The sequence below is a fragment of the Pleurodeles waltl genome, chromosome 10, assembly GCF_031143425.1.
Source record: "Pleurodeles waltl isolate 20211129_DDA chromosome 10, aPleWal1.hap1.20221129, whole genome shotgun sequence".
In the NCBI taxonomy this organism is placed as follows: Eukaryota; Metazoa; Chordata; class Amphibia; order Caudata; family Salamandridae; genus Pleurodeles; species Pleurodeles waltl.
The window spans coordinates 64,480,439-64,535,984 of record NC_090449.1 but is presented as its reverse complement, the minus strand read 5'-3'; the positions used below and the strand labels follow the sequence as shown (position 1 = coordinate 64,535,984).

The 55,546-nt window shown below is 44.3% G+C and overlaps 1 protein-coding gene across 1 annotated transcript; it reads right to left on the bottom strand.

Annotated features, from left to right (window-relative positions):
- Positions 1-18,162: 18,162 nt before the first annotated feature.
- EARS2 (glutamyl-tRNA synthetase 2, mitochondrial) lies at positions 18,163-55,228 on the bottom strand. The gene is made up of 9 exons (XM_069209668.1): positions 55,008-55,228; positions 51,072-51,227; positions 41,124-41,313; positions 36,677-37,149; positions 32,035-32,143; positions 29,937-30,090; positions 25,991-26,121; positions 24,461-24,593; positions 18,163-19,251 (listed from the first exon to the last, which is right to left on the bottom strand). Exons 1-9 carry the CDS (start codon positions 55,141-55,143, stop codon positions 19,168-19,170), a joined length of 1,566 nt encoding a protein of 521 aa, XP_069065769.1. The 5' UTR covers positions 55,144-55,228; the 3' UTR covers positions 18,163-19,167.
- Positions 55,229-55,546: the final 318 nt, after the last annotated feature.

Sequence of the window (55,546 nt, the reverse complement as noted above, 5' to 3'; positions counted from 1 at the left end):
ACAGAAGACAAAACATAACAGCAAGCCTCTTGCAACCTCCTTTCCGTAGGCACTTAGCAGCTTATCTCCGCACCTTGTCCCATCAACAGACAAGAAAAGGAAGCTTAGTGTTTCCTTCTACCCAGGGACTCTTTGCAAGGGCAGCAGATGGTTGACAGGAGATACGTGGGACAGAATTACAGATTACTGAAGTTTCACCCTGTCAAAATCTGGTCATTATAATATACCTTCCACAGAATAGGGAATACAGTGCAGATCTGGAATTACTGGGTACTTTTGTGCTTGTCATCTCCAATTCAGGGAACATTTCCTCTCACATTTACCATCTGTCACCATGCTGTCAGCCGGCGTTTAATCTGAGCTGTGGCTATGGTGCAATACGTGTCGGGGGTTTTGTGCATCTGGAGGGAATGGGTGGACAGGTCGTGCTCTGACTTGGCTGGAGGAAATATTGTATGCTCCTGTGTGTTGTAACAGTAGGTTGAGATTGGAAAAGGCTGAGGTTGTGCTCCTTTCTTCAGCTCTATGGTCACTGTGGTTTTTGCAGATTCACACCCAATAAAACCAGGCACCTTGGAATAAGTCAGGGGCCTATCCCACATGGATTATGCTCCTCCTCCATCATAACGAGTGCCTTAGTGTCGTCCGGCTGTTTAACAATAAATAAAATATCATTCACTGAACACTGTAGTATCAGTATTCACCATATGTGCAAGTTTGGTGATATTTATCATCAAACTCATTATCAAGGCCTGATTGTGAGTTTTTACTGTGTACCGCAGAATTGTTATTTACCACATTTTAAATACTGAATGTGAAAACTTAGCGTATGTGTAAATATCCTCCCCGATAAATAGCACATGCACAAAACATCAGGAAGTGTCTATTTTCAGATACTGGAAATACCTGAAGCCAGGAACATAATCCATGAACAACAAAGACAAAAACAACCAGAGCAATACACAAAAAGACCTTAGGGCACTCAGAAAGCACACCAACAACTCCTTCCTGTGTGGGAGTGTGCAGGCCTTCATCTTGCATGGACAAATCACTTTAAAACAAGAATCCACTGCCATCCTCTGATATCACTCAGTCATCACAAGCAGAAACCTGCCAGACTCTTCCATCATGACCGAGGGAGGGAAAAGAAGTACAATTTGATGGATCCTGAGCTGGAGGTCCTAGTCTAGGAGGTGGTAAGACACCTAATGTGCCTTCTCATGCTGAGGATACCACCAAAAGCAAACAAAAACATGACTGTGGAAGGAGATAATGGTCAAAATCAATTCCAAATCAAAATATCCACATCATGTTAACATTAAAAATGGATTCCAAGCCTTGACATTCTAGGTTCTTAAGTGAGTTGCTTTGCAACTGGTGGCAGGTATCACCCTCAAGTTGTGGGAAGAAAAACTTAAGACCATCCTCAACATGTCTGGAGTGGAATATATGAAAGATTGTCTAGGATGGTGAAATCCATGGTAAGACACGAGAGGTGTAATGGAAGTATATGTGGTTTTTGAAAAGTTGCTTTGGTTGAGAATCATCATGATTGTGTTAGAGCAACTGATGCAGTTTTGTTGCATATATTCACATTGATCCATGTATGTCACGCCATAGGGGCTAATAAGTCTAATGGCCTTGCGGATATGTATTGAGATTGGACTACAACATTCATAATGCACTGTAATCTTGATGATGGAGGGATGATTTGTCTGCTCAGTACCTTAAGGATGAAGTGTTACAACAGTATGAGTAATCTTGCTTCTCATCAGCTTCATGGTATTGTGGTTTCTTCCACAGCACCTAACACAGCAGGTCAGTGTACACAGATCCACATCACACAGCATTTCCACATAAATAGTATCCTTCATTTTACGGTTTCAGCACACTTCTTCCTTCTGTGTGAGGCCACCAGGTCTACATGAGTGCAGTCAACTGGCCATAGGAAGTCAGGAAATCCTGATGTTGAATAGATGTTTGCTTTTCTGGCATTAGCTGTGCAAGTGTCCGAGGGGTACTGTATATGCTGCTCACTCGCTTTCCATAAAACACCCATCACTTAGCAGAGTATTTCCCAGAAATGGTACACACCAATGCTACTGTCTGATGCCTGTTGTAAAGAATTCTAGCACTAATAACATTTTCAGGCAGAGGTGATGGCAGTAGATCCCTATCTTGGGCTCCAGGGCATCAGTAATGATGAAAATACATTTTGTATGGTGCCCATATGGAGCCTGTGTATCCTCTGGATCTCAAACTGGCTTGTGCTTATGGGTTCAACCCTTACTGTGCTATCCTGCCTCCCCTATGTTGCTGCGCAATGTGGGATCATGGATTGGTGCCCTGGTTTCCATCCTTATGCTGTATGATTGTTGTAGCAGAACATTGATCTGGCATAGCATGATGGAGTGGCCTAGCAGGGCTCATCCGTGGTGGTGTACTGCATAATGGAAGTGTGATCTGCTCCAGTCAACCTGCGATAGCTTCACCTCTTCGTGGCTGTTTATGTGGGTCTCTCCCTGTGAGCAGGTGTGGGTGACTTTTTTTTTTTTCCGGCTCAAACAGTGCATGCACTCTCTGTCTTTTACATTATTGTGTTGGTCATGGTTTTCGTACTGTTTTACAGCTTTACTTTCATGTCCTACGACTTCAGGAATTTTTACTGCCTGCTTTTGACTGGAGTTATTTTAAGGTCGTATTTTCACTGCTTTAATGACCTCTCATATCTGCAATTGAGTGTTATTCACCACATGCATTATTTTTCGGATGTGGTAAATATTGCACGCGTTAAGTAGCACATGTATGAAATAGAGAATGTGAACCACACGCATACAGCATTTTGCACATGGGCCAAATAACAAATACAGTTTTTAATTCGTGATCAGATGATTCGTTAAAGTCACATGCTATTTACCCTGGTTGCGGTAATTGCCACTAAACCTAACTCATAATCAGGGCCTCTGTGGAAAACTCTATTTTCTTGTTTACAGTATTTCAATACCATTTTGCCATTTCTTGTTGCACTTTATATTAATTATTTTGTAAAAGCTCTAGTTCCACGTCCGCTGCCTAATCTGATGAACATCTACGAGTTGTGGTACCTCACAGATGGCAGCCAAGTGGTCCATGTAAAAAAGAAGCACTTTCTGCCAATCTTACGGTTTTAGTCAATAGTAGAATAAGACATTCAGGGTCAGTGGACAGGATGGATGAGGGCTGAGTGTTCACTGATGAAAAACTGTTGCTGCATCCTGAAGGTTACGAGTTTCAACACCAACAAGGCAGGCTGAGCCTTCCATCTTTCCAAGGTCAGCATATCATAAACAGGATAATAATAACATCTGTTATTTACAGCACTTAAAATAGCATCATGTGCGGTATGAAAAACAAGTTATTATTTGTAACTGGGAAAATACAACTACAGTTTCCACAATGCATAGTAGTTTTGGATTTAAAAAAAAATAAAATAGGACGAAAGTGTCCCAGATGACATGCGACTACTTGGCAGCTCTTGTAGAGTGTCATTTGAAATATACATATTTGTAAGGCCAAATCACAACTCAAAATGTTTGTTTTCACCATCAAGACTTATTAAACTACACACAAAAAATTTATGAGCAAATTTACTGAACAAATAATTATTTTTAAAAAACGGTGAAGAGTTACAAATCACAGTTTAATTACTATTAAATTAAAAATAAACTTAAGATGTCTGTTTGTTACCTGACATGTTCTACAGATTTACTGCAGTTTACTCACTAATGCTCTCATCCTGTGTCGCTCTAGAGCTTTTTACAAATTTATTTCATTCGCCATTTTCTTCTTCTTGTCACTGTTTCTACTGGATATTTTTTGCTTAATGCCTTAATTTCCATGTCAGTGAAAACTTTTTTCTGACGTTGCTTCTGAACTTCTTATACAGTCTTGTAACCACAGATCCTCACTCCAAGTTGGAAAAATTGTATGAAGCCACTTCTTCCTAAAGGAGCCATTTAAAATGTGCTCAGATAGTGAGGTTATTTTAAACAAAGCAAACAATATGACTATAGATAGATAGATATAATATTTATTGCTCGATTAACAAAAACATTGCAATATAATACATACATAAAACGCAAATACTGGGCGGATAGAACCAACTACAAAAATCTAAAATTAGTGCATAAAAATACATAAAAACAGTGAGGGCAAAAAACATTTTTTTTACCAATACAAATTAAAGACCCTTGTCCCAAAACGGCCAATAATACACCTTCCTATTCAAACTCGGGTGAAAGAAGAAACAGTCGTATGCCATATCATCTAATTAGTTTTGAAAACTGCTTACTTAGAAGTTGATACTGCCTGTAATGTAACCCATGTCATGACCTGTCATTTTCCTAATACAAAAAATAAGGACTGAGGTCAAATCACCCGCCAAGGTATTCTGCAATTTGGTTGCTGCTTCTCAGGCGGTTACCACGAACCAACCATAGCCAGCTTCTTAAGAAGCAGCCGTAAGAACTTCACCCCCCTGCAGCAGCCAACGTATTACAGCTAGTCTACTAGAACAGATATTATGTAATAAAAAAGTGCTGTTTTAACAAAATTCTTCTTAACAGGCCAAGAGACGGGCGGGTACAAAGGCCGCGCAACAAAGTCTCTCGGTTATGACCACATTAACAGCAAGTTTGGTCAGGATACTGTTTCTTCCAAGAGGGGCGTGCGTCTTTGGTATCAAAGAACCCCATTCGATATAGCAAAAACTGATGTTTTACATCAATGGAAAAATGTTCTGCGAGATATCCTTGTGGGGACAGAGTCGAATAAGACCCCAGCGCTGCCAGGCATACAATCTTTTGGCCAATAGGGACTTGTCTGTAATAAGCGATGGGGAGCGAACAGAGATATTAACTGATCCTTTAAAAGCCGACTTCCCCATGCCGATTTTGGTAGCTTCCCCAGGTTCCTTTTTTATTGCTGGTTTGTTGACCCTGCACCTCTTGCCAGCAAGAATAAATTATGCAAGTATTCTCCGCGGCCCGTAGCCTCCAAGATGCTTTGAGAAAGGGTCCCTTACACTGAAAGACCTGGTTTGTTAGGCCAAACTCCAGACTGACCTGTGTAGGGGAAGCGCTTTTTGGAATATTGGAAACGGCCTTGTATACTTTGACTTGGCTTTTTTTTAACAAAAGGATCTCCTGGCCCTGCAAGACTTCGGTCCCAAAGGAAATAGCTGGGAGCAGCCAGTTCCTCTGGCTGAAGCGTCTTTGGTGTTACACTTGAAGAACAGGAGGGTAGAATTTTCGGAGCCCCCCAAAAAAAGTCATCAGCCAATTGGGTGCTCCCTTGCCTCTGGCAACAGGGCCCTTGTTTAGCCCATTTATATTTGTTTGTGGCCCTCTGGCCGCCAACTGTGGTGGTGCCATAAGGCAGCTTCCTGTAATCATCCGCCATCATGTAAAACATGAATGATTTATGGGGCCTAAAATTCAAGATTTAACAGAAACTATATGGACTTGGGAAATTTCACAGCACATTTATATGGATTCTTTTATACATATTGATACACTGACAAGGAATAACATATCCGCAGTCTAGGCATGCGACTACTAACCTGTGGCAAATAATTACAAAATATACATTTGCTTCTTTTGTTCCTTATATTTCTCTTCCTCCTCTTCCTCTCACCTACCTCTTCTCTCTTTTTCTTGCTCTCTTTTATCCCTTCTCTCTTGCTTACTGGCCTCTCTCCTCAGCCCCCTTTCCACTCTTTCACTCCCTGTCAGTCCTAGAGTCTCAGTCGAATTGCCCTGAATGCAATGCTTTCCAAGGGTTAGGTTGTGGGCATTTGATGGTTTAGTGTGAATCAGGCCAATAATTTGACACCCTGGCACTTCCACTCTGAGGCCTGTACATACAGGGACTCCTGGTACGTAGATGCCTCAGTGACAGACCTAGGGTATCAAGGTAGAGACAGAGGGGTCTTAAGTACTAGGGGCTGAAGCTTCCCCTTGACATGAATAGAGGCTCCACATACCAGGACCTGCTGGTAACCTCACCATGCAGAGGACTCTGTCATCCACAAAATAAAGGCTGAGGCTTTCCTTTGTCGGGAAGTGTCTGCATACAAGGGACTGGGGTCTTCTCCAAGGGCTCGCCGCCCCACCCCCTTCATAGCAGGGAATGAGTTCTCAGCGTGCTACGGATCCAGAGCTTCACATGCCAGAAACTATAGGACTCACATGCCATTCATTGGGGTCCACAACCACGGCCTCAGGCAAGAACAGAGGTCTCTGAAAACCAAGCATTGAGGTGGGATCATATCACACGCTGAGGTCAGTGGTTTATTTGTTAAACAAAAAAAGTGTCAGGGCCTAACATATTTCTCAGGGAGCCACAGCAGCTTTCACAACACGCTCTCTTTTTCAGCACTGCTAAACAGATGTGCTATCTTGGCGTGCTGTCTTAACCACATCATCCAGAACTTCTCCGCCTGGATCATCAACTGCCCCAATAGATTTGCCCCCATCAACCCAACCAGGACCAGCAGATCCACAAAACAAGCTACTTAGCATACACCAGAACTCAGAACAATGAAGCGCAATGGCAAAAAGCTTGACAGAAGATGGCACACCAGCAGAGATTCCACAGATCGAGCCACCTTCAAATCAACGTGTACCACCAATGTCTAAAAGATAACAAATGAAGTGCCCTGGCAGACCGTATTGAATCAAGTTCCAACCACAACATCTTCAGCATTGTCGGAGACTTTGTATGCCTGACACTAAAACATAATTAACCCTTCTCAGGAATTTTGCAACTCCCTAGCAGACCACTTCCACAACAAAATATCCACCACCTACACAAATTTCGAACCCCAACCCACTGACCTCTACAACCTCCTCACACCTACAGACAGCACACGCACAACTATCCGCTCACCGCATGGAAGCATCTTACCACCCAGGACACCACAGCCACCATAAATTCCATCCACTCAGGAGCCTCCACAAACCTCTACCACCCTTCACTTCTTCAACCTTGGGAGTAAGGAAATCAGTGGCAAACTCACCACCATTCTCAACGAATACATCACCATGGCGACCTTCCCTGATGTATGGACGCACACCTAGGTCAGGCCCCTCCTCAAGAAACCCTCCCCAGACCCTAGCAAACTCAAAACCTACCAACGCATCTCTCTGCTTCCCTTCCCCACCAGAGCCCTTGAGAAGGCCATTAACCGCCAACTCACCAAGCACCTGGAAATAAACAACCTGCTGGACCCCTACCAATCTGACTTCCATGTCAACCACAACACTGAGACCGCCCTGATTGCTGCCACAGATAAAATCAGAATCCTCCTCCATCAAGGAGAAACAGCGACCCTGATCCTCCTCGACCTCTCAGCAGTGTTCAACAACGTATCCCACCACACGCTTATCAAGAGACTCCACCACTTCAAGATCAAAGGAGATGCCCTCAAATGGATCGTATCATTCCTCACAGGACGAACATCATCAGAACCCATGACCTCAACATCATATGCTACACAGACAACACTCAACTCATCCTCTTGCTCTCAGAAGATCCCACAACCACTAGGACCAACTTGCATAACTGCATGACGAGTGTCGCCGACTGAATGAAGACCAACTGCCTGAAGCTCAACACAGACAAGACAGAAGTGATGATATTTGGGATCAACACCTCTCCATGGAACGACACCTGGTGGCCCGCTGAACTCAGTCCCAAACCGGCAGACCATGCCCGCAACCTCAGCATCATACTCAACAGCAAACTCTCTGTGAAAAGCCAGATCTATGCAGTCCCCTCTGCTTGCTTCTACCCCCTCCACATGCTCCATAAGATATTCAGATGGCTCGCCATCAACACCAGGAAAACCGTCAGGCCCTAGTTACAAGCCAGTTGGATTACAGCAACACACTCCACACAGGAATCACCACCCAACTCCTGAAGAGACTCCAGACGATCTAGGACGCAGCTGTTAGGCTCATCCTCAACCTCCCCAAATGGACCCACATCACACCCTGCCTCATGAACCTCCACTGGCTCCCCATCCAGAAAAGATGCCATTCCAAGATGCTGACACACACCTTCAAGGCCCTCCAAGACATAGGACCAGCATATATCAACCACTTCCTGAAATTCCACCAACCATCCAGACACCTGCGTTCCACTTCCCTCGCTCACACTCCCTGCATCCGCCGAAGCTGCAGTGGAGGACGACCCTTGTCCTACCTCGCCGCCAAGTGCTGGAGCCATCTCTCCCTCCAACTCCAAACAGCATCCTCCCTGCAAACATTCAGAAAGGGAGTCAAGACATAGATTTTAGATTGAGCCCAGTAAGAACCCAGTGCCAGGATGCCCTCTGGGTGAGTAGCCATACTCTACAAATCCGAGTTGATTGATTGATGCACTAATGCTACCTATTATCCATCATACTCCTACATATGTGACAATTCAGTCTATTCCAGGTCCACTGGAATCTATTACAATCACCTGGACGTTTTACACTGTTAAACAATCTGCTTATGTGTACTATGGAATAAAATACAGACAGCGCCACCATTTGGTAGACTGGCATAATAATGTGCCAGTGTTAAGAAATAAGTGGCAGTGCCAAGCACAAGCAAACACTAGCGCAAATTAGGCAATGGCTAACGTTTCCATACCCATATACCAATGAGGTTTGGGGTATTTCCCCCTGGAAAAAATTTACACATTTATTGTTTTTAACAAAGAATTGCCTTGGCATGACTAATCTGAGATTTACACCAGATCCTACATTACAGGGAGTGCAGAATTATTAGGCAAATGAGTATTTTGACCACATCATCCTCTTTATGCATGTTGTCTTACTCCAAGCTGTATAGGCTCGAAAGCCTACTACCAATTAAGCATATTAGGTGATGTGCATCTCTGTAATGAGAAGGGGTGTGGTCTAATGACATCAACACCCTATATCAGGTGTGCATAATTATTAGGCAACTTCCTTTCCTTTGGCAAAATGGGTCAAAAGAAGGACTTGACAGGCTCAGAAAAGTCAAAAATAGTGAGATATCTGGCAGAGGGATGCAGCACTCTTAAAATTGCAAAGCTTCTGAAGCGTGATCATCGAACAATCAAGCGTTTCATTCAAAATAGTCAACAGGGTCGCAAGAAGCGTGTGGAAAAACCAAGGCGCAAAATAACTGCCCATGAACTGAGAAAAGTCAAGCGTGCAGCTGCCACAATGCCACTTGCCACCAGTTTGGCCATATTTCAGAGCTGCAACATCACTGGAGTGCCCAAAAGCACAAGGTGTGCAATACTCAGAGACATGGCCAAGGTAAGAAAGGCTGAAAGACGACCACCACTGAACAAGACACACAAGCTGAAACGTCAAGACTGGGCCAAGAAATATCTCAAGACTGATTTTTCTAAGGTTTTATGGACTGATGAAATGAGAGTGAGTCTTGATGGGCCAGATGGATGGGCCCGTGGCTGGATTGGTAAAGGGCAGAGAGCTCCAGTCCGACTCAGACGCCAGCAAGGTGGAGGTGGAGTACTGGTTTGGGCTGGTATCATCAAAGATGAGCTTGTGGGGCCTTTTCGGGTTGAGGATGGAGTCAAGCTCAACTCCCAGTCCTACTGCCAGTTCCTGGAAGACACCTTCTTCAAGCAGTGGTACAGGAAGAAGTCTGCATCCTTCAAGAAAAACATGATTTTCATGCAGGACAATGCTCCATCACACGCGTCCAAGTACTCCACAGCGTGGCTGGCAAGAAAGGGTATAAAAGAAGGAAATCTAATGACATGGCCTCCTTGTTCACCTGATCTGAACCCCATTGAGAACCTGTGGTCCATCATCAAATGTGAGATTTACAAGGAGGGAAAACAGTACACCTCTCTGAACAGTGTCTGGGAGGCTGTGGTTGCTGCTGCACGCAATGTTGATGGTGAACAGATCAAAACACTGACAGAATCCTTGGATGGCAGGCTTTTGAGTGTCATTGCAAAGAAAGGTGGCTATATTGGTCACTGATTTGTTTTTGTTTTGTTTTTGAATGTCAGAAATGTATATTTGTGAATGTTGAGATGTTATATTGGTTTCACTGGTAATAATAAATAATTGAAATGGGTATATATATTTTTTTGTTGAGTTGCCTAATAATTATGCACAGTAATAGTCACCTGCACACACAGATATCCCCCTAACATAGCTAAAACTAAAAACAAACTAAAAACTACTTCCAAAAATATTCAGCTTTGATATTAATGAGTTTTTTGGGTTCATTGAGAACATGGTTGTTGTTCAATAATAAAATTAATCCTCAAAAATACAACTTGCCTAATAATTCTGCACTCCCTGTATGTTACTTGGTATTGAAAACGCATTTGCACTAAAAAGGCCAAACATACTGACATGGAAGTGTGATTTGCAAGAAAATATGCGAAACCAGGGGGTGGTAAGTTATGTTAAACTGCCTTGTGGATATGTACGCTATGTTATATTATTATATTTTAATATGTGAACAGACGTTTATTCAATTGCACTAATCCCAGTTGTTTCTGTAGTTATTTGGTACAAATGTTAGCCAGATAATGTAATGAGAATTCAAGCACTGTAGGCCTTTGAGGAAGAAAGTTAAAGTGGATCTGCTTTCATTTCAGAAGCATCATTTTCCAATACAAAACCTAGAGGCAGAGTTCAGGTCTCTGGGAGCCTTTAGGGGAATACAGGAAAAATTAACAATCAAACTCATCTGGAAAAAATATTTCATCTAGTGGGTTTGTACGAAAAAGGAGCAATGGAAGTGTTTGACAAACTGATAAATAGTTATTTATTTCCCAAAACTTATGCTCTTAATGTATCCTACTCACGGATGTAGCTTGCTAGAGATGACGGATCGAGACTGTTGGACCGTTTCTCAGAGATGGTTTCTGTGCTTGGTCTGGGGGGCCCAGCTTCACTAAGGTTTGCACCATTCCAAATAATGTAATGATATTTACTTTCAAGCACATAAGGTATTTTGCATTGGAAAAGTTTTATTTTTCCAACAGACCCACGCATTCAATGTGTGATGATGTCCACACCACTCAGCCAGTGCCTCAGACTCTTCTGAATTTGTCTAGGCATAGGAATTTGTACTAGAAGGGTACACTTCAAGTACACATCCTACACTAGGCAGCACCCATGGCGCATGGTGCGGCGGTGTGCATTGCGCACGGCAGCCTACTAGTGTACTAGTGCAGTGTATAACAGCAGCAATCTTAGTAGATGTGCCTATGTACTGTGTTTTCCACCTAGCACAACACAACCAATGTAGTTGCTGGCTTGCGTGAAAAATCTGTAAATCCGTCACTCTTTGCATTAAGAATGAAGAAATTGGATTAAGACTCAAGACCTTCCTTGGCTCACCTATTGTAGCAGTGCCCGAGCAATCAAAGCCCCAAGCTCTGAAGATGGTTTGAGGGTGCACACCAAATACAAAGCAACAGAGGTTTTAGGCTAGCTGAGGACTATCTATTTAAGTTCTTGGAAATGCAGAGAGGCTGTCTCTTGCTTTTACCTAGGACATGTCTTATCTTGAATAAAATTTTGCGGCACCATCGACCAAATGCTGTGATTGGCTCAGCCAATGAGATTGAAAAAGCTGCATCCCAAATAGAGTGAAGGTCTGAAGCAGGGACATGAATCAGGCATGGACGGTGCTTTGTTCCCTTATCATGGGGGTGAGGTGGGAGCTAAAACCCTTCTGCCTTCGATGTGCCGGGCGTTAACATCTATTATTTTTATCCTAATTATGCGCCTTCAGCTCTGACCCAGTATTTCAAAACCTACAATAAATAGCAGTTGACACCCTCAGCATAGATGTTAACGCTCTCAGCAGAAATGTTAACAACTGTTAACACCCTCAGCATAGATGGTAACAACTATTAACCCCATCTGCAGAAATGCTAACAACCGCTAACACGCTCAGCAGAGAGGTTAACAACTGTTAACATACTCAGCAGAGAGGTTAACAACTGTTAACCCCCTCAGCATAGATGTTAACATCTGTTTACATCCCCACATAGATGTTAACAACTGGTAACACCCCCAGCATAGATGTTAACAACTAATAACCCCATCAGCAGAAATGTTTACAACTGTTAACACACTCAGCAGAATGATAACAACTGTTAACACCCTCAACAGAGAACAAACATCAGTACTTGAAATGGGCAGGCACTCAGTACCTTCACTTCTTTCATCTGGAAGGGATAATGCCAGCACTTTACATCACTGCTCTAGTGCTGTTGATGGGTGTTAGAAATGGGGTCTTTGGTTGGCAGTCAGGTTGGCTGTCCAAGCAAGGACCCCCACTCTAGTCAGGGTAAAAGAGAATCACCTTTAGCTAAGCCCTGCTTACCTCCTTGGTAGCTTGGCACGAGCAGTAGGCTTAACTTCAGAGTGCTAGGTGTAAAGTATTTGCATCAACACACACAGTAACTTTCGTCGGGTCGGGCGCGTCGTTTCTTCTCTCCGCAGAGAGCGGTGCGTCGATCTAGTCAGCACTCTAGGGTCCGGGCAGGCCTTGCGTTGTTTTTACACGCCCAGTGGTGTTTGCGTCGGAAATCCAGCTGCACAATGATCCGAAAACCACTCAGCGCGGGTTTCAATCTCACCAGCCTCCGTCAGCGTTGCTGCGTGTCGTTTCTCCAGCTCCGTGTGTCGATTCTTCGGTCGCGTTACAGGCGAGTGTTGATTTTCAGCCGCAAAGCCGGCGGCGCGCCGATTTCCCACTTGCAGATCGGGGTTGCGTCAATCTTTTCCCCGCACAGCATTCTGTGCGTGGATTTCTTCCTCTTAGGCTGCCAGCTTCTGTCAGGGTCCCAGGAACTGGATGGGCACCACAGGGCAGAGTAGGAGTCTCTCCAGAGACTCCAGGTACTGGCAGAGAGAAGTCTTTGCTGTCCCTGAGACTTCAAACAACGGGAGGCAAGCTCTAAATCAAGCCCTTGGAGATCTTCACAAGATGGAAGGCCCACAAAGTCCAGTCTTTACCCTCTTACTCTGGCAGAAGCAGCAACTGCAGGATAGATCCACAAAGCAGTCACAGGCAGGGCAGCTCTTCTTCCTCAGCTCTTCTCCAGGCAGAGGTTCCTCTTGGTTTCCAGAAGTGTTTGAAAGTCTGTGGTGTTGGGTGCCCTTCTTATACCCAGTTTTTCCTTTGAAGTAGGCCTACTTCAAAGCAAAGTCTCTCTTGATGCTCCCCCCTAAAACCCTCCCCCCCCCTGTCCTTCCCCTAGGGCCAGGATGTCCGGATCCCAGCCCAGCACCTCAGCCACAAAATCCTCGTCCAGTGTGGTCCCTGCAAGTCTGGGAACATCGAAGGCAGCACCCATCAGGGCTGCCAGTGTGCCACTTAGTGAGGCCAAGGACCACCCTATACCGCCACCTGCCAAGATAAAGAAGGGGCCCGCATGCCGAAGAGAGAAGCTGCACCAACCACCCAGCAAGGCCTCTTCCAGGACCAAAGAGGACAGTGGCAAGGTCCCAGCAGCGACTTCCAAGGTGGGGAGGGGACACAAGGGCTAAGGGAAGTCAGCTCAGGGCACGGAGTCTCCGGGTGAGGGACTGGTGTCACCCCTTCTGCAAGACAGACCAGCAACCTGTACGGCGGTGGCCATCGCCGCAACGACCGCCACCTGCACGACCACCTGAACGTCTGCTGCCTCTACTACAACCACCAGCATCATCCCCATTGGGCACCCTTCTGAGACTGCAGGAGATGGCCTGGTGTCTCCCTCCACAAGTGCAGACACCTGCACCACCAGCAGCATCTCCGCCGCAGAGACCGCCGCAGCTACTACCACCACCTGCCCCGCGACGTGCCCAGCTAGTGCCCCTACAGCGGACATCATCAGCATCCCCAGTGGGCAGCCGTCCGAGGCTGCTGGAGACGTCCTGGACCCTTCAAACACTACATGAGGCACCATAACCAGCACTGGCACTACCAGCAGTTGTCAGGCTAAGTCACCGCAGGGTTGAGTGTGTCTCTGCCTCCATGACGTATCATGCTATCTGTTCCCTGAAAATCTTGTGGCTCAGACACCCAGGTGAGGGAATGGGAACTGCCACACCCCATGTGCAGCATCACTGGGCATCAAGCCCCCTCCAGAACCAGTGGAGAACAGCATCCACTACCCCAGTCCTTGGCAGGATGATGCACTCTGGGCCCGATGCCCCCTCCAGAACCAGTGGGCAACCCACCCACTTGAGAGACTGTGGCTTTGCACTCCCCAGGACCAAGCAGTGGGCAACCCACCCACTTGAGAGACTGTGACTTTGTACTCCCAGGACCAGGCAGTGGGCAACCCACCCACTTGAGAGACTGTGGCTTTGCACTCCCCAGGACCAAGCAGTGGGCAAACCACCCACTTGAGAGACTATGGCTTTGTACTCCCCCAGGACCATGCAGTGGACCGACTTGAGGCTGTGGCTTTACACTCCCCAGGACCAGGCAGTGGGCATGGAGCCCCCTCAAGGAGCAGTGGCGTCGTTCCATCATCCGGCTGAGGTGCCCCCCCCCCCATCCCCCTGAGGTGCCTGTGTTTTTTTCGACCTGATGCCCCTGCAGTGTTCTCTCCGTTTTGAGGCAGGTGTCATGTGTGGGCTTCGCCCATGCTTTTTGGGACCACTGGTCCACGGACATTTCATGGAACAGTATACGGACTTGTGTACTTGCTGTAAATATTTGTATATACTGATCATTTAAAGTTATCTTGGCCCATCTGATTTTTCGATTATTACACTTGTTACAATCATTTAATTTGGTCCTAGCGTTCTTCCAGGGGGTTACGGGGCGTATATGTAATGTTGATGCATGTATTTCTGTGTATGGTGTTGGGGGTGGGGGGTGGGGGTGTTGCGTGTTGCGTGTGTGTCACTCTCTTTTTCCTCCCCTGTGTGCTAGGTGCGGTACCCACCGTGGTCGTCGTCTTTGATGTTCCTTGTAGATGATGAGGTAGACCAACATGGGCAGGACCTGTAGATCGGGCTCAATGGCGTCCTGGTTCCTCGTTGGGTATCGTGACGTGAGTGGTTTCCATTCCAAAGACTGTTTCCACCGTGCTTTTGATGGAGTTGGTACCGCCCCGGAAAAGCAGGCTGATTGGTGCCTTGTAATAGTGTGGGTGGTACATTGTCTTCCGCCTGTCTGTTGGCGGTTACCGCTGCGGTGTTTGTTGCTCCCGCCGTGGCGGTTGGAATGTTAAAGTGGATGTCTGTGTCGGCGGTTTCCGGCATGGTCGTGATTCCATTTTTTTTACCGCCAGCCTGTTGCCGGTATTACCGCCGCTTTATCACTGACCGCCAGGTTTGTAATGAGGGCCCTTGTGTCTTTATCACTATAAACAATGACGGACTGAAATACGACTGAGAAAATATCAGAGGTTGGGGTTAAAGGTTCCACCCACCGCCTTTTTGTAATCCTCTGTGTAACCCTCAGTGTGTGATGAATATGCCCAGATGTGGGCCTGTGCCTTTTTGTAACCCTCTATGTGATGCCCTAAGTGTGATAAATATGCCCAGATGTGGGTCTAGTGCCTTTTTGTTATTCTCTGTGTGATGCCCTAAGTGTGATGACTATAGCCAGATGTGGGTCCAGTGCCTTTTTTTTTTCCATCAGTGTGACGCCCTATGTGTGATTACTATGCCCAGATGTGGGTTCTGTGCCTTTTTGTAACCCTCTATGCAATGCCCTAAGTGCAATGAATATGCCCAGATGTGGGTCCAGTGCCTTTTTGTTATTCTCTGTGTGATGCCCAAAGTGTGAAGAATATGCCCAGATGTGGGTCCAGAGCCTTTTTTTATCCTCAGTGTGACGCCCTGTGTGATGACTATGCCCAGATGTGGGTCCTGTGCCATTTTATTCTCTGTGTGATGCCCTAGATGTGATGACTATGCCCAGATGTGGGTTCAGTGCTTTTTTTATTTTTTATCCTCAGTGGGAGGCCCTAAGTCTGACTATTCCCAGATGCGGGGCCCTGTGCCTTTTTGTTATTCTTTGTGTGATGCCGTAAGTGTGATGAATATGCCCAGATGTGGGTCCCGTGCATTTTTTTTTATCCTCATTGTGATGCCTTAAATCTGACTATGCCCAGATGGGGGTCCCGTGCCTTTTTGTTACCCTCAGTGTGACGCACTAAGAGTGATGACTATGCACAGATGGGAGTCCTGTGCCTTTTTGTTATTCTCTGTGTGATGTCCAATGCCTTTTTGTAACCCTCAGTGTGACGCTCTAAGTGTGATGAATATGCCCAGATGTGGGTCCTGTGCGATTTTGTAATCCTCTATGTGACGCCCTAAGTGTGAAGAATATGCCCAGATGTGGGTCCTGTGCTCACCGTGTCATGACTCAAGCTGCACCTCACTGACGAGGCCCGAATAGGCTGACCTCGGTCTGGGGTTTAAATCCTCGTTCAGAGGGGACCAGGCCTGTCAGTTCATGATCTGGTCAGCAGTCACCTGGGACACTTCAGTGACCCCATGGCAGCAGTGTGCTCCTCTGTAGTTGGCACTTAGTAACCACATGTTCCCATCACCCTTTGGCACGCGATGCCAGGCATTAATCTTGGGAACTATTTGCTCTCTCTGTCCCATCACTGCTCTTTCCTGCTTGCAGCGCCTGGAAATAGAGCTTCTGTGGTAGGTTTCGTAGCAGAAAAGTAGGAGGGGCCTGTGTTTCTTCAGAGGGGAGGATGAGGACACAAAAGGTCTGTCCTATCTACGACTGCGTGTGGTTACATGTGCGTGGACTGATAAGATAGCGCCGAAGAACCATCCTTACACAATATAGTGTTGCAACATTGCCAGTATTAACTACACCCCTCGCCCTGCAAATAGAAGTGCAGTACCAATGACTGATGCCAATATCTTTTATGTATTATGCATTAACTATGAGAATTTCCGAACAATATGTAGGAAATTTAGCAAGACAACAGCATTAATCAGAGGGCGTGGGCTCCGCACAGCTCTTCACGGTACAGCTCTAAAGTTATTTATACCTTGTGATAGTGGAACTGTGAAATGATGAGTTCTAGGTAAAGCACCCTTACTCATTCTGAAGCAGGTGTGCTAAATGAGTCTGTTGAAAAACCTAAACAGAAATTCAAGCAAATTTAGTGATATTTTGCAAATTAGTCTTGAGACACACTTTTACATTTATATTCAAACAAAAATGGAAGCAAAGGAATAACACAGTGCTTATTTCTTATGTGCCAATATCAAAATCAGTTCCTACGTATAAAAAAAAAAACCAGTCAGGATGTTTCCCGCACCGGTAAATTGACAGGACATTCCCCAGAGAGCTCTGTTTAAGGAAATAGACACAAAGTCTGACAACTGTGAACTGCCAGCACTAGCCAACTAGTCAACCCCGGAAAATCATGTTCCTTGAAGATGGGATTGAGAACTCAGCCATGTTCTTGTCTAATGTAATCAGCAAACACTTCTCGCTGTGGTGTCGAGCACTTTATGGAGTTTTCTTGTTTTGGGATCTTCTTCCTCCCTGCTTCCATGTGAAATAGGTTGTTCTTGGTTTGTTGCTCTGAATCAGGGCTGTGGGGACGCTTTTAAAGCGAGATACACTGTTAGCAGCTCCAACATGTTATGATGTAGGTTGTTCTGCTGGCAGCCTGGTTATTTGGTTTATAGTCCTGTCGAGATGGTTCTCACATCCTTGAACATAAGAACTAGGAAGAGCACACACCTGAGTGCCCCTGGGTCTTATGTGACAACCACTTCAAGGAATATTTGCTAAATTCACAATGCACCCTTCCTGCTGGTCGACCAAGTCTCCCATGAATTACACCTTCTGTTCGGGAATCAAATTATGTTTTCCAAACCAGAGAAAGCGCGAACCTATGAAATAGTTGTGCTGGGATGATTGTCTCAACCCTACTCTTTGATGCTTAATCTTCTTAGTCTAACATCTAGGCAAAACTAGACAAAGATACCTTGTAAACACTACCACTGCTATCAATGGGTAGAAAAAAAAACTGTGGCAAAATGACCTGATTAGTTATCTATCTAGTGTCTCAGTGGACTAAAGCATCCGCTCAAGGATAGGTGGCAAGGTACTCAGTCCTTCATCCTTCCTCAGACAATAAACCGAGTACCAATGAGTTGCCTAACATAAAACATCTTTTATTTGAGCACTAAGATGCCCCAACGAGTGAGTGAGAGCTTTACAATTAAACTATTATGTTATTTACCAGTAATGTAATTCCTCCTTTAAATCCTCGTTGACCGTGCTGCTGTAGGACTCGTGGCCATAAAGGGGCACCATCCCATTCGCTGTAAGAACGTTTTATTAGAAACAACATACAAAGGAAATGGCTTATTTCTAAGTTGATAAAATATTTTCATTGTAAATCTCATTATAAAAAGTGTTATGCATTCAACTGGAATATCTTAAGTCTCTTGAATTGATATTTATTCCATAACACATTATTTACAGAGGTCGCAAATAGTTGGAGGTCAGAATTAAACACTTTATAAAAAAAACAAGTTATTAGTATTATTATTATTAAATAATAACACAAAATAAATAAAAGAAAGGAAAAAGATGTGCCATTTAATGTAGCATTACATGTATTAACCAACTAGAGTTGTATACATCATTTCAACTTCTAGTCTTAGTTGAACACAAGCATCCTTCAACAAGGGGTTGTTGGTTGGCTAGATCAGATCAGATCAGATCAGTGATGCAAGTCTCTTTTTGGGGAAGGGGATACAACAGGAGAATTGTTGTACACTTTGGTGATGTACTAAACAAGCACTGGAGCATTAGACAGGGGAGGAGTGAAGACTAGTGGATAGTTAGGTCTTGGAGAAGAAAGGAGAGCAGGATAATCCAACACCAAGTGGAGAGCAGAATGGGATTACTCTTTTTTTCTTTTTGATAATTCTATCTGTCTGTCTGTTTCTGAGTTAGTTTCACACAAGGAGGCCTAGTTATTGAAAGATGTTTTGCCATTTCTGCATCCAGGTAGCTGTGTTATGGGGTTCTGCTCACAATGCCAGGTCAAGATCAGCCGCTCGTCGTAGTCAATCCACAGCCTTGCCAGTATCCTTTCACAGCTTCACAGGTCCCTGTTCTGAACAGGATCCGGTTCTGTTCTGTTGTCACACTAGCTGGACAGTGCCCTCTGCATTCGTCTGCAGGATTCACGTGGACCTAGGGCTATCAGCATCTCTGCAACACTTGGGCCAGCCTGAAAGGAAAGTTAGAGGGTAACAACAGAGCCGATGAACCATTAAAAGGCAACAGGTTCTCATTATCTAGAAGTAGCCAAAGACAAACAAAATGAATGGGAGATAACCTGAACTAATTCCAACTCGTATCATCGTCATGGCCCTGATTTAAAACTTCACAGGCGGGTTACTCAGTCACAACTGTGACGGATAACCCATCTGCCGAAATATAAATTCCATTATCTTCTTTGGGATTTAGATTTCGGCTGATGGGATATCCGTCACAGTTGTGACGGAGTAACCCGTCCGCCAAGTTCTAGATCAGGCCCTATACCTTCAAATCATTTGCCTAGCGCACTGGATCAACTTCAAGGTTGTACACCTACCATTAGAGTAGGACATGCTCATCTTTTTAAGGCAGTTATGGTAGATGAATTTTGTACAACTTTTTTCTTGAAGACCCTACTGCACTGATGTGGATGAAGCGATATGACCCTTTACGGCCATATTTGATGCGTAATACAGAACACTGTCACCTTTTCGAAGGTCAGCAAGACAACACTGTGGCAAACAATGGCCATATAATAAGGTTAGAATGCACCAATATATATTATCCTCTCACCCAGGGATTTAAAAATGGTTACAACTGTGAACCCTCCCAACTCAGGCCAACTCCAAGCTTGTACTTGTTCACACATTCCTACGGAGAACATTATTTTCATGTATGGATGCCTGCGAAGCACTAAGTCCTCTCCCTAGAGAATCTACTCATTTGTGCACACAAATATCTTTAGCATTAGATTCACAGTCCATGTCCTCTAACCACCTTTTTAGGCTTATGGGGTTAAGACACAGACTTACAACTCTTCACACTAAATGGGAGGACTCCGGTACACAGCTTTGTGTCCCCTTTTCCAGCCCATTTTACCAGAATTACTCTAACCTCACCTCATTCAGGCACTACGGCTCAGAGTGAGATAAATCCCAAACCTTAATAGCAAGGCTAATATAAGAAAAAACTCAGACTCCATCTACCTTCACTCTTAGAGGTACTGGGGTGATATTAGAGAACCCCAAACACTTCCTATTACATTCAATACAAAGTGAACACTTAGGTCAACAACATGACCAAGTGAACAGTTCACTTTAGAAGCATCAAATAAAATCCCATAGGAGAACATAACACAGAACACTGAGTATCCTTGCATGGGTCACCTTGTGTATAGAAAAGTTGTAAAGCTCTCAGAAATAGAGGAGACTAATAGTTTGACCCGCTAAAGCAGTTCTATCCTGCTCTTATCTTGGTTCAGCTAAAGTGACCACATCCCTAACAATAAGAGGCTTACGGTGCCTTTTCCCAGAGCTTTGAGAGATGCCCTCTTCTCCCATGGTTAGGGAATGTGTGCCCCTCATCCGTACTCAAGCCTTTCAATAAGCTATGCACTTTCATTTCCGCCAAACCTTTAGGAACTAGGTGGTAGGGAGCCCATGTGCAAGCTTTTCTTGTTATGTGATAAGCTCTTGGGAAGAGCCACACGTGTGCAGCCTTGGGCTTTTTCTTGGGATCCTGAGGGAGTCATAAATTACTGGGCAATATAATGTGGTTTACCACTGGGGTCCTAGGGTCACATTAATGATCCACTGAAAATTAATAATCAGGCTGCTCTTTCACAGGCACTTGACTCTCTCAGCGAGCAGCCAAAACTAGATAACTCGCAATAAACTTTAATTTTTACTCAGTGATTTACTCTAGAAAGAAAATTACTTTAAAGAAAGTTACGTACAATACTACACTAAAATGTTGAATTCACAAAGAAAACCATAAATTTCTAGCAATTTCTAGACAAAAATTACGACCTCAAATGTCTTTATAGCTCTGTCGCTAGTTAACAGTTTCCAGTTAACGTTAACCTCTACGGGTGTGTCATCCTTTGGTAAATGGACTACATTGACTCAAGTTTGGTCTGCTCCGTTCTGTTCTCACAACTAAGAGATGGGGGTTTCCAGCCTTTATTTTGAAGTATGTACCTGTGCCAACGATGCTCAGAGTAAAAGGTGTCACCCAAAAAAAATAGTCCCACGTATAAGTTTTAAGCAGTGATAACAAAAATGCTAATATGCCTAAACCCAAAAGCCAACAACAAAAATGAAGCAGAAGGAATGTTTGGTGGTGTCCTTGGCGACCTGGGGCCAGATGTACAAAGCATTTTACCAGTCACAGTCCCATGTACAAAAGGCAAATTGTGACTAGGTAACTTGTTACCGAATCTCAGTTTGCTTTTGCAATTTCAGGTTTAGGAAGAGGCGTGTAAAGGGCGTCCCTTCCTAATAGGGACTTGCAGGGCCATGTATAAATGTTTTGTGACCGGAATGCAGTCCCCAAACACTCGCAGACTACCACCAATTTCAAATTGGTGGTAAGTCATTTGCAAATGGGAAGGGGTCCCCAAGGTTCCCATCATTTTTAAAGGACAGGCAGTGGTCCCACTGACCACTGCCTACTCCTAAAAAATTAGAACAAAACTTTTCATTTTTTTTGTTTGAAATGCATCCCTTTCTCCTTTAAGGAAAACGAGCTGCATTAAAAAAAAATTTAAAAAAAATCTGCTTTATTTGAAAAGCAGTCACAGACATGGTGGTCAGTTGATCCCGGCAGGCCACCATCACTGTGAGCGACGGCCATTCCCAATGGGTCGCAAATTGCGAACTGCCTCATGAATATTAATGAGGCAGGTCATTGCGACCTATTTGGGATTAGTAAACAGTGTCTCAGTCACTACTGTACATTAGATTTTGCGACTCTCAATTTGCGAATCGTTAAATATCGCAATTTGCGAGTCGCACAATCTGACGGTCATACATGTGGCCCCTAGTGTTTAGAAACTGTCCTAGTAGAGACCACAATACACTTAAGGGCCGAATTGAACCCTTTCTTTTGGTTCAAACAGTTATCACCGTGGCCCAGTACCCATGCATATGTGCAAACAGTGCCTTATAGTGTTTGAACCATTGGTCACCATCAAGTTTAGATGGTGCACACAGAGAAATCATGGAGCACACCAGCAGTCACTGACTACAGCTATTTAAGGGTATATTGGTGACCCTGACATTAAGGAGACATCCCAGAACCATAAAGTTTAAATGATGCCTCAAAAGCTGTTGCAGAATCACCCAAAAAAAAAACAGCTAGTGGAGAATACAACCCACAAGGGAACTGTAGACCAACAGTTTACTGGCCCATGTGGATGGGTAGAGACAGTTACTGGGTACTTGTGGTCACGGAAAAGAGGCAAGGATGATGTGGGCTCATGCTTTGACTTAAAAAGCAATTTAGCAGATCCTTGACCCGCATTTGTATGGCTTCTCTTGGTCTGCTGGACTAGAACAGTCTTAGGTCTCAGTTCCTTGAGACGTCCTCACAACAACCACTCCTGTCTCCTGGGCATTAGTCTCGTCTCTATTTCCTGGGAGTGGGTCGCCCTTGGCAGACACAGCGCTGCAGGACAGAGTACACTCTGGCAGGGGAAACCCACACTAAAACGAAGGGACTGAGAGGACAGCTGCCCCCTCACCCACCTCCGTTTCGTGGAAGCAGACCAGTTAAAACATGGAGCACGAGCACACTGCTTTCTAGAAAATGCAAAAGGCCATGGCAGCTTACAGTAAGCCAAGCAGAAGACATTCCTCCCAACACCCTCATACCATTCTACTGCCGCCATCCCTTGCCCCTAAGTCCTCTTTTTAAGTATTATAGTCAGATGAAGGAAAAAAAAAAAAGAAAAAAAAAAACACATGAAGGTTATGGGGATCCCCCAAGGAGGACCTTCAGGTCTTAGTTGCTCAATCTACTTTCATCCAACAATTCCATGTGTCTGTCAGTAACCCATTCACAGATACAACCACTCCTGGCATATATTCTACTTCTGTACAGAGGAGCTCCTTTACAAACAGCATACACAAAATACACAGTTAACACAGCCTGTCTCTCTCTCCTCTCTCTCTCCAACCAGCTTTCAAAAGGGCCTGGAACTTTCTCTGGTCCAGTTTTATTAGCACTCACCCTCAGATCGCTTCAAGCACTCTGGCCAATGAAACGTCAAATCATTTAAAACAAGCAAATATTTCAGCACTAGAAATTTCACGATGAAGCAGGGACACCATGCTGCAATTCCATGCACAAAGAGAGACATACTGCATCAGGCATACAGCTCATTCCACTTATTTAAAAACAACAGCATAATACTACTCATAAAATCATATAGCACTAGATTAACACTGACAAATTCCCTAGTGACCTCATTGTTGAAAATTATTTTTTGCCACATTGTTTTGGCAGTTTATTTGTCTCATTCATTTGTTTAACCAGACCATATAATTAGATAACCCATTAAGTTTCAGAAGTGTGGCCACATTTTCCATTTTTAGTTGAGTGAGAATGTGATGGCAGATTTTCAGGTAGTAACTGTTCAAAGCAATGAAAGATGAGACATCAAATGCGTGAGACCGAACCAAGTTAATTGATATTTCGATCAGGGGATGTCATTTAATATGGTAGTGATGGATTGGTGAGGAGCTCACTCAATGGCTAATACAACTCAGTATACACTACTGGACGAGTCTGTTGCTCTTTCCAAGTCTGGCACGTTTGCTATGCTAGATCAAACTGAAGTGCTTTGAAAGTCAAGATATCCCAGACGGTAGTAAGGCATTCAGAGGGCAAGATTTGCTCAAAAAAAAATTGTGTGGTAAGATTACCGGTTGCTTCTCCTTATTACCGGTTGCTTCTCCTTTGTGCGTAGAATTAATCTTTGAAATCCAACATTTCAAAGGATTTCTAATTAACTGTTCACAATGGTGAATGATCATGCTCCTGTATTTGGTGGAGCCCAGATGCTACTATTCACTTTCGTAACAGAGTGGCAGATATTAGGTCTATCTGTAATAGGTTTTGAAATAGCAAAGAACGGTCCCCCCTTTTGATTTTTACTTATTATAGGTATAAACAAATGCATTATAGGAACATCAGTAACTTACATTGGTAGCCTTAGTTGATGGAGAATACAGATGGCAGAACAAACGGGAAGCAGAAATGAGAACTTGACACGTGCCCCTCCCACCCCCCACTGCCCTTCCACTACCACAATTTCAGCACCTTTGGAATTATACCCCCCCCCCCCCCCCCAATAATGCTCACTTGCTGGAAGTGCCCATTCACCATTCTTATTGTACCTGCTGTCCACTCAGTGCTAGCCGTAGAAGTTTCATGGTCTCGCTGTACTTCGTCTGCACCTGTCCCTGCAGGCCCTTCAGTTGAGTGTTCAGTGAATCTGTGGTCAGTTCTGTGGAGCCCACCTGGAGCATCCTTAAAAAGAAAGATTGCATTTTTCACTATCTTAAAAGTGCCTGGGAGACCACAACATGCAAATGGATGGATGGAGGTGGGGGTAGGAAGGATAAAAACAGTTACTGGTAAAGGGAGGGAATGAAGAAGAGAGGGAAAGGAATGAGCCCCAAAAATCAGATGACCAGAATTTTAGTACCAAAAAAGTAACATGCCACAGAAATAGAAGCAAGACTACAGTTTCACACTAAATAGGGCAAACAGAGAAACTGAAGTTGGAGTATTCAACAGTTTTAAAAAAGGGAATATAATTAATCTCAGAGAGCCCAAGTTTTGTATTTTGTCTGGTAATAATGCAGTATAAAATGAATGCATATGTGATACGCTGTCAAATATGTAGCCTAACTTTATTACAGAAATTGTGCTTCCCTTTTGGAATTGTGCCTGGATACCACAGTGCGCCCGACCCACAAGGTATTTTTACAAGCGAGTATGAAGCAGCGAGCAGATGATATCCTAGGCTCGTTCCGATAGTGTGAGAACGTCACGGATAATAAAGAAGCTTTTTAACAGGCTTTCATGGCCCCCTCAAAACAAAACCCAGGAAAGATATTTACTAATTAACCACTAATAACCCAGCAAACTGGCAACTCCTGGTCAATCTATCTGCAGCTTATGGCTTCTTAGCAGATCTAAGGTCAATAATTGACATCTCAAAATTATACTTTCTCATAGAAAAAGCAAAACTGAAAGCCTAAGTAATCGCATGCAAGGGCCCTACTAACATTTGTGGCGAAAGTGCACGGAATAAGTCCAAGAGAAATGCAGCCACAACAGAACTATTACAGATGTCTCCTCTTACAGCCACCCCTGATAACACCACTGAACATCTGCAATTGGAGCTTGCTGGGCTCCTGCACATATACATTAATCAGGTACAGGGTGTGGGTTTAGCTACTAACAGCCTTGGTAAGCCAGTACCAGGATTTCTAAACCTTTACTACTTCAAGTGGATAAAGCCCACTTCATGTCTGTTGAAGGTTCAGGAACAACCAACCAACCAAGACAGGATTAAGGTAAAGTATAAAGGAAGCTGGTGGATGTGGGGTATGAAAAACCCTTAGAGAGCAAGTGGACTGGAGGTAACATACACAGGAATCAGTGGGAGAAGTGATGGACAGTCTGAGAGAGGAAGAAGATCGACGGAGTGGACAGGAAACTAAAATGCCCACTGGCAGGATAGAAAGGGTGGACTATGTGGATGGGAACATACTTTGTCAGAATTGAACATCCACCTCTCACTCCTCAGCTCAGTGAGCACAAAACCCTGTCTGTATGGCATGTGAAATACCTCACACCTAAACATGCAGAACTGTCCAAAGCAAATAAGCTTCCATACGCACTGCAGGTATACTCACCCCATTACTAGCCCTGTGATCTTGTCTATCTCCATTGAGATCGTCTCCAGCTGCTCTCTGGAAACCGAGGGGCGCACCCAGAGGTACGAATAGGAGGGAGACACCAGGTCTATCAAGCGAGTTATGTGGCCCTGAAGAAAAAGCAGACAATTTTACTCTTCTAGGAAGCAAGGCCTGTTATGTGCTGATGAATTAATAATTAGTACAAGAACACCACATAGTCTATAAGTGTGACTAAACATATATAGGGCCTCATTACAAGTGTGGCGGTCTATAGACTGCCACACTCGCAGTGGCGGCGGTCCGACCACCACATTACAACGCTGGCGGTGACAGAGGTCCTAATCCGCCAGGGCAGCACTGAGGATTACGACCTTGTTCTCTGCCAGCGGTTTCAAGGCAGTAGCACTGCCATGAAAAGCCTGGCTGAGAACAGGTGCAGGAGCCACAGGGGGGGCTCTTGCACTTGGCATGGGCAGTGCAGGGCCCCCCCTGGCCCGCACCATCGCAATGTTCAGTGTCAGGTTCACCATGCAGGCGACAGCATAGCTGCCGGCTTGATTACGAGCCGGACACAATGCTGTAGCCTGCTTCCTGCTAGGCCAGGAGGCAGAAACTTAGGTTTCCGCCCACCGACCTAGCAGGAAACCCATAATAGCTCCGGAGGGGAGGTCGTTGGGTTGGCGGCGGCCACCCTGTCGGGAGTTTGGCGGATGGATTTTTCCATCCGCCAAACTCATAATCAACCCGTTAGTGTGTATTGCAAGCATGATCATTAATGATCATCATGGGCTAAACTATATCTATGGCATTAAGTACAAAAAAAGGGCTACCTATACCCGTTTTTCGTTAGGGGGTGAAATATTACAGGCTATAAAGACATTTCATTTTCATACTGTCTGACCGGAAAATACCTAAAACCATAATATTTGAGTGATTTAGCAATTGCTTTGGTGGGTGCACTGTTAGAAGAACTAGACGGCTCTAATTATCAACCTATTTCTCTCTTACTATTTGATGCAAGGATTATGCAAAACTGACATTTCAACAGCTTCACTCTTCTGTGGGTGCTTTGCCCATTTTAGGCAGGCTTTAGTTATAGTCACAGTACAATCAGTAGTTATGTCATTTTTGGATGATTTGCGTATGATGCGTCCTCTTGTAGCCTTTGGCACTAGTGATAAGGCTATTCTATTGGACACAATCAAAATGTTTTGGCTTCCAATAACCAGTCATTAGGTGTTACAGTGGTTACATGACAAATACTTTCCACTTGGCCTTATCCTAATCGGTCTGTATTGAAGGGGGGTGGGGAGATGGGGGAGGGGAGAGTGGGCAGGCAGGACGGAGTCCACAATTTTCTACATTATCCCTGATGCTTTTATACCTTTCTGTGGCCCCTCTGGCGTGAGTGTTAATGGTTATTGGATTCCATTTTTATACAGACATGAACAAGACATAAATGTTATTTTAATTCCATCCTAAGACTGGACATTATTTGCTTCAAAGACTCTTCTTTTTGTAAGGTGTTGTTTGGCACGTAACTTTTTTTTAGAAGGAATTAATATAAAACTGAGGCATTGGTCACTAGATATTATATAGAGAAATGACAACCATCTGTGAGGTCTACCAGTATCTGCTCTGGTCCCGCCCTTTGCAAAGGCGGTTAAATATTGAGGGGATTCTGCTAAACTCCAATTGCACCTTAACACCACAGAACAACAAGGTAACATGTACCTGGTTCTGGCAGCAATATATCCTTAGGAACATTATATTCAATCCATCGGATCTAAGCTTGCAATTGATTACTACTTATATGCAATCACGGTTAGATTATGCCGGCTGCCGCTATTTGGCTTTAGAGAAAAAAAAAAACACCAGGGGATAGCAGGTAACTCAGCAACTCTGACTGTCTTTAAATCCATGCTCATGGTCCACAGGATTGTTCACAACGGTGCCACTAAACTGCAAGCCAAAAAAATTCAGAGTGTATACTTTTACACTTAATCTTCATTCTAATGGCAAATTTTTGCTTTCTGTTCCTAGAAAACAGTGAACTTATTTTGGCGGATGAGCATTTCCCTTTGCCACCGCAGAGGAATGAAAGCTGCTGCATGTTGAAATGCGAAGGCAAGCTTCATGTTTTCGCTCTTTTAAAATTGACTATTTTATTCAAGACTGCTTTTGACACTAAGAGGACCTGTGCGGAAACGAGTTATCTAATGCCAAGAAGCTCCAGCATTAGCATCTTCTACTTATAACCTAAACAAAAAATAAAATGCAGGATTTTATGTTGTGAACGTATTTTACTTGTACAGGTTTTATGGAATGTATCACAGTGGAGGCCATAACCATTTCTTTTGAATGGGAATACACTGTTTGACAAATGCCCGAGAACTCCAGCCTTACCATGTGTTGAAAAGGCAGAGCAAAAACCAGCTATGAATCTCTTCTAGAATTTTGGTCTGGAGAGAAAAACAAAAATGGTGCTAGTGACAAATAATAGAACCAAATCTGGTTTCTATAGGGTGCAGGTTTACATTTGCTGGCTTAGTTGCACTTGGTGGATATGGTGTCTCAGAAATGTTGTTTACGTTTCCATTTCACTTGCCAACTTTTTTTGTCTTGCTTTGATTTCTTCCACTGGCCGGAGACTATACGATTGTTAGATCCCTCTAACTGGCAACCACTGGGTGAATAAGTCAGTATGAACACATCCAGACCCTATTTCTTTATTATTCCTTGTCCATCCTGTGCGATTTTCTGTCTCGTATCCTTAAGAAAAATGTCTACAGAGCAGTGTCGATGAAGACTGTTAAGGACTGTCTTATGAAACGTACCACGCTCACAGTCTCATCATAATGACACATGCAATGCATCTCTTGCTGTCTGGAGTTCTCAGCTAAGGGCAGCATAGCACCCAGCACTTTATCCACAGACCACTAACCAGCATACATCCCCCATCAATACAACAATCACCATCTGATTCTCGGTGAAACACATTCTGCACTGCTCCACAATCCAGACATCATACACCGTACATTCAACTTGAACACACACTTCAGCACAAAAACATGGATCACACGGACATCAGCATACATTTTACCTCATCTGCTCAGGCTATAATATCGAAACGAACAACCACAATTGCAGCCTGGCCTTCAGAAATGAACCTGGACTGCATCATGAAGGTGTAAAGTCCATTGGGTTCACCCTTCAGACATTTATGCCCTAAACCAGAACTGCTCCCTACCACCGCTCATTCCTGAAACAGTGAAACTTTTGCTACTTCAGAGTTCTGAACCACAATCCAAGCCTTAGTCCTGTCTCATGCGGATGGATACAACACTCTCTCTTAATGCCCTCCTTGGCATTGCACTGATCCACACAAACGCATCCTACAAGCTTCCAGCACGTCTCAATGCTTGATAAACACTGACCACATACCCCAAATACTAAAGGAACTGCATCAGCTGCTGCTTCAACTGCACATCACTTTTTAAGACCAGCTTCATAACGTACAATGACACCATAAATGCCATCCCTGCATAACTGCCTATGAAAATAATCACCTGATCTAGACAGTGACAAACCAGAAGCAGAGACATCCCCACACTGCAAATATATATACATATTTTTTTAAACAGATTGCAAGGCAAGACTTTTCCAATGACACATCTAGATGCTGAACAACAACCCCATTAATATCAGAACTGCTCCTACTCTTCAGAATTCGGAAAGCAACTAATGACACAGTTCTTCAGAGATCACCTTCCTAAATTTAGGAAACCACTTCCCCTTGAACACTATGACATTTCATAAATAACCATGACTGATATCAGGATTTATAACCCCTGTTCATCGCTTGGCTGCTTTCCAGCTAGGTTGGCACTTTCCAAACAGCATTACAATGTACACAAATACAACTCCCCTCCACAGTCCATACCTTCCTGAGAAGCAGGATACGTTCAATGTAATCCGTCTCCAACACCTCTCTGTCTGTAATGCGGTCATCGTAGGCCTTTTCCACTTCGGTCCTTAGTACTGAGCACAGCTCTAAGCGTAGGCTGGGATTAGCTATCCGGCGACTCAAATGAATTCTAAGGACATCAAAAAAAAGAACATTGGCAGTTTCTTCTACATACAATCAGCAGCAAAGATGGTCTGTACAAGAGGACCCCCCCCCCTTGTAAGAAGGTTAAACATCAGAATTCAGGGATTTTCACTGCCATCAAACACCACGCTCTAAGAGCTAAGAGGATTGGTTCAGAATGTGCCCTAGAGAGAAAAGTTCAAACACTAACACTTATCATTTGAAAGACCTTAATGACAAAACAAACAACCACCGAGCAAGGAGGGCATGAAAAAGTCATCTACTGCATGAACACTTCTAGAGCATTTCAGTGGAATACACAGGCATTCACATGCCAAGAGAAGACGGGAACATGTCAACGTTTGTCTACAGCGGGCAATCAAATGCTACGGGAAAATATTTGTGGCCAATGTGGTTAATCTTAAAGCTGAAGATTAGATACCAGGCAATTACAATTAGGCTGATTCAATCTAACTCCTGCATTAGCTACTGCAGGACTGGAAGGCCTTGCTTGGGAAACAGCATGACCTTTACTGACTCCACTTTATTTATTGCGGCATCAGACTATCATGAACACACATCATGAATATGCAACCAAGGTATCATCCTGAAAATGCTTGTGTGTGCTCGGTGCCAGTGGCAGGAGACATACCTTAGAACCCAGCAACTTTAGGTCTGGGTTTGGCCCGCTCATTACCCAATCCTTTTCAATCAGCCAAATCACAACCACAACTACAAAATTATTGGGCTTCTAAAAACACTGGTGATCTCTTCTGGAAATGAGAAACTTCCAATGGCAACATCCTCACGTTAGGTGCCTTCCACACTTTAAACACATTTTATGGAGAGAGAACGCAAAAGGTGGGCCGCAAGAAAACAGTGAGATAAAGAAACCCACCCACAATTGCTTCCAGACAAACACCTTCATAACAGTGAAGCACAGACCATATACATATATATATATATATATATATATATATATATATCACTTTTATGTCCACTTGCCAAAATGTGCCTTCTTTTTATTTTTTTATTTGTATTCTACTTGTTACTGGTGGTATGCAAACACTCAACCCTTTGCGTGAATTTTATCGACAGCTAATAGAGCTTTCTCACCATTTCATAGGGTGGGCGTCTCATTTTTCCAACATCCAAAAAACCTCTTGGTATAATATTTTGTAAGTGGAGACTAAAACACCACCTTTTTTCTCAAACTGTGAATAATTCTGCTCCTCTTGGACATATTCTGGATTGCTCTGAATACTGCTTTCAAAGAAGTAATTTAGTACAGTCAGAGCCACGCTTGGACTGGCAAGTGAGACAATTTTATGATATCCTCTGGTAAAGGAAACCGGACAGGTTTTTATGGGGGCCGAGTGTTATTTTTATACAAGGCAAGATGCAGAAACACTAAAATAAAAAGGAAAGTGGTGCATGGTGTTAGAGGTTACTCTAAGAATACATTTTCAGTAATTAAACCAAATTCCCCCATCTTCAGGGTTTGAGATTCTTTATTATTTAAAAAATATCTGATGGTGTTCGGCTTGGACTTAGTATTTGACTCTCACCACAGCAGTACATTTGTTTAGAAAAAAATGAGAGTAAATATATAAACTGATTAGTCAATGCCTTAACTTCTCCAAAATAACTTGTACTTGTCTGGTCAAAATACTAACCAAAAGGGGGGAAAAAAAGGATTTGATAACTCTTGCATATATGTCACATGAGAGGAACACTGTGTCTCGAAGGTCTGGCTCATAATGGCAGGCACTCTCTTGGGGTTCATACGTAAAAATATTGCCAGCTGTGCCAAAGGAGTACTCGATCTTATCTATGGAACTGGATGATAATCACCCAGGGGGACACAGCCCTGACCTGGCTAGAAAAGACAAGAGTGTAAGGGAGCAATTAAGTGGGTTAAGCATCACACAGCCACACTTGTTTCACAGACCTGTTAAATTCTGGCAGCTTCTCAAGATCCAGAAGAGCAGAGTGGCTCATAATTCTGTTCACATCAAATTGATGGATGAGCTTCTCTAATGTTCGACCCATCTGGTTCTCTGTGAAGAAAAGAAGCTTTATTTACACATGGATATACAGCCTCCCGCCACCTCCCAAACCACTCCTTTTAAAGATCTCTGGGGGAAATGCTCACTTCACTCTCTTCCCCACGCGCCACTTGCACTAGCAGCTGAAGATTTAGAAGGTGTGTTTTGGAAATGGTTTCTGGCTTGTGCTGTAGACTTATCATAAATGTTTAATCATGTAACCCAATCTGAATTGAGACAACAATGAGTAGCACTCAGTGAGCTGTAGGGGAAACATATACTCAGCACCACAAGTGAGTTAGCATGCTGCCACACCAGGCGTTACGATCATTCGCTTGAGTCAGCAACACAATTAATGTCCTGGAATAACAACTCGAAGCACCAATATCATGCTTAAAAACTGAAAGCCCAAAGCAGTTCCCTGGACCTCAAACTAAAAACAGCCTAACACAATGCCATCAAGCAAAGGGACCGACAGTCCAAAGCAGTGCCCTCAAGCAGCTGGGGCGAGAGCACACAAACTAACATTACTACTCCCCTGCATCGCAAAGGTATGTGAAATGTTTTTAACCACGCAATCATCCTTCTACCCAATGTTGCGTAACCTTCAGTGGCTTGAAGTCCTGGATCTGTCCATAAGGAGGAACACAATCCTCTCTAGTGGAAATCTATCAAGAGGAGTTCTCTCGCATCAGACATGTGCAGCGATATTTCCTAATTTATTAATGTCCATTCAGCACTCCATACCACAGAACAAAACTTTTGGTATGGTACCATTACGTCGGCAGCCTTACATCAGGAGATATTACATTCAGACTTTACATCGCAAGGTAGGTTTTCCTACCTTTAGAACAGAAATCTTTTACATCACTGTTAAGTCATTAAATTAATTTTTAAACATATCTGAAAATATGAGAAATTAAATGCAACTGTTAAAAATAATTTAAAGCTTAAAGAAGTTAATATTAATCAAACATTTACAAAGTAATGTAAAAATAAATTTTAAGATAATTCGATAATTAAGATGTTAATTAAATGTAATTGGTAAAATAATGTGAAATTAAAGTTAATATTAATTTAAAAGTAAAATAATACAATTAATTGTAAAGTAAATGTTCAACATAAATTAATTTGAAAATCTGTAATTGGATATGCAAACTTTAAAAAAATAACTGACAAGATTCACTAAACCTTTTAATTTCAACATTAAAATAAACATATTTTAAATAAATAAATACATACACACACGTACATATTTATACACATACATACATATATATTACCTAGTGGCAGTCACCAGTAAGAAGTTATAGTTAGGACCTAGTTTTCATAAGAAAAGTGTTTTATTGTTTTGCCAATACGTTTGGCGCCGTTCGACAAATCTTCATTACATTTTTAAAATTAATACAATAGTCAGTTCAGCTACTGTGCTGAACGTTTCGGGGTGATCTGTCAAGCAAGGGCTGAGATAAAAGGGCTGAGGGCTCCAAAAAGTCTTGTCCCTATGCATTTTTCTAATACGTTCTTCAGACACGACTACAGCCTGAACCACTGAACCGCTGAACGGAATTACAGCAAATTTGGCAGGAAGCTCCATCTTGGAGCGCAGCTTATGCCTTTAGTTATTTGGTGTAAATATGTTTAGTAGTTTTGGAGTTATTAAAGAAAAAAGAAATATAGATACCTGGGTGGCACCTAAGCACAGATCTATAGTGTGATCTGATTGGCTGGCAGCACTTCAACCAGGAGTGCTGACAGCCACCTTGGGACCAATATACACGATAGCACCCACTGAAATGCACTGTAGAACATATAAAGGGTGATAGATTTAAGATATAATATAAATCCTTTGTTGGTGGTACCACACTCATTTTAGGAATGTGGTGTGTTCTTTGGTAATTGTACCCTGTGAAAGAGCCTTCTGCTGGGATTTCATGAATCATATTGAGAGAAAACTGTTTTCTCATTATTTTCCCATGGAGGCTATGGAAGGTGCTCCACGATATAAAATGAGAGCATACGTTCTTTAAATTCACACTATCTTCCTCAGCCATATGAGAATGAAGTCTGACATTTTCAGTAAAACGTACTTCCAACCGGAGCAGCCTGTCAGTCGATTCCCTTGTGTTCTACTACAGCCTCCCAGAGTGCTCTAAAGAACTAGAGTGCTAAAAGTCTTACTTATGACAAAAAAGTATTGCACACCTGGAGCCATCTTGATTGAATCAAACTGGTAAAATTAAAAACATTTAATTTAGAAAGGAACACAATGATGGGATTCAGAGTTGACCGAGAGGAGGAGTCACTCAATCCCCAGACTCTTAAAAAGACTTCTTCGAAAAAAAACAACTTGTAACACTCCAAGCCCAACACTAGATGGCGGAATAATGCATAGCATGTGTATCTGCAGCTACACATGCCATTGAACACACACACACACACACACATATATATATATATCTATATATCTCTACACACACACACAAGACCATATTATTAATACATATATTAAACCGACTAGAACATATTAGATACATATACACAGTAAATCAACATACGGCTTCAACATTAAGAGGAAGTGCATAGTAAAAGCGTTAAAGAGTTTAGTCAACAATGCAGGGAAGTTCAGAAAATGAAAAAAATTCATTGTCAGCAGTACTGACTATGTTGTATGTGTAAGTCCTCGTAACAAAAGAAAGATATATAGAGAGTATGAATCAATGATTCATTCTGTTAGAAAGAGAATACTGGAGCACATGAGGTCCATTCACAATGATAAACACTATCCTGTAGCATGCTATTTTTAAGAACACGAAGGGATAAGTGAGTATCGAAGATATTTTGGGATAAATAATGGGACTAGGAACATCACAGATGTCAACAGAGTTGTGTTTGTGACATTTAGAATGAAGATAAATTAACAACTTAGACATGGAGCCAGATGTACAAAGCATTTACGAGGTTCGAATGGGCCATCTCTGACTTCAAAAATGTTTTTTTAATTTACAAAACAAATTGGGGGGCAATATGATGTGATGAGATTTGTGGATGAGAATGCACTGCATGAATTTCACTCCACTATGTAGCTCAGTATGATAATGTCTTGCTCCACCTCCTCATACAAATACTTTGAAAGTGGCTAATAAGGTATGTAGGGCTTTAGCAAAAGCCTAGGTAACAAAATCAAACTCCTAGACTGACACCACAATGGAATCACATTTAGCTCCTGGCCCAACAAAATAATTCCGTGCCCCTGAGCTCCTGGTAAGGTGGTGCAAAGCACTACCATTAAGTTGTTGGCTCTTCAGAACAAAACCCGATCTATGTATGCCTTGTCTAACATCTCTGAGGACTAGCATCAAGATCCAAGTCCAGCAAGGTATAAAAATACCATTAATACACACAGCCAGCCGGGCTCAACAATAACAAGCTCCGGCTCTGGCTGAGACTGAGATATTCCAAAGTACCAAAGCTAGCATCATACAAAAATATTATAAATTCCCAACGATTATGGAGCATAGCCATATCAAAGGTCCAAGGAGTTAAAAATACACATTACTAACATGTCATTAGTTCTGTAAAAGACATTACAAGTGAACCCTTGGTTTGCAGGGCATGGGAGTGATTTAAAGTGTCCTCAGCCCAGAGCACCGCCATTGACCCACCAGTACAGCAGCCCAGAGCACTACTAGTGAGCCCTTCACTTGAAAGGCTGCTACCAAATCACTGTCTTGCAATAGACTCCAGCACCATCAACCCTAGGCTGTGAAGCACACAGCACTGTTACCAAGATCCTGGCTTTTATTGAAGAGCACTAACATAGATGTCATTATCATTTAGCTATCAAGTCAGGAACACTCTGCGCTACAGATGGGACCAGTGAACTGAAGCATACAGTAATACAACCCATCATCAGGCTCCATTGCACACAATGTCCCAAAGACTAGAAAAGGCAGTACTATCATTCAGCAAAGGGCTTCAGAATATGTCCTACATGACACTGTAAAAGGCACTGCCATCAAACTACAAAACAAAACATTGTGCCAATGGGTCAATGTGGACTTAGGAGGAACACTAAACTATCAACAGACCTTTTTAAGATCAAGTACATTCATGATCTGGGGGCTCTAGAATGAATTACCTAAGGAAATTTGTGACTGAAACAATTGTTGACTTTTAGGAAAAGTATACAACCTTAGCATTTTAACAAGGCTTTTCTGAAATGTGAACAAATTAATTGACAATAACTTAGGGCCTGATTACGATATTGGTGGATGGGATACTCCGCCACAAACGTGATGGATTTCCCGTCTGCCTTATTACAAGTTCCATAGAATATACTGGAACTTGTAATCAAGATCGTAATCAGCCTCTTAGTTGCTGCACTATGCTGTTGTTGTTATGTCAAGCACTGATACACAAGCTGAGATTGGCACTGTACAAATGTGCTTATGTCAATAAATAAAATAAATCATGGGGGCCTTCAGCACTGCCAACCACAGTCACAGGTCAACCCTTCTGCGCACATCTTAGCACTTCTAGTACCTGTGAATCCAGAGCCAGAGTTTGTAATGATGTCAATTAATGCTTCAGGCAGGTAACAGCTTTTGACAAAGTGTTCCAAGAAAATGTCCCCCTGTCGCTTAGACAGTTTGCTGCCATCTTTATTTAAGAGTAGTGGAAGGTGGGCATACTCAGGAGGCTGCCAGTCGAACGCCTTGTACAGGAGAAGATGCTTTGAGGTGGAGACCAACCACTCTGTCCCACGCAAGACATGGCTAATGCCCATGGTGTGGTCATCCACCACATTTGCCAAATGATAGGTGGGAAAACCATCGCCCTTCAGAATGACAGGGTCACCCTCGACAACAGCCACTTCATGCTTAGTCCAACCAAAGACAAGATCCTGGAAGGGCTCAACACCCTCTTCCAGCCGAAATCGGGTGGCATAAGGTAATCCTTGGGCTAACTTCTCCTGCACCTGTGAAGGGGTCAAGTGTCTGCAGCGGTTGTCATACCTGTGTAGAAGAGTAAAGAAGGAGGTTAGCACAAAATACAGCATGTGCAGCAGTGCAGAGGCATAATATGACCTTTATGGTCATATTTGCAAACAATGACCATATCCTAGCCTGCTGCAGAGATATTAAACGATGGTTATAACACAATGGCCACATCAGTGTATGCAACTAAAATGAGATGCAACGTAACAAAGAACGGCATTGCAAGAGGAGCACTTGCATGATACATCAGAATTGAGCACACAATGATGTGATAGGCGATCATTAAAAACAGGTCACATTATAGTGTAACAGGAGTGACGTGACACAAAAAGAATATTACCAGCGAGGTTTGGTCACTCACTTGTAGCAAAGCATAACAAATTCAGGAGAGTTAATATGCAAGCATTACATTCATTGCAACCTTAGAGCTCATCAGGGAAATGATGGTGTTCAGTTAGCACATAGCAAACACATTGCAACATGGACTAAAGGAGAGTAGACTGTTAGCACTTAGGTTACATAGCAGCCTGCACAATGGAGAGCATGTGACATAGCACAAGGTAAGAAGTTTGTGCGCTTTACAGCTTATACAACAAAGGAGAGCAAGGGGAAGAAAGATGTCACTACAGATGTTGTATGCATACTGGCCACACAGTAGAGCCATGATGAAACAGCAACTTTATTACATCACAAAATGGTCCCACTGAAGCCTGTGCAGTAGAGACAAGATAAAAGGGAATCTTAGACTCTGCAATCATTCAACTCTTCTACTTACACTGCTGACTTACAAAGCTGCCTAGTGTGATGAATGGACACTTGTCACTGCATTCTCGCTACACAGCATTACCTCACTGCACCTGCTTCTGTTCCAGGTTTTAAATGCATTATGACTTCTAACCTGAGAGAGACTCAGTGATTCAGGAGAATAGGGACTGGTAACCCTGCACCCAGACACTAAGCCATCCACTCCCCTTGTGCTTCCAGTCCACTGCACAAAGATACACAAACTGTTTGTTAGAAATAATAACTGTGCCACTTTTAGGTGATATAATAATTGCTTACAGCGCATCCCCCCACCCCCTCCCCAACAGGTCAGGGCCTAGTGCGGAGAATGTGCTCAACATCATAAATAATTTGATTCTCAGCACCTAAGCCATTCACACACCAATTTGTTATTGCCACTTTATGAGGATGGGGCTGGGTTGCCTCCAAGGAGACAAAGCATTGGTCCAGGAGACCTTGGAAAAGGATGTCAAGGTAGAAGAAGAACAACAACTTAAGCAAACACAAACTAGGGTGGGTTGTGCAAAAGTGTAAGTAATCAAAGAGAAAATGAGCATGTTGATAGTTAAAAGATAAGAAAAGGCCTTCACACAAATGTTCTATGAAAAGAGGAATAAAGCACACATACTGTTGGCTATCAGCCTGAAGTAGAAGCGAAACAGGGCACACAAGGTCTAATAGATGGGGTGGCACTTTACGGGAACTGTACACCCCAGGAGAGGAACTGGAAATGGATAAGACCGCTTTCTAAACAGGTTGCTATTCCCACCTTGACAGCAGAACAGCTGGAGGCACTCTCAGCACCAGTCACAGAGGATGATGTCCACACAGCCATACACAGTCTGAAATTATTCACAATACCAAGCTGTGATTTAACATGTGGTTAACTCCACAACACCCTTGCCTCTCATGTCACCACTATTATCACAAAATATCCAATCAACAGCAGATTGTGTTTTTAAATGCATTAAACATGATATACATGAAAACTCTGCCTTTGCGACTACCTTTTTGCCAGGCATGATATATATGCAGACCAGGCACATTTTGTTAAGGGCAGGTGGACATTTGACAACATCAAGGGGACTGATCACCATCCTAAGAAACCTTCCAACAGGGTGAGCTACTTGTTTTTAGTGAAGGTGATGAGGTGTTTAGAATAGGAGAAATGTGTATCAAGATGGTGATGAGTTTATATATGGAAACCCAATGCCAGGATCTCAGTGAACAGAGTATCCTAAAGCAGCTTCTAAATTTACAGAGGCGTAAGACACAGGTGGTTGGTGCCCCCTCTCATACTCATTTAACAAAGAGATCCTGGGGTGATGGTACATAGGCAGCAGAGATTTTGGGTAGGACTTTTGGCAGGACCAATCACTTTTTTGCTAATGAGATCCTACTGGATGAAGATGTTGCAGGTGGTCTCGCCTGTGCTGAACCTACTGCAGACATTTGGTGAAGTGTCAGCATAGATAGTGAACTCTGACAAGTCAAGTCTCCTGTCGATATGTCTAGAGAAATAGACCAGAGAGATTTTGGGGAACTCCATTCCCTTTGGAGTGGGGGCAGAGAAGAAATTTAAATATTTGGGGGCATAACTTACACCCTATATTTGTGAACTTCATGAGACCAAAATATCAACCATGTTAGAGATTGATTTGAACAGCTGGAAGCACCTTTGTGTCTCACGTCTAGGGGGGATAGTGGCAATTAAAATGTCCAGAATACCTAGGCTCTTGTATCCTTTTCAAGCACTCCCAATCTGAATACAGAATGCTATGTTCCAGTCAATTCAAAAGGCCATGTTAGACTTTGATAGCAGAGACAACTTGCCAGGTTGGAGAGGAGGATGGCAACAGTATTCAGATGTAGGCAAGGCCTAGGTTTCACAGTAGTAAAACATTATTACATTGCAACGCTACTCTGAATTATAAGGGAATGTTCATTAAGATACTTAGACAATTTACAAACCCATGTTAGGAAGGACCTTGTAGGAAATGGTATTGCCACCTGAAGAGCCCTGGGCCAAAACAACTGACTTGCATACAAATAACTAGCACACTGCTGGAGATATGGGACTCACCAGCCATTAAGAATTGGTTAACCACTTTCCCATCACCATTGCTGACACAATAACAGTGAGTTCACATCAGGTCTAGAGGGGGGAAATTTTTACAGCATGAAAAGACCAGGAATGTAGGGTCTTCATTGATCTCTTTTAAATTTGGGCCATAAGGACAAAAGAAATGTGTTGGCACAGGACAAATTGGTGGCACACAGCGAATCCTCAACTAATGTAATGATGGGGTGGTTCATGATGTCAAACAAGGTGCACCAGAAGTTCCCCGAGTGTGAGGGAATGCTAGATGGGATACAGAGGGGAGGGAGACTGCATATATCTGGTGGGACTGTGCTTGGATGCAAGCCTTTTGGATAAAAGAGATGGCAGATATAAACGCCATCAGGGGTGACCCAATAACAGAGACCCATCAAAGACAGCCTTCAACTGGAGATCAGGATTGAGTAAGGCACCGACTTCGAGGAGATGGAAATTCAAGTTTCAATGGTTGGTATATGCCAAAATGGTAACTGCAGGTTTTTGGAAATAAGTGATGGTGCCAGCAGTCTTTAACTGGCTAAAAAAAACTGTGGGTAATAATGGCAATGAAAAGAATTTCAAACCATTTAAAAATTTACAAGAATAGTTTTTTGACAGTGTGGAAACCTCAGCTGGACAACATGGGACTAGAAGCCTTATGCCCACCCAGGCACCGGCCATTATCTCTCATTCATTGGGTTTCATATTCCTGCTGACAAAAAATTAGAACTAGCCAAATTGACGCTTACAGAAATACACATGTAAATGAGTAGGGCATACATACTCAGAGGAAAGGAAGTAAAATACTGGAATCTCTGGGAAGGGTGAATAGACGTGAGATGGGTTATAAAGACTGCACTGTTTTTTTTGTACTTTACAGTTGCTGTGTTTTAGTAATAAGATAATCCGTTCAAGGTAATGGGCAAAACATGTGAAGTTCCTCGCAATTCAAGATGTTGGTGAACATATGGAATGTTTAAGTGAAAATGCTAGCACAACGGAATTAACACAGAAATATAATTTAAGATTTTGTAAATTGGTGCAGATAGACAAAATACAAGCATCAGTCAAGTCTTTGCTACCACACTTACAACACCCTGACCCACTGTACCGTGGGGTCTGTCGGCTCCGGAGGGCTTCCCGTTTCAGCAGTTCCAGACGCTGAGGGGTGCAGAAGCAGTGATAGGCATGGCCGCTCTTCAAAAGTGAATTGGCTGCCTCCTGGTAGAGCTGAAGGCGCTGTGACTGTTGGTATGGTCCGTGAGGGCCACCTTGGCGAGGGCTTTCATCTGGTGGGATTCCTACAGAAATAAACATTCAGTGTACCCAGAAACATAGCAACCTTCATGGTATCAGACACCCAGGAGACAAGTCTTTGCTTTTTAGACAAAACTACTGCTTTGGAACTTCCAGTTTCACGTTTCCAATTCTAACACAAGTAGTTGCTTCTCAGACAAAAGCACTGTATTAAAAACTTCTAGTTTCACACTTCACATTCTAAGTCTGGATTATAATGACTAGAAGTCAAGTGCACTGCTGATCAAAAACTCAGGAATAGATCACAGAATCGCAAAATATGAGTCCTACAAGCAACTATGCATAAAGTACCATTATAAACAAACATCACAAAGGAAGCTACTGAAAATCTCTCTATTAACAATTCTGAAATTCATGTGCACTTTAAAATACCTTCAAAATGTTGTGTAAAGAAGGTTAAAAAATAATAAACAGACCACAGTAATTTAGACATGCTCTTATTACACTAGGTTTTATTCCATGTCTACAGTGCAGTCTTCTGTAAATTTCCTCAAGTATAATTGCAAGAGGTGATGAGCGCAAAGTCAAGTTAGAGTCGTGGTGCTTCCTCACTTGGCTAAATTGCATTGTCAGAGGCAGAACACATTGGTCCCCATTCAATTGAGATTGGATCTGTAACTGCGATTCAAATGCGAATGGTGCAGTCATAGCATACTTTTTCCTCTGCACAGAGGTGAAACCAGGTGGAACTTGTAACTAATATGAGGAATACACAGCACATCAAGAGCCCTTGAAAAGGGCGATAATGTACAATATTGCTACCTTATCCCCAACTCCAAGGTACAAAACTTGGAAAAGTCCAGTAATAATGCACCTGGAAAATACTACACCCAGTACTACTGGAATTTACTGGGTTTGATGTTACATCTCAAAATAACTGGAAATTTCTTGCTTCAGTTCACTTATCAGCCAAAACCCGACAGTGCCTAACAAGTGATTTAGTTAGACGAGGGTGGTGTGCTATACCCTCATAAAACAGTGTGATATGTCATAGGAGCTGAATAAACACACAGCACTTTACAAATTACTGCCTTATCTGTGAGAACAGTGTTAAACTGAGCTTTAAATCAAAGTAAAATATTGAAAATGCCTATTTGCATTCATTAAACCTGCCCATTTATGCTGAACAAGTCGTTCCGAAAACGGCTTAAAAATGATTGGCACTATTAAATATTTCAATTATGTCAAATTAATTTTCAGAGGTTAAGGTTTGGATTACAATTCAGTCAGCACTACTGTGCGCTGAACCCTCATTCTTTAATTCAGCTTAAGGGCTCATTTACAGTTGAGCAATGACCATCATCATTTCACCACTGAGCAGAAAAATAAGGCACAATAAGAATGTTAGCAAAAGCGTTTGCGTACTTTTAACAACAGAATTACCATCAAGTATCTGTTAGAGCTTTTGCATTTTGTTTTTGGTCAGAATGCATTACTTATGTGGTAATAACGTATTACAGAACAATTTTACAACTAAACTGTGAATGTGTCAAAACAGTGAAATAAGCAATAACTGAAGTAGCGTATGTTTTTTGTTACAACAAGCCTTGCACTTACATGAGTCTAAAAACTGATTTCTGCAATGAACACCAATGCCAAAGTGGCCTGATGTTTCCAAAACAATTGCTAAATATGATACATTTGTAGTGCTTAAATGTGTATTATTTTGAAACATATAAAACTGTATTCAGTGCTCAGATGATGTGTTTGGCTAGTAGTAATTCAACTGTAGCATTAAAAACAAATCTCAGTGGTGGATTCTTTCCTTGGCATATGTAATTATACAAATACTTTCCAACGTAATATATAAGGTGGCTCTATGGACTTATGTACTTATTACCTAAATCTGCAAAACCTGTAGGCCACAAGATGGAATTCTGCTAAGGGATTTAACATCTCACCCGTCTAATATTGATAGCAGTGCATATCACTAGTTTGGCTACTAGCAACATCACTTACTTATGGAGCTTTGACAAAGAGTTGAGTTAGTGGTCGAGTCGAGTAATTCAATGAAGGAACAATTTCAGAGGCCCGAGCATGGGCTAGGGGAGTGCATACCATGCTGGATCACGTAGCCACCAGAGCTGGGCCCCTGCTACTCAAAGCACGTCAATGCCTAGCTGACCCAACGACCACACATAGAGCCCACCCAGCAACACCATTCATCAGCAAACGTTACAATCATAGATAGAAAAACACAACAATGGTGTCCGCACATCCCCCCCCACAGCGCCATAGCCTCCGAGGCCTCAGCGTTCCTGTGTGTATTACGCATATGCACTTCCACTGCCACCCCCCATTCAAGGAGATCCCTCTGCCATGATGCCTCCCTGGGGACCCCGACCACTCATCCAGCATATGGCCACTCGTCTCTTGGCTAACACCAAAACTAGCTGGGTCATTTTATGATGCATCTGTCGACCCCTAGTCTAGGTAGCACTCCCAGAAGGCAAGCCTTTGGGGTCAAGGGTATCGCTATGCCAGTCCCTTCTGTTATCCTCTGTACCACCTGTTCCCAGTACCCCTGAACCTCTCCGCATGCCCCGGCTAGGGGCAAAAACCTGGCGCCTAACTGTCCACATCTCGCGCACTTTGCCTCCCTATCAGGAGTTATTCGATTAAGACACTTGGGGGTCACATATGCGCGGTGCAAAACGTTAAAGTGGAGCAACTTAAATCTGTTATTACAGGACACTTTCTTCACCAACATACACGCTTGTGCCCAACCCGCATCTGCTATCGGTTCCTCCAACTCCCTCGCCCACGCAGCACATGCCACACACTGGGGTAGCACCTGATCACTTCTGACATCTTTATAGAACAATTAAATGAGGTGTGCCCCCTCTCCCCATCGGAGCAAGCCTCCCAGCACTTGGGATGGCTTTGAGGGAGCCGGCAATCTAACCCATCCCTCCCACCCCACACTTTCCAACTTGGCATACTGCAGAAACTGGCCAGGCCCCACCCCAAATGTTTCCTAAGCCTCTGAGAATGCGATGAATACCTCCCCGGGGTAAAGATCCCCGCCAGTCTGGCAGCCACCTGTCCTCCAACATTACATAGACATATCAGCGATCACCCTGAACGGAGCATGATCACAGATGCGAAGCTCCCTCTCGAACGGTGCCGCACCCGACACTTCACTCACAGACGCCTCCCAGATTGCCGTGGTCTGCCTCACCAGATAAGGAGTCCCCTCCATTGACATTCCTCCTCTTATCAGTAATTGCACCTGGGAGGCACCACCCAACATGCCAAGGAACAACCTCTTTGCCCAATTATCTGATACTGTCAGCCATCGCACCGTGTGTTGTAAATGGGCCTCATAATAGTAATGCTGCACATCAGGCAGGGCGAGACCACCATCCTCCATGTCCCGTTTAAGAACCGGCAATGCCACCCTACTACGACGACCGGCCCAGACCAGGGAGGTAAGCAAACTAACTGCCGGAAAAAGGAGGAACGGATCAGAAACATGGCATTCTGAATCAGGTAAAGGCAACGCGGAAGAATAACCATCTTCGCCACAGCCGCCCTACCCATCACGACAAGGGGAGTCTACTCTAAAATGTCACCGACCCCTCGAGATTTGTCATAACCTTATCCTCGTTGAGGCTTCTATATGTTTCCTCCTTATGGGCCACCCACATACCCAAGAATCGAAAACCTTCCAATTCCCAGCAGAGGCAAAGCTCAGGCAATCGATCAGCCGGAACCCCCACCACACCACCCATTGGAAACAGGAGTGTCTTCCCAACATTTACTCGGAGACCCGAGGCCACGCCAAGGGCCTCAAGGAGCCCCAGCAATACTGGTACCGCCCAGGAAGGGGTATGGACATACAGCAACGCGTCATCCGCGTATAGAGAGAGAGCATGAGTAGAATCACCAAGCCTAATACCCTATCTTTCCAGCTCCCTACGCAGCAAAATCGCCAGTGGCTCAATAGCAAGGGCGAATAGTAGTGGCGTGAGATGGCACCCTGTCTTGTACTCCTCCCCACCTCTGATAAGTCCCTCTCGATTCGAACCTTAACTAAAGGGCAGGTATACAAAAGGTGCACTCACCTAAAAAGACAGGACCAAAACCCATTCCCTTCAGCATAGCCGTAAGGTATGGCCACTACACTGTATCAAACGCTTTTCCAAGTTGAGTGATACTAATGCCAAGTGAGAGGCCCAGTCCATTGTTTCGTGTAATACATGAGTGAGTCTATGAATGTTAAGTGTGGTGCTATGGGCAGGCATGAAGCCACAATTATCTTCATGAACCAAGGTGTGAACTACTGTCGACAGCTGCGTTGCCAACAATTTGCACAATATTTTTACATCTGTATTGAGCATCGTAAGGAGCCTGTACGAAGACAGGTCAGTCGCATGCCTTCCAGGCTTGGGCAACAAACAGATAAAACCCCTCCCTCATGATACGCGGTAGTATTTTGCCCTCCCGAACCTCATTAAAAAACCTCCAACAATTTCCCTGCCAGTGTGGCAGAATAAGCTTGATAAAAGTCTGCAGGAAATCCATCCCCACCGGGGGCTCTGGATCTGCTGAGGGCCTTAATAGCTGCTTTCAGTTTCTCCACATCTAGCACACTGTCCAGTTCCTGCACAACTCAGGGGCCAACTAAGGCAGCCCAACTCCATCCAGGTAACCCCCAATCCACTCAGGCGGACCTGCCACCCTCAGCACTGTACACTCCATGAAGGTGCTCCACAAATACCTCCAGGACATCCTGTCAATCAGTTACAAAGCCCCCATTCAGTGTGCGGACCTGCAGGATAGAGGGGAGGTTGTGTTCCCATCTCAATATCCATGCAAGGAGCTCCCCGACTTGTCCCCCTCTCTATGAAATCGCTGACGATACGCCCTAGGCGTGCACCTGTCTAATGAGTCTCATGCCAACTGCACTTCGTGCTGCACTTGTAGCATATCCTGTCGCACTTCCTGCGATGTCTCCCCAGAGCTCTGCAGAACGGTCAGCCTGCGTTCCTGTGCCCCCAAGGTTGCCTCCAGTTGGTGCTGCATGTCACACAGACAGGCCCCTCACATGACAGCCTTAAGTGCCTCCCAGCCCAGTGCCTTGGTGGTCATAGACTGCCAATTAAACTCCAGATAATCCGTCCGCGCACTCGCAATAGCCTCTCATCATGCTGGATCTGCTAAAAGATACGGAGGCATGCGCCAACCGCGGACATGCTGAACATGTGGTCCCCACTGCAACACCAACAACACAGGCACGTGATCTGATAGGAACCGACACAAATGTGTTGCTTCCACCAAGGACTGCAGATCTATGCCACTCACTAATATACGATCCAGGCGACTATAAGTGTTATGCATCAATGAATGACATGTAAATTCCTGATCCTCTGGATGTAAATCCTGTCAGCTACACCTGAACCCCAAATCATGCATAACGGCTGCGAGCGAGGTCGAAATAAGCAGTTTAGTGCCCCGTCAGGGCGGGTGTCTCTCCGTCCGGCAATCCAGAACACAATTGAAGTCCCCTGCCCATATGATCGGTGTACCTATACAGCCCTACAATAACTCTCGTAAATGCATGAAGAATAATTTATCATCTATATTGGGTGCATACGTGTTAAGCAGTATAACCTCTTTACTATCTAGAATCCCCTGGACTAACACATAGGGAACCCTCCACATCTGCTTCACTATAGGTGTGTCTAAAGGGCACCCCAGGTGTGATCCAAATGGCAACCCCTCTTGCATAAAGAGTAAGTTGCAGAGTATAGCTGCCCCCTCCATTTCTTCCCCAACCACTGAACCTCCTTTCCCACTAAATGGGTCTCCTGTAGGTAAGCTATTTGTATTTATGATGGCAGAGGAATGAACGTACCCTATAAACGTTCAGAGGAGCCCTTCAAGCCCCGGACATTCCAGGTCAAGATGTTCGTGCGTTCTGCCATAATGATCTGCGATCCTCCCCCAGCCCGAGTGGGCCGTTTCACAGTCCTGAATCATCATCCTCCCATGCCCCTCCAAATATTAGGGATGTGTATGAATTCACACATGCACGGTATGAACACAGCCCCTTCTTACACCTAGGAGCAGAATGAAACAAGTCAAAACACTCAACACCTCCCTGCCTGGACAGGCAGCAAAACAAATGAAACAATAACCACTGCTCATCAATAAAATACCATGTTGTCAGGACCCACAGCCTAATACCCTCCCACTAAAACATGGCCTACCACTAATAGTGGCGAGAGGCTATCGCGCACCCCAAAACCATATAACTTTCCAACCATGACCATATGTTACAAGTCGAGGCATCCATAGCCCAACCAGCACCCCCTCCCCACCCCGGGGGAATCTGCGCTCCCCTCCCGGAGCTCCGTATCAGACAGAAGAGAACAGATGGAAGAAAAAAGGAAAGGAGGGAGAACAAGTCAAACATGGCGTGCACAATATATCCAGCAGTTGTACAGTCAAGTGCCAGTGTCTACAACCATCGCCCTATCCGCATCAGCCGTCTCCATGGACTAAGTTATCACATCCTGTTGTGTCAGTGCCATCGTTCCTGGATTTCGACCCTGGTCCGATTCGCCCCCTCTCTAGGTGACAACTCCAACTGTCCAGCAGCCTCCTGAGACCTCCATGTCGACCTAGTGCCATCGTCCTTCCTCCAGGGTCTCACTTCCCCACGAGGTACCTTGTTCTATATCTCCAGGCGTTTCCACACATCTTCTGGCATATCAAAGAAATGGGATTTGCCGCCATGAAAGACCTTTAGCCGGGCAGGATACAGCAGCATATAGCGTATGTTCAGCCCTCGCAGCTTGGCCTTGACCTCCAAGAATCCCTTCCTGGATCCTTGTACTTTGTTGGTGTAATCCGGATATATTGAATTCTTGTGATTGTCAAAGTGAACTGACGCCATGTCATGACTGGCCAAGAGGATGCAATCCCTGTCCTTATAGTTGAGTATACGAGCTATGATGGCCCGCGGGGTGCCCCGGGCCGTGGGGGAGCAACCAATGCACAGTGCGCCCTTTCAATCGCAAATACTGGAAACAGTCCAACTGGTTTGACCACCTCAGCCCGCTCTGGAAACCCAATAAGCCGGATGTTGCTGCAGCAGGCCCTACCCTCCGTGTCCTCCACTTTGTCCTCGAGGGTCCGAGGTTTGGATGTAACCTCCGCCATCTGTCTCCACAGTGTATCTACCTCCGTCTGCAGCTCTGAAATCGAGCCCTCCGTGATGTGCACCCTGTCGGATACCTTCCAGAGGTCCGCCTGGAGGAGACTGACCTTGACCGCCATTTAATCAATCTTCCCTTCCAGGGCCTCTCTAGACCCCTGAATCGCCGCCAACAATTCAGGTCTTGTGGGCTCTACAACAGGGGTTACTATCCCACATCAGTCCCGCGCCCAGTCAGGCGACTCCCGTTGCCCCGACAAAGCAGGGGTGGTGTATAACTCTATGGTATTGCCCTGCAACTGGGCTGGTCGCTTGCTCTTACCCATCAGTGGGGGCCCAAATGGGCGCAACAGTCAATATTTGACAGCCGGAGAGGCCACAGGGAGCGAGAGGCAACCTCCACCAGTTCAACACATCCTGGTGACCACCTGTAGTCTGCAGTCACATAGTGTCACCCCCTCGGCCTTTCAGGGGGTCTATCGGGGACGGAGGTCCAGACACACCATCAGGGCCCAGTGTCTCCTCCCCGCCACTGGTAATTTTGCGCTACCTAGGGCCCCCCAAGCCGAAGCCCACGCACCATCATTGGCAGCTCCTGGCAGCCGGTGTCGCCACACCGCGTCCTCCGCCACTGAACCAGGCAACTCCAAGCCCGGCCATGCCGCTCCCCTCCAAGGGTCCTCCGCACTCAGACACCACATGGGCGCATCCGCACTCCAGCCCAGGAGACCCGGGCTGCGCACTGCTCGGCAGAAGGAGATGACTTCTCCCAACCCTGCCGTGCTCTCCTCCGGCACACCCTCCTCCGCCTTCTACACTCCAGGGCGCGAGCCCAGGTTGCAACAGGTCTGGGCCGCAGCATCCAGCCGGGCCTTCACTCCAGGCCCCGGCTGCTGACACCAGTTGGGACCCTCTGCACTCCAACACCACGCGGGTGCGCCCGCACTACCAGGCTGCGCACCGCCATAGCAGAGGGAGATGGCTTCTCCCACCCCTGTCATGCTCTCCTCCGGCACTCCCTCCTCCGCACTGTTGCACTCTAGGCCGCGAGCCCTGGCCGCAACAGGTCCAGGCGACAGCAACCAGCGGGGTCTTCACTCCAGGCCCTGGCTGCTGACACCAGTTAGGCCGCGTGCACCATAGAAGTGTCCACGGCCCTCTGCCGCAAATCCGAGAAACAGGGCACCTGGGGGTTGTGGGGTGCAGCAATTAGTGATCCATCAGGGTGTGCCCAGTTGGACAGGATTAATGAAAGGATTTAAATGAGGACGCAGGAGTCTCACCCAAATCAGCCTCATTTTCACTGAGCTTTAGGCTATATTGCCACCACAATACAGGCTAGACCCTATAACATGCTGGTTTTACCCTTAGTAGTAGATTAATTAACAGGTGCTCAATAACGAACAGTGGCCTTTTATATATATATTTGACAAAACAATCACTTACTTAGAGGTTTAATCATGAGATTAAAACAAATGCATTGCAAAAATACATTACAGGTCCTATTTGCCTCTGATAAACAGTCACTACAGGGCCTATTGATCTATCGCTGACGATTCTCAATTTTGCAGTGCTTGAGTTCTCTTAACAGTAATATAGGAGTATATACTGAGATCTATTTGTAGACAATTTTCATAAAATGGTGTCAATAGCAATGTTTTGGACATAAGAGCATCATTGGTGGTGCAAGAAAGTGTGGAGCACATCGGGAGCAGGAAAAACTGTGAACTCATCCAGAGTGGGAGGAAATATTGGCACCGCCCACACAATAGCTCTCATGTCCTGCAAGGAATAATATTTCAATGAGACATGAAATCATCTTAATTGTTGGGATGCAATACTAAGGGCCTCATTATGAGTGTGGGGTACTCGCGTTGACGGTTGGACTGCCGCTCTCCGGGCAGTCCGACCGCCCAATTATACCGTGGTGGGCAGACTCGCCAGGGGACCACCACCCCTGCCGGTAACATGATTCCTGACGGGCTGACGGCGGTCTTGGCTATAGTCAGCCAGGGATGCGCTGAACTCAGTGCCACCTGGCTGATTACAACCCCACTTTCCGCCAGCCTTTTCATGGTGGTTCCCCCCACCATGAAAAGGCAGGTGGAGAACAAGTGCAGGGGCCCCCCCCTGCCCAGCACCCTTGGAATGCATTTTGCAGACAGTGCGCATTCTGAGGGTGATGGTCGGCCCCCTCTGTGCTACGAGATAGCACTCGGTTCCTTTAAAGGAGCCTATTGCTATCTTGTAGCACTGTTCCTGTTGGACTGATCGGCAGGAACGCTCTATTACAATGTTCTCGCCAATCAGAGCGGCTGGAACATTGTAATAGGGCGGCAGGGACGCCACCACCATGGCGATGGCGTCCTCCCCGCAAGTTTGGTGATCCCGCATTGGGACCGCCAAACTCGTATTGAGGCCATAAGTAATGGAATCTGGATTTATTTTATTTTCTATGTATCTCCCCTTTAATTTGTGGACCAGACAAACAAAACATATTTTGGAACGTTCCTGGCTTTAAATGAAAAGACAACGGGTGAGCCAATCACTGAGCTCCAGCTACAAGTGCTAGATTACCTGCCCATTCCAGCATATCTTCGATGGCCTCGGCAGCTCCGGGCACCAGGCGGCTTTGGTCTGTGTCTTCCAGTCGAAGGATAAAGCTCCCCCTCTGCTGTTTGGCAAAAATGTAATTGTAGAGAGCTGTACGAAGACCACCCAAATGGAGGAACCCTAAGCAAAAAACGAGCACACATGGAGATTATTAGCTGCATGCCATATTCAAGATTCCTGGAAATGTGTGGCAAATGTTGTAAATCCCTAATTATGTGGTAAGGGATGTAGCCCCAGAATTGCAAGAATCCAACAGCCTGCAGCATTGTGCATTGTTTGATCAGTAATTTATTCATGGAAGGTAACCCTTAACGTTTTAATTCAAATCAGTGCCCACTGCTAGCTTCATTTTGAAGAGGATGGCTTTTTCAAACCAACTACTTCAAAATTAATATGTAGAAAGAAAACCATAACACACACACACACAACTTGGCCACCCACCGCCTTGGTCTCTAGGTAGCCGTTTTATAAAGAAATAGGTGCTCATTTATCACTGAATGAGTATCATGAATTTAAATTCTTGTGTGGGAGGCCTTTGGGTGGTGAATGTTAAAATATGTCCAAGTTCAGATTTAATTCGATTTTGTAATAAAACTCTGAAGTTTTGCTGCGGTGACCCTTTTAAGAACCAATACATTTGCAAGCATTCTATACGAGGAAAAGAATTTAGAAGGACTGCAGCCAATTTATTTGCCTTAGAATAGCATCCACCTTGTTTAAATCATAGGGTTCCCTATTTCTATATAAACTAATTTAGTCTAGTTATTTCAGCACCTTAACAAATGAAATTCAAGATGCAACACCCTTTTTAGAGAAATTGAAATGCTGGCCCTATTTTATTTGCATTTGATGTGGTAGGAAGTTGTTGTGTTTTTGCTTTGGTAGGTTTTACACTTAGGACCATATTTATGAAGCCTTTGCGTTATCCGTGCGTCATGTAAGGCGACTAAGGACAACGGAAAGGCTTAGGTAATATTTACAAAGCCGTGCATGGCCTGATTTGTGTGGCTTTGTAAAGAAATGTATTGCAAGGCAGCTGCTTGCTCTTTGTTATGTTACATTTCAACTCGGAAAGCGTTCCATGGGTGGAGCATGGGTGTTCCCATGCACCCACCCATGGATTTTGGCGCATTCCCAGATTTGCAAATACTTGTAAACTGACAATTTAATCAAAAGGCTATGCTTCTGAAGTGAAGCTTAACGAGAAGAAATATTTTTATTTCTCCTTGTTATTTCCTCTTTCCACATGTGCAGCATTCTGAAGCACACATAGAAAGTGGAAAATGCCTCTAAGGATTCCTTTTGTACAGGAAGGTGTCCCCTCCTGCACAGAAACAAATCTGCCTATAATGCAGGCACTCTTGCACTATGGCGCAAGTGTGCCTGAGCTGGCGCTCAGCAGCACATAGCGCACCAGCGCAAGGAGAGAGCAGAAATACTCCATATCTTTGTATATATGTGGAGCATTTCTGCCCTCTCGCTTTCACGCAATGCAGCAACTCTGCCTGCTGCCCTGCATTGCAAGAAAGATTAGTAACTGTATCCTTGTGTCTGTACAAAGCTAGCAATGCAATGCACTATGTCTCATACAAAGGAAAATGTCCTAGAAAGCAGCAAGTGTGCCAAAGGACCTGCTTGGAACATAGGTCGGAGGATGACTGACCATCAAAAGTCCACAAAATATTTTGCACAAAATGTTTGTGGCACAAACAACAATGCCAACTTTCACTAGATAAACTATTCAAATCAGGGATGGGCTCCGTTTCTGCGTTCGTTCACAGTATTTGGTGAAGTTGTCAAAACTTCACATTTTAAGAAGTTTGCACGGTTTTCCAACTTTAACTTACTTTGCATAATATTTTTTGTTCAGGCGAATGGTCCTGTAACTCTGCTTTTATAAATTTCCTGCGAATAGTTGTTTAGTTAATTCCTACAAGGAGAAACCCCGCATAGCCTACCAATACAACACCTGATGCTAATGCTACCTTCATTTTGTTTTGTTTGCACAATTTCAGAAATTGGGTTTCTGCAGGCTTTTTTAGCTGCAGCAATGCCTCCCCAAACCCAAACAGCAAGCCACCGCCCTGTCATTTAAGGATATCAAACTCAAAATTGTGGCATACCACAGAGAGATTTATTTAAATAAACCCATTGATTTATGTAAAATTAATTCATTATCCAGTGAAAATTGATGATTTTAATGTATCGTACACAAATCTGTCCCTGCGGTATACTACAATTTTGAGTTTGTTCTTTAGTGCCCAGAGTTACGTGGGGATAGATGGGAAAACTCCCTCTTTTTCTTGTATTACTTTTCAGGACATCAAGGCACTCCATCAGTGGCATCCTTTGATATGATTTTTGGAGGGGTCACAGAAAGGGCCACAGATAAAACCACAACAGGCACCTACTCTGGACGATCATAAAACATGTGTGATATAAACACACAGACAAAGTAATTTAAACTTTTTAAGGAGACTGTGAATTCAATTAAGTGTTACTATGGTCTGTGACAGGTGCAGTGGTCTTTGAAGTGTCTCAACCAATCCTCTTCTCACCACTGTCTTCTGCAGCCTCTCTTTTTCTCTCCATGTTTCCGAAACACGCAATCTGCTTATCTCACATCTCACCTCCTTCCTCTTAAGCACTTTTTGTCTCTCCCTTGCATATATTTCCTTCCATCTCTTTCACTTCACCACACCTACACACAAGGCACCCACTCACATGTAAGCACTGCATTTTGTTTTACTTTAGCCCTATACCTACTTTGCACACTTTTGTATATAATCACAATTCCAACTGGCACACCTGACCATTATTCTATGCGCTCTGCAGAAAGGTTAAGGATTGGATGCAGGGGCGGTTCCTCTGTTATAGCGGAGGAGCGTCGCCCCACTGCTAAAAATGCCCCCAGACACTGCCCAGAGTAAAAAATAAAATGTTGATAAAGTTAATTTATCACCATTTTCTTTTTTGTCCTCTGACCTGAACCGAGTTTCAGGATAGGGCAGGGCTACCTAAGTGCCAGCAGCAGGGAGGAATGGTGGGATGCCTGTGCACTTATTTAAAAGTGTGCATGTCCCTTTGGCCAACCGGCCTTCGACAGCCAGAGAGACATGCGCAATTTAAACCTCTTAACCCAACTGTCTTAGGCAGCTGGGTTCAGAGCAAGCACAGGCCTCCAGTGCCCTCGGGAGCGAAGAGAGGTTGCGCCCTCCAATCCTGGCGCTTCGGTCATGCTGGTTAACAACATGAGAGCAGCACCAGTATTGGTTAAGGGAATTGGAGCCTGGACAGAAGACGGAAACCGGAGCAAGGAGGACGTCACTTTGCAAGCAAGTTAAGTTACTTTTATTTTATTTGTTTTATTGACCCCCTCCTTGCACCTACCCTTACTCATTTGCCCGCCCCACCACTATCACTAGTTGTCGGCCGCCCCTGATGTTCCGAATAACTTTACGACCCACTGACAGGCAAAGTGAGAAATTTAGACGGTGTTTGGCCTAAACTTCACAGCTCCCAATCCTAGTCCACCCATATCGAAACTCATCCAGCTACACAGAGTTAAGTAATTTTCACACGACCCACAATGCGAGTATTATGGTGCAAGAAAAAAACTACAGAGACACACCATCCTGGAAGATGTAAATACTGCTAGGGATTGCAAGAGTAAGGAAAATCTGGAATGTAAACACAAACAACATTTCACTACACAGATTAAGCGTGTAATGCATGTTTTGTTGGCTGTCGGCTGTAGGACATTTACAGAAAGGGCAGGATATTTACAGATGGGGCACCAGTCCCTTCCCACACTCCTCCCCCATGCCCCCAGCCACTATCCCGATTACCTGCCCTCTGTTCCCGGTCCTTACCCCGCTCACTGCATTCACCCTCCCATACCTGTGGGGCTGGGAGCGAAGCGTACTCTCACAGCCTTGATGGCGTCCCCTGGACCCGCTGCATACCCCCGGAGGACATGGCGTCTAGCTGCGATAGCTCTCAGCAACCAGCGGGGGCCGGTGGGCAGAGGCCCCATTGCCTCGGTCTTTCCAACCAGCGCACCAGGTCACAGAACCTGCACTACAGACATGCGAGAGATCGTGACTTCCGGGAGCGGTCAAAAACTAGCCAATCAGGAGTAAGTGCTAAATATCTCTCCGCCCTCTTAAAGCACCAGCAGGTTCCCACAATACTTAGAGGTCGAGAAAGAACTAGAGTGCTAACTTCTCTTTTATAAAAGCCAGTAGGCTGGTGCCATGCTGTAGGATCGACCAAATTTGAAATCCTTTGGTTTCCTTTACTAAGGAGGTTACCAAACCTGTGCTTGAAAATAGTTTATGCTGCTCTCAATATTAGGAATAGGAAGTACTTCTGAATGTTTGGATTCCTTAACATTAAACATTTGAAGTGCTTTTATTCTGCAAGCGTTTGTTTGATAA

Bases quoted from the DNA above. Each gene is read 5' to 3' on its own strand.
- EARS2 (XM_069209668.1), bottom strand. From the start codon at position 55,143: ATGGGGCCTCTGCCCACCGGCCCCCGCTGGTTGCTGAGAGCTATCGCA. The intron at 24,594-25,990 runs GTGAGTATACCT...TTTCTTTTTAAG, and splicing joins ATCACAGGGCTAGTAATGGG to GATGCTCCAGGTGGGCTCCA. The intron at 19,252-24,460 runs GTACAATAAGAA...CTTTCCTTTCAG, and splicing joins TAGCACTGAGTGGACAGCAG to GCTGGCCCAAGTGTTGCAGA.